Consider the following 72,089-nt stretch of genomic DNA (forward strand, 5'->3'; position numbering starts at 1 on the left):
CAAAAGGTCACAGCCTTGAAAACCCTATGGTGCAGATCTCTCCTGCACACACAGGGGTTGCCAGGAGTTGGAATTGACTCGACGGCAACCAACAACAACAGGAGGTAAAAATAACCTCCTTTCTGATACCTACTAATTTCCTGGCACCCAAAGTGTGGTCTGAAGACCAGCAGAATCAGCATCACCCAGGCTCTCGTTAGAAATGCAAGATCCACCCCAGACTTGCTGATCCAGAATCTATATTTTAACACAGTCCCCAGGCCGCTTGTCTGCAAACTGAGCTCTAAGAAGTGCTGGGCTCACTCATTCTGAGCCTTCAAAAAATTCGGCAGCAAGAGCAGCAGCCACAGAGTCCAAGAGATACTTTCTGCCTATCAGTCAAACTTGGCTTCCCTCAGGTTGGCTAAAGCCACCTGCCTCATTTACTTGGACTCCTTCATGGAAATGGTATTCTGGAGTGTGGCCAAAACTTCTGCTGGGGCCTTGGAAACTGGTGCTTGAAGGAGGGGCCTTGCTGGCACAGGCAGCGAAGGTGGCCAGGATGCTCAGCCTAAGAGGAAAGTCTGGTCTGTGTGCTGCATGGAGCTGCAGAGGGAAGAGGACCGAAGCTCCACCCACATCGTGTGTGACTAGTCGCACTAGAGGAGGCTGCCAGTTTCAAGCAGGGGATACCTTCCTCCCCGCAGTGCTTACCCCCAGACTCTCTTGAGGCTGAGGTTCAGGGTTGAGAGACCCTAGGAATTTTGAGAGAAGAGATTGCCTTTCACTGCCGGAAGCTAAATCTGAGGCATATTGATAAAATTTCAGTTACCGTGACCGTTTCCACTGACTAGATGGAAGATTTCATGAGAGAAAACTTTTTTGTGTTTCTTGTTCAAAGTTGTATCCCCAAAACCTAGAACAATGCCTGGTGGATAATAGGCACTTGATAAATACTTGCTGAATGAATGAGTGAAAGGAAAAAAGAAACCCTTGTGATTGTTGCATTCATTCATTCAGAACAGGGGGTGGGGCGGGGGGCTGGGCTCCACTCTGAGGGAATGAAGATGAGAAGGGCGCCATCCAGAAACTTAGGGTCTAGCAAGGTTTGTAGCCTGAGTGTGTGCTGTGAATACACGAGAGCTCCAGAAGGTAAGCTGAGGCAATGGTGCTGCACTCAGGTCCATCATATGGGCTGTGGGAGATGGGAGACAGGGTACAGGATCCAGGCTAGCAGTGGAGGAAGATGAATATCTCTGAGGAGGATATATATAACCTTAGGGAGGAGGAGTTGGCAGGTGACCAGTTGGTCTTAATTCTGTGTACTGAAGCTTAATCTTGTGGGTGTTTTTTTGTTTGAAGGAAGGTTGAACAGAAGAATTGTCAACCTGGGGCACAGAAAATGTGCCATTGTCTTTAGGAGCACTGTCTCGAGGAAGAGGGCTGGTACTGCTGTGTCAGGATGCCGTCCCTGTGCTAGGCATCACCCTGCTGTGACTGCCACAGTGGACCGGCTCCTGGTTCCAGGCTTCCAGTGCTTGGCCCTACAGGAGAGAACAGGATGTGCTGGCCTGGTCTTCCCACCTAACATGACAGCTGTGTTTCTATGTTAAAAGGACTGTGTTGACTCTTCCGTTTTTCTGTGTGTATGTATTTAATGTGGTTTGTACTTTTGAGGATCTTCACCCGGAACAGTGCTTGGTGTCTTGTGAGATGAATGTGTATTATTACTGACTATTAGCTTCCTGAAGGCAGGAGCTGTGTCTTTCTTACTCATTACTGAATCACTGCTGCCTAAAATGGTGATCAATAAACATTTATTAAAGTGATAAAATACATTTTCTGGAAGTGATGGGAACAATGGAAAAAGAATCCAGAGAGAGATCTCATCAGATTTGCATCTGACCTGGACCCCTGGTGGCAATGTGGAGACGGAGTTGAGTGGGGCTAAGACTGGATTAGCAACGTTCTGTATCTCAGGAACGGAGCGCATTACTACCCGAAGCAAAATCTGGATTCTGTTGCCAAGAAGACAGTGGAAAATGATATTACCAATAGAGGTGGGGGAATGTGTTTGGGCAAGCAGAAGTAAACCTCAACCCTGGGATATGGAGGCAGGAATTTCATACCTGCTTCCCACACTCAGGAACACCTGGGTGATGCAAATGGTCATTGCACTTGGTGGTAACCGGAAGTTTGGAGGTTGAGTCCACCCAAAGGCACCTCCAAGAAAGGTCTGGCGATGTACTTCTGAAAAATAAGCCATTGAAAACTCACTGGGTCGTGATACTGGTGGTTAAGGCAAAAAGAGGGGTGACATTATCGTTATGGATTGAATTCTGTCTCCCAAAAATGTGTGTCAATTTGTCTAGGCCATGATTCCCAGTATAGCATGATTGTCTGCCATTTTGTCAGCTGATGTGATTGTCCTATGTGTTGTAAATCCTGCCTCTATGATGTTCTTGAGGCAGGATTAGAGGCAGTTATGTTAATAAAGCAGAACTCACCTACGAGGTTAGGTTGTATTTTGAATCAACCTCTTTGAGATATAAAAGAGAGAAAGGAGCAGAGGATCAGGGGACCTCCTACCACCAAGAAAGTAGAACCAGGAGCGGAGTGCATCCTTTGGGCCCAGGGCCCCTCCACTGAGACACTCCAAGGTAAGGGGAAGACTGATGACAAAGACCTTCTCCCGGAGCTGACATAGAAAGTCTTCCCCTGGAGGTGGCACCCTGAATTTGGACTTCTAGCCTCCTAGACTGTGACGGGGGCCCTGGTGACGTAGTGGAATCTCTGGATTCTTGCTCGGCTGCTACAGAAGCAGACCGCCACATCTTTCTCCGGTGGAGCTGCTGATGGCTTGGGACTGCTGACCTTTCGGTAAGCAGCTGGTCACTTTAACGACTGCATCACCAGGGCTCCTACAGCTAACTAAAGGGTCAGGAAATCCCTGCATTGCTCGGCGAATTGATTTTTTAGGGAGTCTTTAAAAGTAGGTTAACTGCTAACCTGCCCTTGGCTGCTTCTTGGGTTTCTGCTCAGAGCAGAGAAGAAGCTGGAGACCTGGCGGCCAGACAAGGTCTTTGTGCTCTCAGGCTTCCCACCAGGCTCTTCCTAAACCCCTGCATAAGTCCCTGCACTGTGATCGGGGCATTTGGGAGCATAAATCATAATCTGTGTCATCGTCTTCCAATCTCACAGTGTGATGGGGGAGGTATGAAAGTCTGCTTTCCTCAGCAGTGGGCAGACTTTAAAAGCAATTTATCTTCCATTGTGTGATCTCAAGTGGAGTGTGGAACTTCCGGTGTTCAGAAAAACACTGGGCAGCTGGCTCGTGTCTAGAATTATCAGGGAAGTTTTCAGTGAAGAATAAGAAAACCATGTGTTGATAAAGGGAGAAAAGGGAAGGGGGGGTCTCAGGAATAAAGAACAGCACAGGCCTATTTCCAAATACTTGCTTCATACATAATATTAACCCAGTTGAACCCCATCTTCCAGGCACCTCTCTCTGGTGACATGAACTCTGTGGATCACCCTCATTCCTGATGGCAAAGACAGTCTGTACTACTCACTTGATTTTTGTTATAGGTGCTGTCTTCCTATTTCTGGTTTCTCACTTGGCAGCGTCCCCAAGCATGTTTCAAATGCTTAGAACACACAGCCATCCATACACACCACCGCCTGACCCAGGATGGCATGCTCTTAAGGGTGGGCTTTGTAACCAGGGAAACAGCAGATTATCAGGCCAGAGGGGTTGCAAAGGCATCTCAGCAAAGGGAAATGTCGCCTCAACTCCCCTTTCTCTCCAGTGCCGGATTATGGGTGGATACCAGTCAACGTGGAGTCTCATGATGACCCTACAGGACAGAGAAGAACTGCCCCATAGAGTTTCCAAGGCCTTGATCTTTAAAGAAACAGGCTGCCACATCTTGCTCCTGGAGAGCAGCTGGTGGGCCCCAACCCCTGACCCTTCAGTTTGAAACCTAGCCCTTAACCACTGCCCCATAAGGGCTCCTGAGGGTAGATACAGCCGAGAGCCAATCTCTGACATTCCCTGCAGGCTACCTGTGGCTGGCTTTACTTCCCCTTCTTCCCTGCTAGCTGTTGGAGAAAGCCCACCCTTTACCTGGAAGGACCAATGAACACAAACCTGAGATCACTGGCCTAAGGTTCGTTTTGCAAAACTATGCACCTGACCTAAGGAAAGGTGCTGTTCCCTCATTTCTGGAGTTAGCTATGTCTCTTTCACTACACATCTGGAGTTTTCTACTGCGTCTGTATCTCGAATATCTCAAAAAATTGTGACTTTCTTACTAGCCCATTTATGATTCCTTCGCCAATCCAAGTGATTTGGCTTCCCTGGTTCGAAACTAGACTCCTGGTTGGTTGTTGTAAAAAACTACCGTAATATCGAGACCAAAGTAAGTTTTAATTTTTTTTTTGAGGAAAAAAAAGTGCTTTGTGCTTGTCACACTACAGCTGGACTTCGCCCGTCTTGCACCCTCGCTACCCTCCCCCCCGCCCCCTGCCATATTTCGATTGTAATTTACAACACATTTCTCGTTAGCGAGTTTTCGGGTGGTTGGATTTCAGTACGATTTAAACCAGAATCGAACCCGTTGCCGAGTCCATTCCGACGCACAGCAAACCTGTAAGACAGTTTTCAAAAAGCGGCTGGTGGATTCGAGCTGCCGACCTCTCGGTTAGCAGTGGAACGCTTAACCATTGTGCTACCAGCGCTCCATATACATACACACATATGTATTTAATATCTCTTTTTCAAACTACTTCTAAGAACAAGAGACTCTTGTGGGTGATGCTCTTAATACGAAATGGTAAGCTAGCTCTAAAAAGTCTTTGGGTTTAATTTTTGCTCCTCACGCTGGGTTTACCTAAATCTCATGCGCTCCACTTGCACTGAACAGTGGTGGTGGCGGCTCCCGCCTTCTGGCCACGCGGCGCAGCAGCTTCTTGGGTTCCTCCTCGTGGCGAGTAGCCAGGCTGCCGAAGCCGGGACCCCGCCGCCCGCCCTCAGGGACTGCCGCCCCGGCCCCGCGCCGCAGCGGCCACCAGGGCTCTTCCTCCGGGCTTCCGCATCGGCGGTTAATCTAAAACGCTGCTTTTCTTTTTGTTGGTTAAATAAAACCTGAAACGTAAAATCTCGTGTTTTATTACGGGAACCATAATTGAATTGGTTAACCCAAAACCTGATTGACGAATACAAGCTCGTCTTGGCTTGGATATGCATTGCCAAGACCCCAGTCCGGTCCATAGCTCAGACAAAAGAACCGGGCAGCCGGCTGAACACAGACGGGGACTGGAGGTCGCTTGTGGAAAAACCCGAGTCGGATGAGCTGTTCACATGAAGAACAAAACAATATTTCCGTATAGGCAGCCACTTTTTCTAACTTGTACCCGGCTCACCCAGCCAAGAATCACCCAGCACGACTACTAGACAAAGAAAAGCTCAGGCACAACAGCGTGCCTGAAGTCTGTAGCCACACGCACCAAACGCGCACGACAAGGCTTCGATACCGGTGGGCGCACCTCCTCCCCTGGAAGCACTACAGCTCCTAAGCGACCAGCGGGCAGCCCTGAAAAGGGCCTTTTGCCCCGACTGCTCCGTGGACGGGGCAGCTGCCGGCTCAGCCGCCGAAGCCGTAGAGCGTCCGGCCCCGGCGCTGCAGACGTAGGCCACGTCTACGGCCGTGACCGTCTTGCGCTCGGCGTGCTCCCTCCGTGTAAGTCACAGCGTTCCGAATCCCATATTCAGGGAACGCCTCGAGGACACCGCGTCTTTCCGTAAATGAGACCAGAACTGCGCTTAACGCCGCCGCGGCGCGCCAAACTGCGGAGAGCCGGCTTTGTGACACCCTGGATGTTATCCTGCAGCACCTTCCTGTGCTGTTTGGCACCACCTTTTCCCAGACCTTTGCCGCCCTTCCCTCGACTAAATCTAGCTACCAACTACTTAACAAAACAAAGCCACACACAGTGCTCGCGTTTTTAATCAGCAGTCTCGGACCGAATGGAAAACCAGCAATACAAGGTCCGATGGTTCTTGGCTCCTTATATTGGACGCCCTCTCTGGAGGAAAAGTGTACTACAGCGTGTTCTTTGCTTTTAACAGTTTGTATCGATTTGGAAAAATAATAAACGTGCACCGGAAAACGATACGGACGATAAGAAATGAAAATCAACATAATTTGTGCTCATATTTAACGTCACATCTTAATTTTAAGATGAAATAGTACTCTCATTTTTGTCGGGCGTCACTTTTGTTAACGAATGACTTTCTAAAGCCAGGATCGATCAGGCAACCAACCAACAGATCCCGTGTTCTTTAACAAATGCACCCGGCCCCAGGGAGTGGGAAGCAAAGCCATCACTAGAATACATTGTCTTAAGTGCAACAGCCGAGGTGTGCGCAGGATGTCACTGGAACGGAGAAGGAGGGGTCCAGTTTCAGGTTCAAGCCTACCTTGAGAGAATAAAGCTGGAAGAGTCCCCATTCTAAAAAGAAGCAGGTGAGTGGAGGTGCAGCGGTTTGGAGGGGCACTGCACGTCCAGGGTTATAACCTGCCAGGTGGAGTAGTGCAGTCTTCTCACCCACTAATTTAGGAGATAATACTTAAGCCATTATTCCCTGTCCTTGAGCATAGAGAATGTGACCCAGCTGGAGCTGGAGCTGGACTCACAAGGACACATCAACTGGGCCCTGAGGCATAAAGACAATAGCTAGGACAATCTTGGAAAACATATTTTAGAAAACCTTTCACATGAACAAAAAAAAAAAAAAATTTTTTTTCACATGAACTGCTTACAAACAGAGCACTACGGACAAGGACCCACATACTTTCCACTCTTTTTTTTTTTTTTTTATTAGCCTTTTTAGTGAATAGTAGGATTTGCTGGACCAAAGAAGACCCTCCTGACTGTGGTTACTGAAAACCCACTGCCCACTGCCGTCAAGTTGATTTCGACTCATAGGAACCCTATAGTACAGAGTAGACCTGCACCACAGAGTTTCCAAGGAGCGCCTGGTGAATTCAAACTGCGGACCTCTTGGTTAGCAGCCTTAGCTCTTAGCCACTACACCACCAAGGTTTCTGTGGTTACTGAAACCTGTACTAGTGGTTAAGAAAGGCATTCAACATGTAGTATCATGGTGATTTAACAGTTAGCCAATCTGTGAAAAGGCGAGGCTTTCGATAGTTTTGTCTTTTTGTAATGCTAATATATACTGATGATTCTGTAATGTTCCTAGGACTTGGGCAGACCTGGCTGTGACAGCATGCTTGTCAGTTTCCTACTTTGCCTTTTTGAATATATGCCAAATAAAACTTTTCTTTTTGCTTTACTAAACTTTGTGATGTTTTTACCCTAGAACACCATTTATTATTATTATTATTTTGTCAACAGACCGTTTTTCAAAAAATGTATTTAAGATGCTTTAGGCATCTTAAATATATGAGATTTAAGATTTCATATAAATATCTCTAAAATATATGATATTTCAAAAGGAGTCAATTATATTTAAATACATCTTCACTAATAATATGTTTTTGGTGAGGATTTTACAATATAGTAGAATATGTGCTTTCTATTAATTCGTTAATTAACAGGCTGATGCATTTAAAATATGTTGTTAGGTGCCGTCCAGTCGGTTCCGACTCATAGCGTCCCTATGCACAACAGAACGAAACGCTGCCCGGTACTGCTCCATCCCTACAATTGTTGTTATGCTTGAGCCCATTGTTGCAGCCACACTGTCAATCCACCTTGTTGAGGGTCTTCCTCTTTTCTGCTGACCCTGTACTTTGCCAAGCATGATGTCCTTCTCCAGGGACTAATCCCTCCTGATGACATGTCCAAAGTATGTAAGACGCAGTCTCGCTATCCTTGGTTCTAGGGAGCATTCTGCTTGTACTTTTTCCAAGACAGGTTTATTCGTTCTTCTGGCAGTCCATGGTATATCCAATATTCTTCGCCAACACCACAATTCAAAGGCATCGATGCTTCTTCTGTCTTCCTTATTCATTGTCCAGCTTTCACATGCATATGATGCGATTGAAAATACCATGGCTTGGGTCAGGTGCACCTTAGACTTCAAGGTGACATCTTTGCTCTTCAACACTTCAAAGAGGTCCTTTGCAGCAGATTTACCCAATGCATTGCGTCTTCTGATTTCTTGACTGCTGCTTCCATGGCTGTTGATTGTGGATCCAAATAAAATGAAATCCTTGACAACTTCAATCTTTTCTCCGTTGTCATTGGTCCAGTTGTGAGGATTTTTGTTTTCTTTGTGTTGAGGTGCAATCCATACTGAAGGCTGTGGTCTCTGATCTTTGTTAGTAAGTGCTTCAAGTCCTCTTCACTTTCAGCAAGCAAGATTGTGTTATCTGCATAACGCAGGTTGTTAATGAGTCTTCCTCCAATCCTGATGCCCCGTTCTTCATATAGTCCAGCTTCTCGGATTATTTGCTCAGCACACAGATTGAGTAGGTATGGTGAAAGACTACAACCCTGACGCACACTTTTCCTGACTTTAAACCAATCAGTATCCCCTTGTTTTGTCCGAACAACTGCCTCTTGATCTATGTAAAGGTTCCTCATGAGCACAATTAAGTGTTCTGGAATTCCCACTCTTCGCAATGTTATCCATAATTTGTTATGATCCACACAGTCGAATGCCTTTGCGTAGTCAATAAAACACAGGTAAACATCCTCTGGTAGTCTCTGCTTTCAGCCAGGATCCATCTGACATCAGCAATGATATCCCTGGTTCCACATCCTCTTTTGAAACTGGCCTGAATTTCTGGCAGTTCCCTGTCGATATACTGCTGCAGCCGTTTTTGAATGATCTTCAGCAAAATTTAAAATGTAGGCAACTTAAGATGTTTATTTTTAAAGAGCTAGTGTGAAAACTATTGCCGCTTAGCTTGAATGAAGACATTAAGCTGTGTGGTCATCTTTGATAAGGCAATGCTCATGTCATGTTGGAGATTGCCCAGTTTTGATTTGACGGTTACAAATGTTAGACTGCAACTATGACAAGTTTTCCATTCTGATATTAAGGAGTTCATCTCTTACTACATTGATATCATCAATACTAAGTCAGAAAGAAAAGAATTGCAGATATATGGCATAACTTTGATGCCATCGAGAAGGAAATAATTTTCCAAAGAGTTCTAAGTGTTTCCCCAAGCATTCGCAAAATTCTTTAAAAAAAAAAAAAAAAAAAAACTTGACAGAGGATGTTGTAGACAGCATTGGAAAGCAAAGACATGCCTTTAAATTGAGAACATATAACCTCACCAGTTGGTCAACACAGCACTGCCACTGCTTGGCCAGCTACATCACATGAGCAGCACGAGACATGAAGACTGCAGTCACACTCAGTGGGAGTCCCTGGGTTGCTGAAAAGGCTGGGTGCTCAGCTACTTAGCTACTTGGCGTTTTAAACCCACTTGGAGGCTCCTTGGAAGACAGGCCTGGCACTTGGCTTCTGAAAGGTCACAGCCTTGTAAACCCTGTAGAGGAATTCTACTCCGCACACACGAGATCACTAGGAGTTGGAACAGACTTGAAGGCAATTAACAACACATGCAGTGTACCCAGGCTGAATTGTCATCATGATTTGAATTAATGATGTGTATGAAGGATTTTTTTTTTATGAAGGATATCCCTAGGCATCTGCAAGGACTATATTTTAAAACATGTATGAAAATTTCTGTGGTTTCTGTTGGCGACAAATTCACAGGTACTGCTAACCCTATTATAGTTTGTTGCCTACAATCAAAATGGAAGAAATGCTAAATTTCTACTTCAGGTTAGTGAAAATGAAAACTTCACTTTTTCTCCTACAAGTTCATGGACCCACTGAATTAAAAGCCCCCACAAAAGTTGGACAATGAAAAGGGAAGGCAGAAGAACAGATACATCTGAATTCTAGTGTTGGTAAAGAATAGTGAACGTACCATGGACTACCAGAATGAGCAAATCAGTCTTAGAAGAAATACAGCCATAAGTGAGGATGGTGAGACCTCCTCTAGCTTACTTTGGCTGGACATGTCATCAGGATAGCCCAGTCACTAGAAAAGAACATCACGTCAGCAAAAATGAGGGAAAACTTCAATGAGATGGATTGACACAGTAGCCACAACAATGGACTCAAACATACCAACGATTACGGAGACGGCGCAGGACCAGGCAACGTTACATTCTGTTACGCATAAGGTTGCAATGAGCTGGATCCTACAGCAACTAATAACAACAACAACAGTTAACTGTGAAGAAGAGAGTGGCAGGGAGATGTACCCAGACTACAGGGATTGTTCTCAGGGCCATGTGGAGAACTTTAATTCTATCGGTGGTCAGCAGGGGTACTGGTGAACCATGTCAAGGCAGAAAGTGACAGGATTAAAGCTGCGTTCTAGATGGCAAAACTCTGAGGGGATTATGGCTGGACACAGGGAGGTCAGCCAGGAGAGGATTGCAGAAGAGCAGGTGAGAGAAGATATGGATTTGATAGTGATCACAAGCATGCAGAAGAAGAGTATGAACTCATAATTTGTGTTATGTTATAAAATTAAACATCGTATTTATATACATGTTGTTATGGATCGAATCGTGTCCCCCCCAAAATGTGTGTTGATTTGGCGAGGCCATGATCCCCAGTATTGTGTGGTTGTCCACCATTTTGTGATCTGATGTCATTATCCTATGACTTGTAAATTCTAACCTCTATGATGTTAATGAGGCAGGATTAGAGGCAGCTGTGTTAATGAAGCAGAACTCAATCCACAGGATTAGGTTGTATTTTGAGTCAATCTCTTTTGAGATATAAAAGACAGAAGCAAGCAGAGAGGAGGGGGACCTCATATCACCAAGAAAGAAAAAGCCAGGAGCGGAGTTCATCCTTTGGACCCAGGATCACTGCACTGAGAAACTCCTAGACCCAGGGGATGATTGATGACAAGGACCTTCCCCTAGAGCCTACAGAGACAGAAAGCCTTCCCCTGGAGTTAGTGCCCTGAATTTGGACTTCCAGCCTCCTAAACTGTGAGAGAATAAATTTCTGTTTGTTAAAGTCATCCACTTGTGGTATTTCTCTATAACAGCACTAGATGACTAAGACACATGTCTATACTAATATATAAAGGTTGCATTTAATGTTTATAGTTGCCTGCATACATTGGAAATAAAATAGATGGGTTATAGTTATTTACTTGAGGTGGTGAGTGATGGAGAGAGCTCTGCACTTATGAATTCTGCCCTTTTCTGAATATGTTATACTTCAATAAAAGCTTTATTTAAAATAAAATAATCTTGCCATGTGTGAATTCTACCACAATGGGAAATTACTGAAAATCTGTCCTTATTTTGACTGCTTTGATTAAGGTTTTAAGCAATTGGTTATCAAGTTGAAAATAACAAAAATGCCTTCTAAATAACCTCACATAACTAAAAATTTATTTGTTCTGTCCTTAGTTTATCCCGCTTGGATCAAGGTACTTGGTTTCTCAGCATAATAAAGAAGTTATAAAGGATTGGTACTAGATGTTATGGCCATAGCAATTCATAAGAAGGAGTTCACAGGAGTTCATAAGCTCAAAAATAGAACACAAAATGGGTTGTATGGTCTCAACCCACCTGGAGGAAAGGAGAATGAAGAATACCAAAGACACAAGGTAATTATGAACCCAAGAGACAGAAAGGGCCACATAAACCAGAGACTACATCAGCCTGAGACCAGAAGAACTAGGTGGTGCTCAGCAACAACCAATGGCTGCCCTGACAGGGAACACAACAGAGAACCCCTGAGAGAAGCAGAAAGCAATGGGATGCAGACCTCAAATTCATGTAAAAAGACCAGACTTAATGGTCTGAGACTAGAAGGACCCTGGAGGTCATGGTCCCCAGACCTTCTGTTAGCCCAAGACAGGAACCATTTCCCAAAGCCAACTTTCAGACAGGAATTGGACTGGACTAATGTTACTGGTGAGGAGTGAGCTTCTTGGATCAAGTAGACACATGAGACTATGTGGGCAGCTCCTGTCTGGAGGGGAGATGAGAAGGTATAGAGGGGAACAGAAGCTGGCTGAATGGACACAAAAATAGAGAGTGGAGAGGAGTGGGCTGTCTCATTAGGGGGAGAGTAAATAGGAGTATATTGCAAGGTGTATATAAATTTTTGTATGAGAGACTGACTTGATTTGTAAATTTTCACTTAACGCACAATAAAATTTTTTTTTAATTAACTGAAAAAAGAAAATGGGTTGTATGTCTATATTGGATAAAACAATATTTTGACCATGGTCAAGCAAACTGGAAAAGAAGAGAAATGATCTCAGGGCATCCATCTTTCTAACCCATCCTTCATTCTGTACCAGAATCGTCTGCTTTCCGCAGGATAAGCTTGATTGATGCTTACTTCAAGGGTCTTCTTGATGCTTGCCCTAGTATCGGCTTCCTGGCTTTCTTTTTCTTTCCTATCATCATGGTCACCACTAGAGGCTGACTCTTCATTGACTCGTTCCTGGCAGACTGCACTGGCTTTTTAGTAGATCTACCTGATGTCTGTCAAGTACGATTCTTCATTTTCATGTTCAAAAAGTTAAAAGGCCCCCCTGTGGGCTAAAGCCATGTCTCCCGTGGCAGGACTCCTGTAAAACTAGCTTCAGAAAATGTTAATTAGGCATTACATGGAGAAAGGATTCTGTGGTCAAGTTTATTTTAGAAACTCTGGTCGTAAGAAAGGCTAACTGGTTTCTTAATTGCAGGACTTCTCAGAGTCTTTAATGCTCTGTACCTCCTAAAGGTGCTGGACGCAATGTTTTAAAAGCTTAGTTATTTGACCTTGGAACTTTTTTTTTTTTTTTTTTTTTTGTGGAACACATCTCGGCATCTCTTGGAGCAGTTGTCCATGGGTCATCGTTTAGGTGGTGCTGCACACAGGAACCACACCATACCTACGCTCTTAATCTGCTTTTTTCCTCCACATTACAGGTTAGTTCTGCCTCTTTGCACTTCTCAGCCTGCACCCATTTGTCCCTATATCTGTGTTTGTTCACCAGCTTTGTTCATCTAATCTTCTCTCCTACCAAAACCAAGCCGTTCGCACTCTTGAAGCGGCAAATAAAGGGTGTGTCATTAAGTGAGCTACCACCATGGCCGGATCTCCAGGAAACAAACCAGCCCACAGTCCAGACATGCAAATGCCCATGTGGAAGTCAGCAGCAGCATACTGAGCTTCCTGAGGGACAGCAGGGTTTGGCTACATCTTGTTTTTCAAAAGGAGTGCTGTGGGCATTGTGGGTAGGAACATTCTCTCTTGCGTAAAAATGTCCTCATATTTTTCCAATCACTCTCATTGAGAACCTATCTCTTCACCCATCTTGTAGGTGGAATCCAAGAGGAAGAAAAAGGGGAATTGTTTATGTGGGCAAGGGGAAGGAGTGGCTTATTGCCTGTGCCCTGTCAGTTGAGACAAACATAGTATGTACAAGCCAAAGAATACACTTTGCTGAAGTAGGCAGAAATTGCTACATTGAACAAAGCAGGAGAAAGCCAACCCCATGTGCACGTATGCCCACGCAACACACGCATCCAAATACATATACTTAAGGAATCATGGAAACACGTGTGGAAGGACCCGAGGGGTGAGTGTAATACTCCCCGCATCTGTCCACGTTCAGTATGTCCACACAAAGAGATACAAATGTAGACGTATATATTCAGAAGACACTTGCAGAGTTATTCTCAAGATTGGCCCATCGCACAGTATCCGAAGGCCATCCAGACTGTGTAAGCATCCCTAGCTTCCTTGAGCACTCAAGCCCTCTGTGGCCTAGGACAATATATGGGAAGGCTTAGAATGGTCCCAGGCCTGTCGTGAGCAAGCCACACTTGACTGTTTCTACTCCGAAGGGGCACTGAGGTAGGGGGCTCAGGCTGCCCCCCTCCTCTGGACTCTCTTGTGGGTACTACCAAGCCAGCACCCCTCTTTCACTTTCTGGAGTCATAATAGCTGGCACTGTCATCATGGTGACCAATGAGAGGAACAATAAAAGGCCCCACGAAAGAAAGAGGCTGCTGGAGGGTAGGGTGGTTGGGAGGAGTGACTCTCCTTTGTGAAATTTGATCCAACTGCCCCTGTGGATTCATGGAAGTGTTCAAGAGCCTGACAGAGAGCAACCCATCAACTGGGCTCTGAAGCTCGGGCCTGGCTCCCAGGCCTGGAGGACCCCTGCAACAATCTGCAGCCACTCTTTCTTTCTCCACCTACTCCATCCAGAAATTCTCCTTCTCCTCCAATTTTCCAGCTTTGCCCATTCTCTTCTCTGCCCTTCAAGTGCTCCTCTCTCCACTCCTACAATGCACACTGCTGCAGGCCAGAATTTGGCAGCCTCTCCAGCTCTGTAAGTGCCTTGAGGAAGAGCACTGAGTTGTATTCCTCTTTTTACCCACATGAGGCTAACACACACACACACACATATAGCAAATATCTTTGTTTTCTTCCCTTATTCCATTCCTTATTATAAAATATAAGATGAAAATGCGGCTAGTGCATTTTTGGTCTTCCTCTTTTCTGCTGACCCTATACTTTACCAAGCATGATGTCCTTCTCCAAGGACAGATCCCTCCTGACAACATGTCCAAAGTATGTAAGACGCAGTCTCCCCATCCTTGCTTCTAAGGAGCATTTTGGTTGTACTTCTTCCAAGACAAGTTTGTTCCTTCTTTTGGCAGTTCATGGTATATTCAATATTCTTTGCCAACACCGCAATTCAAAGGCATCAATTCTTCTTCTGTCTTCCTTATTCATTGTCCAGCTTTCACACGCACATGATGTGATTGAAAATACCATAACTTGGGTCAGGTGCACCTTAGTCTTCAAGGTGACATCTTTGCTTTTCAGCACTTTAAAGAGATCTGTTGCAGCCGATTTGCCCAATGCAATGCGTCTTTTGGTTTCTTGACTGCTGCTTCCATGGGTGTTGATTGTGGATCCCAATAAAATGAAATCCTTGACAACTTCAATCTTTTCTTTGTTTATCATGATGCAGCTTATTGGTCCAGTTGCTGCAGTTTGCTCAGATCAGAGCTTTCAATTGGTGTTCATCATTTTCCTTTTCTATCATCTATTCTAAATTCCCCCAAACCTGGCCACTGTATATCTGTGCCTATGTCCTGTCTGTCTATCCACCCATCCACCTGCCCATCCACCTGCGCATCCAGCCATCCACCCATCCACCCACCCGCCCACCCACCCATCCCCCATCCGTCCATCCATCCATCTGCCGCCCATGCATCCATCCGTCCGTCCGTCCGTCCACCCGTCCATCCATCTTTCTATATAGTTGTCCATTAAAGCAGCAAGAGGCTCCTCTAGGAATCTGCCGAGTTTCAGATATACTGCAATTTTATAACAATTTTGTAGCAACAACCCTCTTCATGTTAGTCAGGGCCAATTATTCCTGTGAGAATGTTCCTCCTTTTTTGCTTGCTGGCTCAAAATGACCAGGTAGTAGCTGTAATTTCAGATTTAGGCGGAACCTTATTATAGCTCTTGTGTATTAGTTTCCTGTTGCTGCTGTAACAGACTATCACAAACTTAGTGGATAAAAAAAAATCACAAAGTTACTATCTTATGGTTCTAGAGGTCAAAAGTTTGAAATGGGTCTCACTGGGATTAAATTAAGATGTCAGTGAGGCTCAGGTCCTTTCTTGAGGTTTTTCCAGTTTCTATAATCTTTCTGACCTCACATCGTATCACTGTGATACTTCTCTTTTGCCTCCTGCTTCTACATTTAACGGCCCTTGTGATTATATAACGCATACCCAGATAGCCCAGGATAATCTCCATGTTTTAGGGTCAGTGATTACCAACCTTAATTCTCCATTGCCATGTTACATAATATATTCACAGGTTCTGGGGATTAGGACATGGACACCTTTGGAGGACCATTATTTTGCCTACCACAATCATAAACAACATTAAAAGGCAAATGCAAGCTGGAAATAACCCACAGCTTTCCAACACCAGTGGGTACTAGACAAAACCCAGGTGATCAAAAGGTGCGAAAGACACACAAATGCACGCATGCACACAAACCGCAGATGGGCAATACAGCAATAAACCAAAAAACCAAACTCACTGCCGTTGAGTTGATTCCAACTCATAGCGACCCTATAGGGCAGAGTAGAACTGCCCCACAGGGTTTCCAAAACTGCCGCATCTTTCTCCCATGGAGCAGCCAGTGGATTCGAACTGCCAACCTTTTGGTTAGCACTCAATCTCTTTCACTGCTGCACCACCAGGACTCCTGTAACACAGCAATAATCACATACAATTGACCTCATTAGGAATGAAATTAATACAGATTTAAACATCCTTGGGATGCTCAACTTTTTCAACTGTTAAATTGGCAAGGATCAAATCACATGTATCCTGTATTGGTGTGGTGTGGAGAGGCAGGTTGTGAGGGGCACTGTGGGGCTGCCACCCTATTGTTTTCCTAGAAAGCAATCTGAAGTGGATGCACAAAATTTAAAAATATGAAATTGTTTGCTCAGAAAATCTATATCACAGAATTTATACCAAGGAAAGCATTTTGTGGCTGTGTAAAAATTTGGTTACTTGCTTGTTTGTTATCCCACTGCCGTCGAGTTTATATGGCATAAATGGCTAAGTGCTTGACTATTCATCAAAAGGTTGGTGGTTGAAACCCACCTGGAGGTGCCTCTGAAGACAGACGTGGTGATCTGCTTCTGAAATATCATAGCTTTGAAAACCCTATGGAACAGTTCTACTCTGCACACATGGGGTCTCTATGAGTCATAACTGACTCGACGGCAACTAACAAAAACAGCAATAATAGCAAAACAGCCCAAATAATGAGGCATTTTAAAAATAGAGCACAGCAATTCATTTAATGGGTTACACAATGAAAAAGATGCTGAGTGGCATTTACTAACGTAAGTATAGTTTGCAACATGTTACTAAGAGAATCATGGAGATTATAAATACCATTTAGTGCAATCCCATTTTTCTTTAAAAATTATCTATAGATCTATTGAAAAGCCTGGATTATACTTGGAAATGTTAATAGTGGTTGTTCCTTAGTCTTTGTGATGTGATTAAAAATGGTTTCTAGAGGAGGAGCCAAGACGGCGGAAAAGACAGACGCTTCCGTGGAGCCCTCTTTAAAACAAAGACCTGAAAAAACAAGTGAAATGAGTATATTTGTGACAAGCTGGGAGCCCTGAGCATCAAAGGCAAGCTTAGACAAGGAACTGAGGGGCAGGGGAAGGAAGAGACTGTACAGAAGCGGAGAGGAGTTGCCAGACCTGAATCACAGGGAGCCCTCAGGCACCATTCCTGGAGTGGCGGCGACGGGCTGGCACTAGGGTTCGGCCTTAAGTTCCTCAGGGAGAAGCAGCCAGCCACCCAGCCCACTCACACCTCTGGAACCTGAGGAGAAGGGTGCTCTCCGCAAAAGCTAAGTACCTGCGAATATTTTACCACGCCCCCACCCCCCCCACCCCCAGGCCGGCTTCAGCGGCCGAGTCCCTGGGCCTGAGATAGACCCTGGTGAGTACCTGGAGCAGTTCTCCCGGCCTTGCGGAAGGAAGAAATTTGCAACTGAGGGGAAAAGATAATTTGCTAGCTCCATTAACTGGGGGAGCTCAGGACAGAAGCGGCTTCTATCCAGGCATAAACTGTCCGTGGACCTTGAGCACCTATCCCTTCTGCATGGACCTGTGTGGGCCTATTTCGGGAGAATAGGCCCTTGTTGGCAAACTGCAACTATTTCAGCAGTGCAGTGGAGAGGTGGGTGTTTGACGTTTGACATTGCTTTGCCTATTAAACAAGATCCTCACCTACCAACAACAGGGACCTAAGGACTAGTGGCTCCACTTGGGTCGCCCAGCCACCCACGACAGGGGCCCAGGGATAACTGGTACCTCCCAGTCCTTACAACAAAAACTTTGGGTGCCCATGGTCCCTCTGCAGAGCCCACCCACCAGCACGCTCTAGGGAACAGAGATGCTTTTTCCTCAGAGACACTTGGGGGTCGGTTCTCAGCCCCCTGCCTTGTTCAGAGCATGACCTCCTGCTGCAATCAGATACGGGTATATAGGCCAATCACCCCTGCTCCTCTGAGACTGTAGGACAGAGCCTGTACCACACACTTGATATCAGCTACCTGGAAACCTCGGCTGAATTCATACAAGAAAACTGAATGGACTCCTAGACTGATATACCTGATAACAGCTCTAGCCAGCTGGGAACAGGACATCAGAGCCCCAAAGGTGAAAATAATCAAGCTAGCTCACTCAAGCAACCCATAGGGATATATCAAAACAAAACAAAGCAAGCAGCTATGACACAGTAAGCAAGCATAAACTAATACAATAACTTATAGCTGGCTCGGAGACAACAGTCAACATCAAGTCACATAAAGAAACAGGCCATGATCACCTCAACAGGCTCTCAAAACAAAGAATCCAGGGATCTTTTAGATGAAAGTGCATTCCTGGAATTACCAGATGCAGGATACAAAAGTTTAATATACAGAACTCTTCAATACATCAGGAAGGAAATGAGGCAATACGCAGAACAAGCCAAGGAACACACAGATAAAGCAACTGAAGAAATCAGAAAGATTATTCAGGAACGTAATGAAAAGTTTAATAAGCTGGAAAAATCCATAGACAGACAGCAATCAGAAATTCAGAAGATTAACAATAAAATTACAGAATTAGATCATAGAAAGCCAGAGAAGCAGAATCGAGCAAGTAGAAGCTAGAATTTCTGAACTCAAAGATACATCACTTGGCACTAATATATTTGAGGGAAAATCAGAAAAAAGAATTAAAAAAAAATGAAGAAACCTTAAGAATCATGTGGGACTTTATGAAGAGAAATAACCTATGAGTGATTGGAGTACCAGAATAGGGAGGGATAACAGAAAATACAGAGAAAATTGTTGAAGATTTGTTAGCAGAAAACTTCCCTGATATTATGAAAGATGAGAAGATATCTATCCAAGAAGCTCATCGAACTCCACATAAGGTAGGTCTTAAAAGAAAGCCTCCAAGACATATTATAATCAAGCTTGCCAAAACCAAAGATAAAGAGACAATTACAAGAGCAGTGAGGGATAAAAGAAAAGTCACCTACAAGGGAGAGCCAATAAGAATAAGCTTGGACTACTCAGCAGAAACCATGCAGGCAAGAAAGCAATGGGATGACATATTTGAAAAATTGAAGGAAAAGAACTGCCAAGAATCATATATCCATCAAAACTGTCTCTTAAATATGAAGGTGAAATTAAGACATTTGCAGATAATACAAGTTGAGGGAATTCATAAACACCAAACCAAAACTACAGGAAATACTAAAGGGAGTTCTTTGGTTGGAAAATCAATAATGTCAGGTATCGACCCAAGACTAGAACACTGGGCAGAGCAACCAGAAGTCAACCCAGACAGGGAAATCCAAAAAAAAAAAAAAAAAAAAAGAACAAAGCAAGATTAAAAAAAAAAAAAAAAGCCCAACACAGGGTAACAGCGATGTCATTATATAAAAGAAGAAAACATTAAAATAATAAAGAGGGACTAAGAAATGTAATCATACACCTTCCATATGGAGAGGAAGATATGGCGATACAAAGAAATAACAGTTAGTTATAAATTTAGAAAAATAGGGGTAAATACTAAGGTAACCGCAAAGGAGACAAACTATCCTACTCATCAAAATGAAATACAAGGGAAAAATAAAGACTCAGCAGAAACAAAATCAACAACAACAAATATGAGAAAAGGACAATATACAAAGAAAACCTACTCAGCACATAAAATCAAGCAGGAAAAAGAAGCTGTCAACACACAAAAAAAGACATCAAAATGATAGCACTGAATTCATACCTATCCATAATTACCCTGAATGTAAATGGACTAAATGCACCAATAAAGAGACAGAGAATGACAGAATGGATTAAACGACAAGATCCGTCTATATGCTGCCTACAAGAGACACACGTTAGACTTAGAGACAGAAACTAAAACTCAAAGGATGGAAAAAAATATATCAAGCAAACAACAACCAAAGAAGAGCAGGATTGGCAATACTGATTTCTGACAAAATAGACTTTAAAGTTAAATCCATCAGAAAGGATAAGGAAGTACACTATATAATGATTAAAGGGACAATACACAAAGAAAATATAACCATATTAAATATTTATGCACCCAACGACAGGGCTGCAAGATACATAAAAGAAACTTTATCAGCATTGAAAAGTGAGATAGACAGCACCACAATAATAGTAGACTTCAACACACCACTTTCGGTGAAGGACAGGACATCCAGAAAGAAGCTCAATAAAGACACGGAAGATCTAAATGCCATAATCAACCAACTTGACCTTATAGACATATACAGAACACTCCACCCAAAAGCAACCAACTACACTTTCTTTTCTAGTGCACCTGGAACATTCTCTAGAGTAGACCACATATTAGGTCATAAAGCAAACCTCAGGAGAATCCAAAACGCTGAAATAGTACAAAGCATCTTCTCTGACCATAAGGCCATAAAAGTGGAAATCAATAACAGGAAAAGCAGAGAAAAGAAATCAAACACTTGGAAACTGAACAATACCCTGCTCAAAAAAGACTGGATTACAGAAGACATTAAGGATGGAATAAAGAAATTCATAGAATCCAATGAGAATGGAAAGACTTCCTATCAGACCTTTGGGACACAGCAAAAGCGGTGCTCAGAGGCCAATTTTTATCAATAAATGCACACATCCAAAAAGAAGAAAGGGCCAAAATAAAAAAACTATCCCTACAACTTGAACAAATAGAAAGAGAGCAACAAAAGAAACCCAGAGGCACCAGAAGAAAACAAATAATAAAAATTAGAGCTGAACTAAATGAAATAGAAAACAGAAAAACAATTGAAAGAATTAACAAGACCAAAAGATGATTTTTTGAAAAATGCAACAAAATTGATAAACCATTGGCCAACTTGACAAAAGAAAAACAGGAGAGGAAGCAAATAACCCGAATAAGAAATGAGATGGGCGGTATTACAACAGACTCAACTGAAATTAAAAGAATCATATCAGATTACAATGAAAAACCATACTCAAACAAATTTGAAAGCCTGGAAGAAATGGATGAATTCCTAGAAACACACTACCTACCTAAACTAACACAAACAGAGGTAGAACAACTAAACAGACCCACAACAAAAGAAGAGATTGAAAAGGTAATCAAAAAACTTCCAACAAAAAAAAGGCCTGGTCTGGGCGGCTTCACTGCAGAGTTCTACCAAACTTTCAGAGAAGAGTTAACACCACTACTACTAAAGGTATTTCAGAGCATAGAAAAGGACGGAATACTACCAAACTCATTCTATGAAGCCACCATATCCCTGATACCAAAACCAGGTAAAGATACCACAAGAAAAGAAAATTATAGACCTATATCCCTCATGAATGTAGATGCAAAAATCCTCAACAAAATTCTAGCCAATAGAATTCAACAACATATCAAAAAAATAATTCACCATGACCACGTGGGATTCATACCAGGTAAGCAGGGATGGTTCAACATTAGAAAAACAATTAATGTAATCCACCAAATAAATAAAAAAGACAAGAATCACATGATTTTATCAATTGATGTAGAAAAGGCATTTCACAAAGTTCAACACTCATTCATGATAAAAACTCTCAGCAAAATAGGAGTAGAGGGAAAATCCTCAAAGTAATAAAGGGCATTTATACAAAGCCAACAGCCAACATCACCCTAAATGGAGAGAGCCTGAAAACATTTCCATTGAGATCGGGAACCAGACAAGGATGCCCTTTATCACCACTCTTATTCAACATTGTGCTGGAAGTCCTAGCCAGAGCAATTAGGCTAGATAAAGAAATAAAGGGCATCCAGATTGGCAAGGAAGAAGTAAAAGTATCTCTATTTGCAGATGACATGATCTTATACACAGAAAACCCTAAGGAATCCTCCAGAAATCTGCTGAATCTAATAGAAGAGTTCAGCAGAGTATCGGGATATGAGATAAACATACAAAAATCAGTTGGATTCCTCTCCACCAACAAAAAGAACATCGAAGAGGAAATCACCTAATCAATGCCATTTACAGTAGCTCCCAAGAAGATAAAATACTTAGAAATAAATCTTACCAGAGATGTAAAAGACTTATACAGAGAAAACTACAGTACACTTCTTCAAAAACCAAAAGAGACTTACATAAGTGGAAGAACAGACCTTGCTCATGGATAGGAAGACTGAACATTATAAATTGTCTATTCTACCAAAAGTGATCTATGCATTTAATGCAATTCCAATCCAAATCCCCAGGACGTTCTTTAATGAGATGGAGAAACAAATCACCAATTTCATATGGAAGAGACAGAGGCCCTGGATAAAAATAAGGCATTACTGAAAAAGAAGAACAAAGTGGGAGGCCTTACTTTACCTGATTTTAGAACCTGTTATACTGCCACAGTAGTCAAAACAGCCTGGTACTGGTACAACAACAGGTACATGGACCAATGGAACAGAATTGAGAATCCAGACATAAATCCATCCACATATGAGCAGCTGATATTTGACAAAGGCCCCAAAAGAGTTAAATGGGGGAAAAGACAGTCTTTTTAACAAATGGTGCTGGCATAACTGGATATCCATCTGCAAAAAAATGAAACAAGACCCTTACCTCACTCCATGCACAAAAACTAATTCAAAATGGATCAAAGACCTAAATATAAAATCTAAAATGATAAAGATTATGGAAGAAAAAATACGGACAACATTAGGAGCCCTAATACATGGCATAAACAGTAAAGAAAACATTATAAAGAACGTAGAAGAAAAACTAGATAACTGGGAGCTCCTAAAAATCAAACACTTATGCTCATCCAAAGACTTCACCAAAAGAGTAAAAAGACTATCTACAGACTGGGAAAAAGTTTTTAGCTATGACATTTCTGATCAGCGCCTGATCTCTAAAATCTAGATGATAGTGCAAAAAGACAAATAACCCAATTAAAAAATGGACAAAAGATGTGAATAGACACTTCACTAAAAAAGACATTCATGTAGCTAACAGATATATGAGGAAATGTTCACGATCATTAGCCATTAGGAAATGCAGATGAAAACTACAATGAGATTTCATCTCACTCCAACAAGGCTGGCATTAATCCAAAAAAACAGAAAAGAATAAATGTTGGAGAGGCTGTGTAGAGATTGGAACACTTCTACACTGCTGGTGGGAATGTCAAATGGTGCAACCAATTTGGAAATTGATTTGGCGCTTCCTTAAAAAGTTAGAACTAGAACTACCATACTATCCAGCACTCCCACTCCTTGGAATATATCCTAGAGAAATAAGAGCCTCTACACTTTACACGAACAGATATATGCACACCCATGTTTATTGCAGCACTGTTTACAGTAGCAAAAAGATGGAAGCAACCAAGGTGCCCATCAACAGATGAATGGATAAATAAATTATGGTATATTCACACAATGGAATACCATGCATCGATAAAGAACAGTGAGGAATCTGTGAAACATTTCATAACATGGAGGAACCTGGAAGGCATTATGCTGAGTGAAATTAGTCAATTGCAAAAGGACAAATATTGTATAAGACCACTATTATAAGAACTCGAAAAATAGTTTAAACTGAGAAGAAAACATTCTTTTGTGGTTACGAAAGGGGAGAGGGAGGGAGGGAGGGTGGGAGACGGGTACTCACTAATTAGATAGTAGATAAGAACTACTTTAGGTGAAGGGAAAGACAGCACACAATACAGGTGAGGTCAGCACAATTGGACTAAACCAAAAGCAAAGAAGTTTCCTGAATAAGCTGAATGCTTCGAACGCCAGCGTAGCAGGGGCAGGGGTCTGGGGACCATGGTTTCAGGGGCCATCTAAGCCAATTGGCATAACAAAATCTATTACGAAAACCTTCTGCATCCCACTTTGAAGAGTGTTGTCTGGGGTACGAGCCCAAGAGGCGGAAAGGGCCACATGAACCAGCGACTACATCATCCTGAGACCAGAAGAACTAGATGGTGCCTGGCTACAATCGATGACTGCCCTGACAGGGAACACAACAGTGAACGCCTGAGGAAGCAGGAGAGCAGTGGGATGCAGACCCCAAATTCTCATAAAAAGACCAGACTTAATGGTCTGACTGAGACTGGAAGGACCCCAGTGGTCATGGCCCCCAGACCTTCTGTTGGCCCAGGACAGGAACCATTCCTGAAGCCAACTCTTCAGACGTGGATTGGACTGGACAATGGGTTGGAGAGGGATGCTGGTGAGAAGCGAGCTTCTTGGATCAGGTGGACACTTGAGACTATGTTGGCATCTCCTGCCTGGAGGGGAAATGAGAGGGTGGAGGGGGTTAGAAGCTGGCAAAAAGGACAGGAAAAGAGAGAGTGGAGGGAGAGAGCGGGCTGTCCCATTAAGGGGAGAGTAATTGGGAGTGTGTATCAAGGTGTATATGGGCTTTTGTGTGAGAGACTGACTTGAGTTGTAAACTTTCACTTAAAGCACAGTAAAAATTATTTAAAAGAAAAAGGTTTCTATTTCCTTTTGGTGGATTAACATTTTCTACGTTCCTTATAATGTAATGCTCAGCCTTCACAGTAATTTAAAATACTTTCTACGAATGAACCAGGAGTGCCTTGAGTCTTGATAGCCTCTTTTGGTGGGATCTCTACGGAGCAGCGACTGAACTCTCAGGTACTCTGTTTACTTGGAGGGGACGAGATGAAGGTGGCCAGACATCTCGGGATCTGGGATAGAACAGTCCCACCCCCTTCCTTTCCACACACAAGTACATACACACCCATTCGCCCTCTGACAGACACTCACACACACTCTCGCAGTCACTTTCACTCACACACAAACAAGTCACTCGCACACACACATGCACACATACACACACCACGTGCTCTTGCACACACATGCACACATTTTTGCACCATCATCAGACACTGTTATGTACACACACACTCATTGCATGCTCACTCTCACTCACACTCACACACCTGCCAGCCCATGTGGCCCAGGCACTCTTACAGAACAACCTCATCTTGGTACTCAGCCACGGCTCTCAAGACTGCTCTGGGCCTTGCTTCATTTTCCTTGGGGATGTTATTCCTGGTTCCTGGGGAATCCTTCCATTGTGGGCCCACCTACCAGGGTCGTGACCCACAACACCAGGGATAGTCCAGCCAAAACTCCACCTCCATCACCCACAAGGAGCTGTGTGCTGTGGCCTCATCCCCTGCTCACAAAGCAGTCATCCTGTCAGTGACAGATGGCAGAGCTGATAACAGGAAAATGTGTGTGTGTGTGTGTGTGTGTGTGTCCCCAAAGCTAGCAGCTCCTTGTCTCAGGCTCCTTCCATTCATTCGTCTTTTCCCACTTTCTAAGATCCCCCAACCTGAATGCCCCCTAAGAAGAAAATGTCTTAGGGGGCCAAGGAGCCCCTTTGCCTCACCCCATTTTCCTCCTCAGCACTTGCTGGTTTGTTTAGAAGAGGCTCCTGGAGGAGCCAGGTGAGGAGAGCTGCCCTTCCTAATGAAGAACTGTGAAGAGGCCAAGATGTCCTGGAGAGAGTAAAGCTGAGCTGAGAGAGGAAGGCCTGCTCATCCTGTGGTCTCACACAATGACCCAGCAGAACGAAGGTCCACAGTGTGTCCCAAAGGAGGCAAACGTCCTAAAGGAGAAAGCTAATGATGCAGATACAGCCTGGGAGATGAAAACCTCTAAAACCTGGGGCATGAAACCTCTGATATAATAAAACAAACACAATTAATGCCCACAGACCAGGCTGATATATCAAAATGATAGGACAAAGAGTGAGATACAGCGAGTCATGGGAAATTTAAAGGAGATCTGAGTCCTGAGAAACACACCCACACATACACACATGGACTTAAAGAGTCCTGTGATATGGAAAGAGCTCAGGGTAGTTGTGGGCTGTGCAGCCCTGAGTGTTCCATTTGGGTTTAGTAAGGTCATTGAAACTCCAAAAAAGCGTGGATATAGAAAAATCAAGGAAAAGGGGAAGGCAAATCAGGAAGAATTATCAAATAGAATAAGGAAAGAGAAGAAATAAGAATAACAATTTTAAAAAATGGAAAAAATTAAGCCCGTGGTATCAATACTTCGTTACTATTTGTGTAAGAACTCTGATCAGTTTTTTAATCACTGTATTACTTATTGGTGTATTTTTTGGTGGTTTGCTAAGAGTTTGAAAAATTTTAGATATTATTGTGTATTATGTATGACTTTAGGTTTTATACATTTTTGATTAAGTTTATAGCTAGTGTTTAAAGCTTGGGAAATATAGATTGTAAACTTGAAAAGTTTTCATTTTCTAACTGCCAATAGTCTATATATTTAGGGGAAGTTACTGTTTTGTATTTTAAAATAATGATTGTTGAATAAATTCACTTTATTAATACATTGAACATTGAGCAAAAAAAGAAAATAGTGATGAGAGTATTGCTACGCATACACAAGAATCTGTCAATTCTAACTCGCAAAAATGGACCAGACTCACTGGTCTGACAGAGTCTGGAGAAACCCGAGAGTATGGCGCCCAGGCACCCTTTTAGCTCCGTACAGAGGTCACTCCTGAGGTTCACCCTTCAGCCAAAATGAGACTAAATGGGCACACAGCCCAGCGGCCAGGACGAGAAGGCAGGAGAGCTGGTAACGGGGACCCCAAGGTGGAGAAGAGGAGAATGTTGACACGTTGTGGAGTTGGCAACCAATGTCATAAAACAATATGTGTATTAATTGTTTAATGAGAAACTAATTTGCTCTGTAAACCTTCATTTAAAGTACAGAAAAAATAATAAAAAGAATTTGTCAAATAAGTGAATGAATTAACTTGAAAAAAAAGAACCTGTCAAAATAGTAAACCAAAGAATGCATTTTTAAATTTATTGACTTACTTATTTTTAAAATTACAAGTTTTTTTAAAAAATTAATACAATTTATATGGTTAACAAATCCAAGATTACCCAAAAGGGCTGTAGTGAAACGACTGTTCCCAAGGGGAAGACTTTCTGTTTTTAGTGCTTCAGCCGATTATATCTACATTTGTGAACGTAATGTTTGTATTACTACTTCTTTACTGATGTGTTTTAGATACTTTCTATTGACCTACTGCTATGATAGTTGAGGACTCACGAACATCTGCATTTTGGTTGTAAACTTAGACAACTCTAAACATTTTATTAAAACCACCAATCTAATGTATTACATTCACTTAAAAAATGTTTTAAACAACCAGAAGCCTGGCAATAAACGTATTACAAAATAGATGAGTATTCTGGCCACTGGCATATGTCTCTTCTGTTCTAATTTAGTTGGTCTTTCTTGTAAGTAACATAACTGCACCTAACTGATTGGAGGAAAGATAGTCTACTCAACAAATGGTGAGAGAAGGCTGTATATCTGTATTAAAAAATGAACTTCGACTTTTACATTGCACTATATACAAAAATAAACTCAAAATGAATCATAGACCTACGTTTAACACCTGAAGCTATTAAACTTCCAGGAGAAAATCTTTGAGGCATTGGATTTGGTGACTTTTTTTTAACGGGACATCAACAGAAGAGATCATTATAGAAAAATGAAAAAAAAAAATGGACTTCTGCCCTTCCAAATGTAAAGTTGGAAACTCTGTGGGGCAGTTCTACTCTGCCCTATATATAAATATAAAATTAAGAAAATGAAAAAGCAAGCCACAGACTGGTAGAAAAATTTTGAGAAACGTATACTCAATAAATGGATTGTATCCACAGTATATAAGGAACTCTTATAATTCAACAAGAAGACAAACAACCCCATTAAGAAGATAGCAAAAGACAGGAAGAGACAGTTCACAAAAGAAGAGATATGAATGGCCAATAAGCACATGAAAAAATTCTTAGTGTAACTTGTTGTCATGGATTGAATTGTGTCCCCCCAAAATATGTATCAATTTGGCTAGGCCATGATTCCCAGTATTCTGTGATTGTCCACCATTTTGTCATGTGATTTTCCTATGCACTGTAAATCCTATCTCTATGATGATGAGGAGGTGGGATTAGCGGCAGTTATGTTAATGAGGAGGACTCAATCCGGAAGATTGAATTGTGTCTTGAGCCAGTGTCTTTTGAGATATAAAAGAGAGAAGTGAGCAGAGACATGGGGACCTCATGCTATCAAGAAAGCAGCACTGGGAGCAGAATGTGTCCTTTGGACCTGAGGTTCCTGCACAGAGAAGCTCCTAGTCCAGGGGAAGATTGATGACATGGACCTTCCTCCAGAGCCCACAGAGAAAGCAAGCCTTCCCCTGGAACTAACACCCTGAATTTGGACTTCTAGCCTACTAGAAGCCATCTACTTGTGATATTCCTGTTATAGCAGCACTAGATGACTAAGACACTTATTATTAGTGGAATGCAAATTAAAGCCAAAATGAGGTAACAATACACATACACTATGATGGCTAAAAAGAAAAAGAAAATACCAATACAATATTACAGGACCACGTGTGGGGCTAAGATATACAGCAACTGGAACTTCCAGATGCTACTGCTGGGAATGCGAAATGGTATAGCCGCTCCGGAAAATTGTGTCAGTTTCTTATAAAGTTAAACATAAACTTACCGTATGACCCTGCATTTGCATTCCTAGGTGTTTATTCAAAAGAAATGCATGTGTATGTCCATACAGAAACATGTATGTGAGTGCTCAGAGCAACATTATTCATAGTAACAACAGAAAGCAATTCAAATGTCTGTTCATTTGATAAAAAACAAATTGTATATGGCATACTATTCAAACATAAGATAGAACAAAATATTAATACAGGCAACAACATGCATGAATTTCAAAAATGCCGTGTTAAGTGAAAGAAGTAAAACATGAAAAACTATGTACTATTTAATTCCATCTATATGAAATTCTAGGATAGGTAAAATTGTAAAGACAGGGCATATCAATGGTTGCTTGGGACCAGAGATAGGGAGAAAGCATCAAATCTGAACAGGTTTGAGGGGACTTACCAGTGATTAAATGTTCTATCACTTGATCTTGGTGTGGTTACATGACTGTATATAATTACAGAAATTTATCAAACAGTACACTTAAAATTGGTGAAGTTTATCATATACAAATATTACCTCACTGGACAAAAAAGAGGAAAAATTAAAAAAAAAAATCGCCGTAAGGTTGAAGTAAGTAATTTGAAGAGCTTAGAGTGACATTTTGGGATTGCTGATGAGGGAGGTGGGAAAGGGAGATGACCAAAGACAAGGGTTCTTCTCTCTGTCAAAACCCAACTCAGGATCCATGTCCTTTCCACGACATTCCCCAGCAACTAAGCTAGTGGAGAGATCCTCCTTACTATCGCTTCCTGGAATACTAAGCATCTAGAGCACTTTTATAGAATGTTGTTGTTGTTAGGGGCCGTTGAGTCAATTTTGACTCATAGCAATCCGTTGTGATAAAGTAGAACTGCTCCATAGGGTTTTCTAGGCTGTAATCTTTGCAGGAGCTGATCACCAGCTCTTTCTTCTGTGGGGTTGCTATGTGGGTTCCAGCCACTAACCCTTCGGTTAGCAGCCAAATACTTAGCTGTTGGACCACCAGGGCTCTTTTTAATAGAATGCATGACCTTGTATTTGTATGAAGAGCTTGTCTCCCCAAGACATGAACAGATCCCTAAATGGTCCGTGTTTCGTATTTTCTTCACACTTTGAGGAAGCACGTCCTTCATACTCTGAGGAGGCAGAGGACACCACTATGTAGAAAGACGTGCCAGTCACTCAGCCATTGTCTCTGAACACCACACTCGCTGTACTGGGTTCAAATGTGTGCCCCAAAATATATGTCCAAATCCTGGCCCCTGGTACCTGTGAATGTGGCCTTACTTGGAAAAACGGCCTTTGCAGATGTTACTAAGGCAAGCGTCTCGAGATGAGACCATTCTGGATCATCTGTGTGGGCCCCTACATCAAATGACAGGAGTTTTCGTAAGAAACATAAGAGGAGAAGACACAGAGAGAAGAGAAGAAGGTGATGGGAAGACAAAGGCAGAGATTGAAGTTGTCTGGAGCTACTAGAAGCTGAGAGAGAGGCATGGAACAGATTCTCCCTTAGAGCCTCCAGTAGGAACCAACACTTCCGACATCTTGTTTTTGGATTTAAAGCCTCTCACAAGACTATGAGACAATAAATTTCTATTGTTTTAAGCCACCTCACTTGTGGTAATTTGATGTGCCAGCCCCAGAAAACTAACCCCCCTACCCTCTCTTCTTCAGTTGATAGTGTGGCCTGAGGATTTACAAACCACACAACTGCTTCTTTGGGCACTCCCCATTAGATCTAGCAATGGGCCAAAAGAGGGAGCATGCAGGCCAGAGGACAAAGTCTTGGTCTCTTCCCTGTCTCTCACAGCACTTGATTCCATTTTGCTATTCTCCCAGCACCTGGAGAACCTGCCATGTGGAGTCCCTCAGAGCCACCAGCGCCTCTCTGCTGAGTAACTCCCTTCCTTGACTCTCTGGCCCCTCCTATGAGCTTTTCAGTTTTAGGAATTTCAACCTTTGCCTTGTTCCCCAGACATAGGGTTAGAAACTGCTTCTGGTAGTCACTATCATCATGATACCTTAGTGTTCTGTTTTTGCCTCTTGAGTCCTTCATTACCTTGTTAACAATTATTTCTAGTATATTCTTTCTATGAAAATACTAGCGTGTTTTCTGTCCCGATTGGACCCCAACTGACCCAAAGGCAATCGTATGAGTCTTGGGGTCTTTGACTTGACCTTAACATGGCCGGGCACCAGCCTGTCCTAGTGAGGGTGGAAGAGAGGAAGCCAAGATAAGTCAGATAAGGTGGTCGTGGGGAGAAAGGCTAGCATGTATTGAGCTCCTACTGCATGTCTGGCGCTGCACTGAATACTTTACCTGTGTTCTCAAGTTCATGTTACACAATTACCCAATGGTGTGCTTACTTCTGTCATCATTTTACAGAGGAGAAAAATGAAGACAAGACAGCATTGTTAGCTTGCCCAAAGTCAAACTAATACATCATCCAGTTGGGATTTAAGAGAGGGGTGCTTCTTCCAGAGAATTGGGCTGGATTGGGGTGAGAAGAACATGGGCCTTGTTCAAGGAGGATCCCTGTCCCTTGAGAATGATGCTGCTCTCTCAATGACAGGAGTCACAGAGGCCTCCTGGTGGAGTTCAGAGACCTGCAGAGGGCCAGAAACCTCCCCTGTCTCTCTGGACCCTGAGCAGATGGTCAGGGGGCTACGGTCATATAGCCACAGGCAAAAGAAAGGCCTCAGGGGGCCCGAGAAAGAGACTCCAGAGAACGTGTAGACATGGGATCCATCAGCCCCATTATAGAAGGAGATATTTCCGGCTTCATAGTCCAGGAAAATGCCCACCCGTTGCAGAGGCTGTGAAGGATGGAGGTGTATCCTTGGGAAGGTGAGAGCCCAGAGTTCCTCTTTGTAAAACTCCACGGCCCACAAGCCATGCTTTGGTGACTTGGGAATTCTTCCCTTCCGATTTAAACTCTCAAGGCAAACACCCAGGTTCCAGGCTTTCCTGTTTCCCACCTCGACTTCCCAGTAGTGCTTCCCCCTGGTGAATTGCTCCTGGCCCAAAACGCAGGGGTCCTTGTTGAATCTCTCAGGGTTGTCAGGCAGGTCCTGCGTGAAAAGCAGTCGGCTCACACTTTTCAGATCCTTAGACAGTTCAAGTTTGGGATTAGCAGTGTCTGGATCGAGAGACAGGCTTCCTGTAGAGAGAAGAGAGGGTCAGACTTTTGGATTTAGGGCCCCCCAAATTCCTGCAAGTTTTGGGAACCTGGGGTTTTTCTCTCAGATCTCTCTACCCCTTCGTTCCTGGTGGACATGGAGGCACAGCTGTCTCTGGGAACTCCTTAGCTGTCCCAGTTTTCTGTGCCAGGAGCCAATACAAACAGCCCATCCCAAAGCGGGGCAAGATAACACAAGACTGGGAACTGCGGGCATTTTAACAGGAAACTCAGCAGGTCACCAAGTGCATTTCATGGTCTGGCTCATCTCCCAATATTTTATTTCACAGGCTTGACCTAGTGTTATGCTGTGTGCATGTGTGTTTTTGTAAGTGTGTGTGAGAGTGACAGAGAGCAACAGAGACAGAGACATAGGGTGATACAGAGACAGAGATAGAGAGACATAAACAGAGAAGAGACAGACAGGTGCAGAGATAGAAATAGAGAGGAGACAGAGAAATAGGCAGACACAGAAAGAGAGAAAGACAGAAACAGAGATACACAGAGAGAGAGAAAATGGAGACCAAGCATGCTATTTCACGGCTGTGGGACCAGCCATATCTGGAAAACTCTGAGATGGTTTGTCACAGCAGCAGATGCTGAGAGAAACATGCTCCAAAACAGTCAACATTTATAAGAAATACTTTTACCCTTCCCAATCCCTCCCTGTTGCCCTGCCTCCTCACTGGCCTATCCTGCCATCACAGTGGAGTTCTCTGATCTGTGGCCCATGCAGGTCCATACCCTCTTGCCTGCTCTCCCCCACACCTCTCCTCAGAGCCTTGTGCCCCTGCATGAAACCGACAGTGGCTTTGGGGATAAAAGTCTCTCTACACTTGGGATCCTTAAATGAGATCAGGTGTTTGGCCTGAGCACCCAGCTACTCTGAAAGCCACCTCTTCGACAACCAAAATCTTTAGGGCAACAGTAGAAGAGCCAATTGATTATAAACTAGGAGATATTCCCAGTTCTAAAGTCCTACATACCTCATATTGCTGTTTGCCTTAGTTACCAATGAGATGTCCCCAGTCATTCATTATTTCCGAACTCTCATTTCCAATGGCTTGATATGATCAACCCTTACTCCTCTACTGCTATCAAACCCTAGCTCTCTTTCAAAATATCTCTTTATCGCCTCTCTGAGGTGAAACCCTGCTCTCCTTTGCTTTCCAGCAAGGGCTATTTGTTTGTTTCCCCTCAGCCCTCCGTTCCTCCTGCTACTTCCGGAACCATTTCTTCACGTTTTCCTTACCCCAACCTCTTGTGCACTGAGTCTCTGTGTTTGTGGATCCGGCTCACTCACTTTCCACCTTCATTATGACCATAAACTCACTTTCTGGTACCTTCCTTCCCTCACTGAAGAATTAGCCCATCTCCTAGTCTTTCTACTCTGACACCTCGCAGTATTTTTGACAACCTCGTTATCCAGGTGGATGAACCGTTCAATGCCCTTGTCTCTCAGCTTCCTGATTTCCTCATTACCTGTTATCACGTCCTATGTCCATTGATCCTGCTGCCTCATCTCCCTGCTGTTGTAATTTCCCTTCTCTTCTTCACAGATTCTTTGGTTATGAAGCATCATAGTCTGTCTCTAGCAACCATCCCCAGCAGTGTCTATTACAAAGCCCTAAAGCTGGATGAGCCTCAGCTGATCTAACAAAAGAGCTTGGGCAATCCTTCTATATCACAAAGTAATCTCACCTTCCCTGCTGTTAGACTGCTATTCCATACTCTCTCCACACAGCTCAAACCTCCTGCCCCACCTCACCCCCAATTTTTCCTTCTGCAATACAGTAGGCCCTCCCCGCATGCGCCTCCTAGCACAATTTTTCTCCTTTTCTTTTTCCTTACATCCTTAATCGCTGTTCATACTGGATCATCTCTTTAGGCAACACATATACTCTATTACACCTTACCTTAACTTCCAAATAAGAACACATTAAAAAAAACTTTTCTTGATCCCCACTTTCCAGTTTTCAGCTCTGCCTAACAGCCAACAATTCTGGAATTTTCTACCATTAGTCTCCACTTGTGGACTTCCTGTTCCTTCCCCGTACTTGCCAACACCTTCTAGCCGATTTCAAGAGTCATTTTTCTGCCCTCATTCAACTCCATTTCTCAGCTGCTTCTAACACAATTGACCACTCCCTAAATACATTTTATCTCCTGATTTCACTGGTAAAGAATTTCATGTTCCTCCTACTTCTCTGTCCATTTTTCCTGTCTCCTTCACCTGCTCATCCTGCAGTGCCTGACATTTAAATACTGGAGTTTTTCAGGACTAAGTCTTGATCTTCCTTCCTTATCCTGTACCTTTCCCTTCCCATCCCCCTCCTTTATTTTTTTGGAAATCTTTTTCATTTTCAGAACTTTATTTTTTTTATATGCAATTGACCCAAATTTGTATCTCCTGTCCAAAATCCTACTGTGAGCACTGTTGTTATTGTTGTTAGGTGCCATCGAGTCGATTCCTACTCATAGTGGCCCTATGAACCACAGAATGAAACACTGCATGGTCCTGCGCCATCCTCACAATTGTTGTTTTACTTGAGCCCATTGTTGCAGATGCAGTGTCAATCCATCTTCTTGAGGGTCTTCCTCTTTTCCACTGACCCTGTACTTTGCGAAGCATGATGTCCTTCTCCAGGGACCGATCTCTCCTGACAACATGTCCAAAGTACGTAAGAAGCAGCCTTGCCATCCTCGGTTCTAAGGAGCATTCTTGTTGTACTTCTTCCAAGACAGATTTGTTCATTCTTTTGGCAGTCCATGGTACATTAAGTATTCTTTGCCAATGCCACAATTCAAAGGTGTCAATTCTTCGTTGGTCTTCCTTATTTGTTGCCCAGCTTTCCCATGTATATGATGCGATTGAAAATACCCTGGCTTGGGTCAGGCGCACCTTAGTCTTCAGGGTGACATCTTTGATTGTCAACACTTTAAAGAGGTCCTTTGCAGCAGGTTTGCCCAGTGCAACGTACCTTTTGATTTCTTGACAGTTGCTTCCAGATAGCCTTGTCTATCTAATCATTCATTTGATGTCACAATTTGGTTGTCTCAAAACATCTCAGACTTACCAGTTGCTGTCTAGTTGACTCCAACTCATGGGAACCCCATGTGTGTCAGAGCAGAACTGTGCTCCATAGGGTTTTCCATGGCTGATTTCTCAAAAGTAGATCCCCAGGTCTTTCTTTTGGGTGGGTTTGAAACTCCAACCTTTTGCTTACCATTAAGTGTTAACTATTTGCACCACATTTCAATTTTAAGAGGTCAAATGAAACAGAAGAACAACAACATTACCGCATCTTTCCCTTGTCAGTAAATCTAATTATCATTATGTACTTACTCGTTCACCTGAGCACCATCTTTGATTCTCCTTTCTTCCTTGCTCTTTCTCTACTTTCCTACATTTGGTTCCAAGACACATCTCATATCTGCTCACCTCTCTTCATCCAGTAATATCTCTCCTCTACTTAAGACCTCTCAATAGTTTTCCACTGCTCTTTAAATAAAATTCAAATTCCTTACCATGGCCTTTGAGGCTGTGCATGATCTGGCACCTACTAGCCTTCCCAGTGTCATTTGGTTCTTCTCTTCCTCTTGCCCATCTTCTTCAGCCGGTTGTCTTCCTTCCTGCTTCCCCAGCACTCCCAGCTCTTCCTCACCACAGTCCTCTTCTCCTGCTCTTCCTGTCGCTGTGGAGGGTTCCACTGCCTACTGCATCCTTCACCTCTCAGCATTAATGCTGCAACCTTACAGCAGTGCTTACTCTGATGACCCTAGGTAAGTGCTTTCCTGTTAAACTTTATTATCATACCCATTTCATTCCTATACTCTTATCCCAATTTATCCCAGTTTTAATTAAACATTATCACTGGTTGATTGTTTGCATCCTAAATAGATTATATGCTCCATGAGGACAAGGCAAATCCATTTTATTTATTAATATATACCCAGTTGCTGGAATACGAAGCACTCAATAACTCCTTTAAATAAATGAATGAATGAATATATTCTCCTTCTCAGCTCTTCAATAAGTGATTGTGTCCAAATGAAGTCTTCCCGGCTCTTCCTTACTCCTCTCACTTGCCCCATCTTCATCCTCTACCAGTTAGGCTTTTCCTGATCATTGACTCTCCCTTTCCAGTCAGACTCTTCTACTCCATGCATCCCACCTAAAGAGATCATGTCTAGAGGCTAAGAGTCACTGATTTCTCTGTTCTCCATGGTAACAGCCTTCCCTGAGCCCTCTGACTTAGAAGAGCTGGCTCCTTCAGCATCTCCCACACTCAGGACCATCACTACTATGAGCTCTCCATGCCCCTTCCTTCTAGGGTCTCAGAAAATAAAAAAGAAGGAACTAAGGTCTCTCAGGGCAGCTAAAGCTTAATGTGGCTATGACTCACTGGCACATAACAGAGCATTTCTGCACTCTGGAATGCAACGGAATACAGAAAAACACACACGCAGACATGTACACATGTACATATACCCACACATGCATCCACATACATGTATACACAGCACGTATGTCCTGTTTACCCTGCCCACCGTTGTCACTGCTAGCTTGCTGCTGGTCCTCCGTTTCTTTGCACTTTCTCACTTCATCCCTTAGCTTTTTCCAGGATATGCAGATGGCTCCAGCTACTACAAGTCCCAGTGCCATGAGGATCAGAGGCAGGGATATTCTCCACACCTTGGGCCAGACGCTTCTGGAAAAGGAAGCTAAAGCGGGTTCCAGGGAGTCATATGACTGAAGAATATTGGAGCAAGACTAAAAGATTAATGTGTAACAGGGCATGATACTTACAAACTACTTTGAAATGGTTTAGAAAAAAATATGTAGGCATTTGTATAAACAAATATAAGTACGTGCATGTTATTGTTGTTAGTTTCCTGAGTTGGTTCTGACCCTGTGTGAACCCATGTGTGCAGAGTAGAACTGCTACATAGGGTTTTCAAGGCTATGACCTTTTGGAAGCAGATTGCCAGACCTGTCTTCCAAGGCTCCTCTGGGTGAGTTTGAACCCCAACCTTTTAGACAGTAGTGGAATGCTTAACAGTTTTCACCACCCACGGACTGATAGACACATAGGAGATAGATATTAGATTAAAAAAAAAAAAAGTCATCGAATTGATTCTGACTCATAACAACTCTGTGGGACATAGTAGAACTGTCCCATAGGGTTTCCAAGGCTGTAAATCTTTACAGAAGCAGACTGTCACATCTTTTTCCCATGGAGTGCCTCGTGGGTTTGAATCACCAACCTTCTGGCTAGTAGCCAAGCACTTTAACCACTATACCACCAGGGCTCCTTAGATAGGAGATTAAAAAAAAAAAAAAACCACTGCCATCAAGTTGATTCTGACTCAAAGCCACCCTATAGGACAGAGTAGAACTGCCCTATACAGTTGCCAAGAAATGCCTGGTGGATTCAAACTGCCAACGTTTTGTTTAGTAGCCATAGCACATAACCACTGCAAAATGGTAAAAATTGGTGAATCTGGTAAAAGTTGCATCATTTTGGGCAAAATTTCTGTAAGATGGAAATTATTTAAAAATAAAAACTTTTAAAAAATGTTAATATTGGGGTGAAACTTTCTTGTTCCCTGAGAAGGCACAGCTCTCCTGGAGGCTCTCCTGGTACCCCCATCTACCTCAGTCATAAGCATCTTAACTGTGCGTCTCCCCAGGACCCCCCAAGTCAGGTCTCTGCAGGAAAGGCCATGAACAAAGACTTGCGCCTCCGCTCTCTCCTGCTCCCTGGCCTTGTGGCTCTCTCAGAGGATCCTTATGTCCAGGGCCATGATTGCCCTTACTCAGGCTTTTGAAAATGAAGGAAAGAACTGAATGAAATACTAACCTGGTACGAGACTCACAGTCAGTTTCTCCTTGAAGAGCAGGGGGTTGGCAATGGAGCAATAGAGGCCTTCCATAGCCCTGTCCGTGATCACTACGTTGGATACAACAGCAAAGAGCCCACTTGTAGGTGACACAGACAGATTGGCCACAGAAGGTATTATCTTTCCTCTGAAATCTCTCCACTCCACCTGGGGCTGAGGGTACCAGCCAGCTGAGGTGCACTCTACCTGGACACCTTCTTCCTTGTCATCTCTCAACCTGATTCTGGGCTGCGAGCCCAGTCCTAAAGAAACAGATACTGGCTTGAATCTTTTCCGCTATTGCCGCTTCCATTAGAAAAAAAAAATCCTGGGCATTTCCAGTAGGTGCTAGGAATATTTTACATACTACTCTGTTTAATATTTACATGTTGAATATATTATTATTCCCATTTCACAGATAAAACAAAAAAAGGTCCAGGAAATGGTTTAGATTAAATAAGCTTCCTATTTCACAAAAGCAGAAATTGTGGGAAGCAAGATTGGAACCAAGGTTTGCCTGACTTCAAAGCACAAAGCACCAAAGAAAACTTCTCCCCATATCCCATAAACACTCTCCTCTTTCTCTCTCTCTCATGGTCTCTTTTGCCCTCCTGTCTCCCTTGCCTCCCTCTTAGTGGTAAAATGAAGGGAAGAAAAAGTAGAAAACACAACCATGCATTGAGAACTGTATTTCCCAAGAAATACTTCACCTGAAAGAAAAAAATGATTCGCTTGGAAGCATATGTTGTGAAAAGTTCTAAAACGTTAACGGAAATTTCGGCCATAAACCTGGTTATCTGCAGTTGGGAATGAAACTTTGGTAGAGAAACTTACACTTTGGGTCACATGGAAACAAGATGACCAAGCAAGTAAGCACCTTACCTACCACCTTCAGCCATAGTGTGGCTTCCCCATGACGCGTGCCCTCTTGGAAATAGCAATGGTATGTCCCATTATCAAACACTGTGACATTGTGTATCCTCACTGCCGCTGTGCCATTGGCGATGTGGTCTATCAGAAACGTTGTTCTTCCTCGGTACTCTTCCATCTGCTCTCCGGACACATTTTTCCCTCTCTCATACACATACACGGCTGGGGAAAATTTGTCCCTGTACCATCTCAACTCCATGTCCTTGGCACTGATGTTGGGGGACAGGTGGCATGGTAAATCTGCGCCTTTCCCCACTATGGCCAGAATAGGTTCATTAGGGCCAATGACATCAAAAGTGACATTTCCTGAAAGAGGCAGATGTGACAAGACTGGGTTAGGCCACCTCTGAGAAGATGGAACTCTCCCGCCTATGCCCACATTCATCTTTGAGGATTTAAGTATTCCTTGAATCCTGCACTTTTCTTTTGGCATGTCTCTTCTTACACTGGGACATCCCCCTAGCATTGGGAAGGGAATGTTCTCCTACCATTTCCGTGTACAACAGTGGGCAGCAGCTGCAGGAAGATGAGGATGATGAAGCAGCTGGGCAGAAAAGCATCTTGAAAACATGTCTTTGTCATCACTGCTGGGGACAGAGAGGCACACAGGCCAGCACATACACACTGATGAGAGAGAAGGCCAACAGCAGAAGCTTAACGGGAGCAAAGGAAAAATTGCCTTGAAAGAGAAAGGCTGTTTTTAACCATGCCTTTCACCCACAGCCTCTAACAAGTTATTTATCCTAGAAACAGAGAGACAATGACCCTTTCTACCCTTCTGTTACACATATAACGTTTCTTTCACAAGACCCAGGAACTCATCCACAAAGTGACAGGAAGACATCCTTGGGTGTGAAAGGGCTTCATTTTCTTACCACTTATATAAGGGTAATTATCTCATCTCCAGCCTTTTACTGTAGTGAAGTGTGAAAATGCTGATGGAGAAAACTCAAACCATGATTAAGGAACTTCAGGAACCAGAAATACATTCACTAATCCCTTTAAAATCTTCTATTTCTTGTTGTCTCCAGCAGGACTTGTGTGGTTGGGAGGACAGAAACCTATTGACTCCTCCAGAGTTTCTTGTAGGGATGGTCATTCCAAGACACTCTGTAAGTCACATCACTAATCGTAAACTCAGTCAGAGGGCAAACGCTGTCAATCATTTCTGTTGGCCTAAGCTGTGAGTCGGAATCAACCCTATGGCAATCCAGAAAGTGGCATTTACGTGAATGAGAAATTACACTATTCAAATATACATTTGTCCTATTCAGACGAGACTATTCCTTTCTTGCCTTTTAGGAAAGCCCCCAGGGTCACCCTGGCACTTGAGGCTGGGTTGAGTGTAGAGAAGCAGAAGCACAGATAGGCACCCTTAAAATAGAGAATACTCACCCAGCCTGGTTCCAGATGCACACTTTCCAGGAAATTATGATGACATTGAGGGAATCAATTTAGTTCCCCTGCAAACTCTAAAGGGGGCATAATTCAAGAGAACCACACTGCCTGCAACGGAGCTTAGAAAACTGACATGAGGAGCCAAGTCCCCCAGTTTCTATAGAATCTTCCTTTGTGGAAGTAATCAACTGTGCCTTCTTGGCAGTTGCAAAGGGAACAAAATAAGGGTTTCCTAAGAGGTGTGAAGAGTTCTGAACATTTTGAGGGTTGAGATGAAAGACTCTGGCAGCAGGAGATAAGCAAATGGACGGACACCAAAAGGCGTACCCCATGGAAGCATGGCTATCAGGCAGCACAGGGGCACTTCCAGGAGCCCCATGGAGGGGACACGTATTGTGAGTGTTAGGATCCAAGCCAAAAGCAGAAGTTGGAGAATTCAGATAAAGCTTCTTGGTTATCAAAAACCTTTAGTCTCGGCCATGCCAGAGCCACTCCCTTGTGAAAGTTTTTCATGATTAGGTCCAAATTGGTTAATTCTGGCATATTCCAAGGAGACACGTGTCAGAAATTCAGACCCTTGTGGGTAGTAGAGGTGCCCCTGCCTTCTCCCTCCCTTGCCTGTCCCCTCTGGCCATGTGGTCCTGGAACTTTGTGCACACAATCTAATGACTGGAAGCCTCACATTGACCAGGCTTAGGATATTCACCTAGACTCCTTGCATCTGAATAAGGTGCTTAGCTCAAGCGTATCACTTTTTATTACTCAAAAGTGTGGCTATTTTCCTGAAAGGGGTTTGGTGGGAAATGAGGTATAGGAAAAGGCTGTACGGTATTCTTGGAAGTTGGGTGTTACTTGATTCAGTAGATATGTGTTCAATGCGTTAAGGGCTACAATTTCCCCCCTCTGTACCAGGGGACATGGAAGAAGAAATTTATAAGATAGAATGCACCGGAAAGGTTTAAATAGCATAAAGTACAGCAGAGCAAATGTTATAGATGGTGGTGGGGGATCGTGGTGGTGGTTGGGTTAATGCTCCAGTGTGGAGGGAAAGGAAAGCCTGGTGGCATAATGGTTAAGTGCTACTGCTGCTAACCAAAGGGTCGACAGTTCAAATCCACCAGGTGCTCCTTGGAAACTCTATGGGGCGGTTCTACTCTGTCCTATGGGGTTATTATGAGTTGGAATCGACTCGATGTCACTGGGTTTGGATTTTTTTTTTTTTTTTTTTTTTGTGGAGGGAAAGTCACTGTGCCTGACCAGATAGCAGGAAGGCAGGGCCAGGGCAGGATCCTAGTGTGAGGGGGGTGTGATGCCGTCCTATTAGCCCTGTTGCTGTCGATATTGTTAGGTGCTGTCGAGTCAGTTCTGACTCATAGCGACCCTATGTACCACAGAACGAAACACTGGCAGTTCCTGCGCCATGCTCACAACCGTTGTTATACTTGGGCCCATTGTTGCAGCCACTGTGTCAATCCATCTCAGCGAGGGTCTTCCCCTCTTTCGCTGACCCTCTACTTTACCAAGCACCATGTCCTTCTCCAGGGACTGATCCTTCCTGACAACACATCCAAAGTAAATAGGACGCAGTCTCACCATCCTTACTTCAAAGGAGCATTCTGGCTGTACTTCTTCCAGGGCAGATTTGTTCATCCTTCTGGCAGTCCATGGTATATTCAATATCCTTTGCCAACACCACAATTCAAAGGCGTCAATTCTTCTTTGGTCTTCCTTATTCATTGCCCAGCTTTCACACGCATATGAAGCGATTGAAAACACCATGGCTTGGGTCAGGCACACCTCTGTCTTCAAGGTGACATCTTTGCTTTCCAACACTTTAAAGAGGTCCTTTGCAGCAGATTTGCCCAATGCAATGTGTCTTTTGATTTCCCGACTCTTGCTTCCACGGGCATTGATCGTGGATCCAAGTAAAATGAAATCCTTGACAACTTCAATCTTTTCTCCGTCTAACATGATGTTGCTTATTGGTCTAGTTGTGAGGATTTTTATTTTCTTTATGGTGGGGTGTAATCCATACTGAAGGCTATGGTCTTTGATCTTCATCAGCATGCGATTCAAGTCCTCTTTACTTTCAGCAAGCAGGTTGTTAATGAGTCTTCCTCCAATCCTGATGCCCCATTCTTCATATAGTCCAACTGCTTGGATTATTTGCTCAGCATACAGATTGAATAGGTATGGTGAAAGGATACAACCCCGATGCACACCTTTCCTGACTTTAAAGCACATGGTATCCCCTTGTTCTGTTCGAACAACTGTCTCTGATCTATGTACAGGTTCCTCATGCACACAATTAAGCATTCTGGAATTCCCATCAGCAATGTTCTCCATAATTTGTTATGATCTGCACGGTCGAATGCCTTTGCACAGTCAAGAAAACACAGATAAACATCTTTCTGGTATCCTCTGCTTCCACCCAGGATCTGTCTGACATCAGCAATGATATCCCTGGCTCCACATCCTCTTCTTCTTTTGTTTTGGAATGTGCTTTAGGTGATAGTTTACAGTTCAAGTTAATTTCTCATACAAAACTTTATACGCATATTGTTATGTGACACTAGCCGCAATCCATATAATGCGACAGCACACTTCCCCTTTCCACCCCAGGTTTCCCATATCCATCCAACCAGCTCCTGTACCTTCTTGCTGGTTTCTCATCCTGGCTCTGGACAGGTGCTGCCCATTTGGTCTCGTGTATCTGTTTGAACTAAGAAGCACGCTCTTCATGAGTGTTTTTTTATGTTTATAGTCCCGTCTAATCTTTGTCTCAAGAGTGCGCTTCAGGAATGGTTTCAGTTCTGTGTTAACAGAGCATCTGGGCGCCATGGCTTCGAGGGTTCCTCCAAACTCAGTAAGATCGTTAAGTCTGGTCTTTCTACCTGAATTTGAGTTCCACTCCACACTTTTCTCCTGCTCTGTCAGGGACTCTCTGTTGTGTTCCCTGTCAGGATGGCACTGGTGGTAGCTGGATGCCACCTGGTTCTTCTGATCTCAGGCTGATGGAGTCTCTGGTTTATGTGGCCCTTTTGTCTCTTGGGCTAAGATTTTCCTTGTGTCTTTGATGTTCTTCATTCTGCTTTGCTCTTAGTGGGTTGGGACCAATTGATGCATCTTAGATGGCTGCTCATAAGCTTTTTCTTTTTTTTTAATTAACTTTTATTAAGCTTCAAGTGAACGTTTACAAATCCAATCAGTCTGTCACATATAAGTTTACATACATCTTACTCCCTACTCCCACTTGCTCTCCCCCTATTGAGTCAGCCCTTTCAGTCTCTCCTTTCGTGACAATTTTGCCAGCTTCCCTCTCTCTCTATCCTCCCATCCCCCCTCCAGACAAGAGTTGCCAACACACTCTCAAGTGTCCACCTGATATAATTAGCTCACTCTTCATCAGCATCTCTCTCCCACCCGCTGACCAGTCCCTTTCATGTCTGATGAGTTGTCTTCGGGGATGGTTCCTGTCCTGTGCCAACAGAGGGTCTGGGGAGCATGGCCGCCGGGATTCCTCTAGTCTCAGTCAGACCATTAAGTATGGTCTTTTCATGAGAATTTGGGGTCTGCATCCCACTGATCTCCTGCTCCCTCAGGGGTTCTCTGTTGTGCTCCCTGTCAGGGCAGTCATCGATTGTGGCCGGGCACCAACTAGTTCTTCTGGTCTCAGGATGATGTAGGTCTCTGGTTCATGTGGCCCTTTCTGTCTCTTGGGCTCTTAGTTGTCGTGTGACCTTGGTGTTCTTCATTCTGCTTTGCTCCAGGTGGGTTGAGACCAACTGATGCATCTTAGATGGCCGCTTGTTAGCATTTAAGACCCCAGACGCCACATTTCAAAGTGGGATGCAGAATGTTTTCATAATAGAATTATTTTGCCAATTGACTTAGAAGTCCCCTCAAACCATGTTCCCCAGACCCCCGCCCCTGCTCCGCTGACCTTTGAAACATTCATTTTATCCCGGAAACTTCTTTGCTTTTGGTCCAGTCCAATTGAGCTGACCTTCCACGTATTGAGTGTTGTCTTTCCCTTCACCCAAAGCAGTTCTTATCTACTGATTAATCAATAAAAAAAACCTCTCCCTCCCTCCCTCCCTCCCTCCCCCCTTCGTAACCACAAAAGTATGTGTTCTTCTCAGTTTTTACTATTTTTCAAGATCTTATAATAGTGGTCTTATACAATATTTGTCCTTTTGCCTCTGACTAATTTCGCTCAGCATAATGCCTTCCAGGTTCCTCCATGTTATGAAATGTTTCACAGATTTGTCACTGTTCTTTATCGATGCGTAGTATTCCATTGTGTGAATATACCACAATTTATTTACCCATTCATCCATTGACGGACACCTTGGTTGCTTCCAGCTTTTTGCTACTGTAAACAGAGCTGCAATAAACATGGGTGTGCATATATCTGTTTGTATGAAGGCTCTTTTATCTCTAGGGTATATTCCTAGGAGTGGGATTTCTGGGTTGTATGGTAGTTCTATTTCTAACTGTTTAAGATAACGCCAGATAGATTTCCAAAGTGGTTGTACCATTTGACATTCCCACCAGCAGTGTATAAGAGTTCCAATCTCTCTGCAGCCTCTCCAACATTTATTATTTTGTGTTTTTTGGATTAATGCCAGCCTTGTTGGTGTGAGATGGAATCTCATCGTAGTTTCAATTTGCATTTCTCTAATGGCTACTGATAGAGAGCATTTCCTCATGTATCTGTTGGCTGCCTGAACATCTTCTTTAGTGAAATGTGTGTTCATATCCTTTGCCCGCTTCTTGATTGGGTTGTTTGTCTTTTTGTGGTTGAGTTTTGACAGAACCATGTAGATTTTAGAGATCAGGTGCTGGTCTGAGATGTCATAGCTGAAAATTCTTTCCCAGTCTGTAGGTGGTCTTTTTACTCTTTTGTTGAAGTCTTTAGATGAGCATAGGTGTTTGATTTTTAGGAGCTCCCAGTTATCTGGTTTCTCTTCATCATTTTTCATAATGTTTTGTATTCTGTTTATGCCTTGTTTTAGGGCTCCTAGGGTTCCCTATTTTTTCTTCCATGATCTTTATCGTTTTAGTCTTTATGTTTAGGTCTTTGATCCACTTGGAGTTAGTTTTTGTGCATGGTGTGAGGTATGGGTCCTGTTTCATTCTTTTGCAAATGGATATCCAGTGGCTGCTCATAAGCTTTTAAGGCCCCAGATGACACTTACCAAAGAGGGATGCAGAATATATTCTTAATAAAGTTTGTTATGCCAATCGACCTAGATGTCCCCCAAAATCATGGTGCCCAGCCTCCAGCCCCAGCTACTCTGTGCCTTGAAGTGTTTGGTTGTGTTCAGGAAACTTCTTAGCTTTTGGTTTAGTCCAGCTGTGTTGACTTCTCTGTATTGTGTTTTGTCCTTCCCTTCTCCTAAGATGGTTCTTGTCTACTATCTAGTTAGTGAATTCCCCTCTGCTTCCCTTCCCACGCTCGTAACCGTCAAAGAATGTTTTCTTCTGTGTTTAAACCTTTTCTTGAGTTCTTATAAGAGTGGTCTCATACAATATTTGTCCTTTTGCAACTGACTGATTTCACTCAGCATAATGCCGTCCAGAGTCATCCATGTTGTGAGATGTTTCGTGGACTCATCATTGTTCCCTATCATTGTATAGTATTCCATTGTGTGTATGTACCGTAATTTGTTTATCCATTTGTCTGTTGTTGGGCACCTAGTTTGTCTCTATCTCTCTGGTGTTATGAACAAAGTTGTAGTGAATACGGGTGTGCATTTATCTATTCGTGTGACGGCTGTTATTTCTCTAGTATGCATTCCAAAGAGTGGGTTTGCTGGATCGTATGGTACTTCTATTTCTAGCTTTTAAAGGAAGCGCCAAATCGATTTCCAGAATGGTTGTACCATTTTACATTCCCACCAGCAGTGTATAAGTGTTCCAGTCTCTCCACAACCTCTTCAACGTTTATTATTTTGTGTTTTTTGTATTGGTGCCAGCCCTGTTGGGGTGAGATGTTATCCATGGTAGTTTTGATTTGCATTTCTCTAATGAAATTTCCTCATATATCTGTTAGCCTCCTGAATGTCTTTTGGGTGAAGTGTCCTGTTGTCTCCTTTGCCCACTGTTTAATCGGAGTATTTGTTTTTTGTTGTTGAGGTTTTGCAGTATCTTGTAGATTTTAGAGATTAGACCCTGATTGGATATGCTGTAGCCGAATTTTTTTTCCCACTCTGTATGTTGTCTTTTTACTGTTTTGGTGAAGTCTTTTGATGAGCATAATTGTTTGGTTTTTAGAAGCTCCCAGTTATCAAGTGTTTATGCATTGTTATTTACGGTTTGTATTCTGTTTATCTATTAGGACTCCTAGGGCAGTCTTATTTTTTTCTGCCATGATCTTTATTATTTTAGATTTTATAGTTAGGTCTTTGTTCCATTTTGAGTTACTTTTTGTGCATGATGTGAGATATGGGTTTCCTTTCATTTATTTGCAGGTGGTTATCCAGTTATGCCAGCACCATTTGTTAAAGAGACCGTCTTTTTCCCATTTAACAGACTTTGGGCCTTTGGCAAATAGCAGCTGCTCAAAGGTGTCTGAATTACGTGTAGATTCTCAGTTCTATTCCATTGGTCTATGTATCTGTTGTTGTACCAGTACCAGGCTGTTTGACTACTGAGGTGGTATAATAGGTTCTAAAATCAGGTAGTGTGAGGCCTCCCACTTTATTCTTCTTCTTCAGTAATTCTTTATTTATCTGAGTACTCACTCTTCCTTTTCTGTATGAAGTCGGTGATTTGCTTCTCTATCTCGTTAAACAATGACTTTGAAATTTGGATTGGAATTGCATTGTATCTGTAGATTGCTTTGGGTAGAATTGACAGTTTCACAATGTTTATTCTTCCTATCCATGAGCATGGTATGTTTTTTCACTTATGAAGGTGTCTTTCATTTTCTTGCAATAGTGCATTGTAGTTTTCTTGGTATAGGTCTTTTATGTCTCTGGTTAGATTTATTTCCAAATATTTTATCTTCTTCGGGGTTATTGTAAATGGTATGGATTTGGTGATTTCCTTTCTAAAGTTCCCTTTGTCAATGTAGAGAAATCCAACTGATTTTTGTATGCTTATCTTGTACCCTGATACTTTGCTGAAATCTTCTATTAGTTCCAGTAGTTTTCTTGTGGATTCTTTGGAGTTTTCTGTGTATAAGATCATATCTGCAAATAGGGATACTTTTACTTCTTCCTCACCAATTTGGATGCTCTTTATTTCTTTTTCTTGCCTTATTGCTTTGGCTAAAACCTCCAGCACAATGTTGAATAAGGGTGGTGATAAAGGGCATCCTTGTCTGGTTCCCATTCTCAAAGAGAATGAGTTCAGACTTTTTATTTAGGATTCTGTTGGCTGTTGGCTTTGTATAAATGTACTTTTTTTTTTTTTTTTTTTGAGGAATTTCCCTTCTATTCTTATTTGGCTAGTTTTTATGAAGAATAGAAGTTAGACTGTGTCAAATGCTTTTACTGCATCAATTGGTAAGATCATGCTGTTCTTACCTTTTGTTTTATTTATGTGATGGATTATATTGATTGTTTTTCTAATGTTGAACAATCCCTGCATACCTGGTATGAATCCCACTTGGGCATGGTGAACTTTTTTTTTTTTTTTTAATTTTGCTAAATTCTATTGAGTAGAATTTTGTTGAGGATTTTAGCGGCTATGTTCATGAAGGATATTGGTCTGCAATTTTCTTTTTTTGTAGTGTCTTTACCTGCTTTTGGTATCAGGGTTATGCTGGCTTCATAGAATGAATTCAGGAGTATTCCATCATTTTCTATGCTCTGAAATACTTTTAGTAGTAGTGGTATTAACTCTTCTCTGAAACTTTGATAGAATTCTCCAGTGAAGCTGTCACTGGTTAGGGCTCTTTTTTTTTTTTTTTGGTAGAGATTTTTTTTTTTTTTTTAATTTCCTCTTCAATCTCTTCTTTGTTACAGGTTTATTTAGCTTTTGTACCTTGGTTTGTGTTAGTTTAGGTAGGTAGTGTGTTTCTAGAAATTTTTCCTTTGCCTCTAGGTTTTCAAGTTTGTTGGAGTACAATTTTTCTTAGTATTCTGGTTCTTTTAATTTTAGTTGCATCTGTTGTGATGTCACCCATCTCATTTCTTATTCTGTTTTTTTGCCCCCTCTTCTGTTTTTCCTTTGTCAGTTTGGCCAGTGGTTTACGGATTTTGTCGATCTTTTCAGAGAACAAACTTTAGGTCTTTTTGAGTCTTTCAGTTGTTTTTCTCTTTTCTATTTCATTTATTTCTGCTTCAATCTTTATTATTTCCTTTCTTCTGGTACCTGAGGGCTACTTTTGTTGCTTTGTTTCTATTTGTTTGAGTTTTGGGCTTAATGTTTTGATTTTGGCCCTTTCTTCTTTTTGGATGTGTGCGTTTATTGCTATAAACTGACCTCTGAGCACTGCTTTTGCTGCATCCCTAAGATTCTGGTAGGGTGTGTTTTCATTCTTATTTGATTCTATGAATTTGTTTATTCCATCCTTGATTTCTTCTGTAACTCAGTAGTTTTTGAAAAAGGTGTGTTTAGTTTCTATGTATTTGATTCCCCCCCCCCCCCTTGCTTTATCTGTTATTGATTTCAGCTTTTACAGCTTTATGGTCAGAAAAGACTCTTTGTAATATTTTGAAGTTTTTTGGATTCTGTTAAGGCTTGCTTTCTGGCCTAATATGTGGCCTATTCTGGAGAATGTCCCATGAGCATTGGAAAAGAAAGTATGCTTGGCTGCTGTTGGGTGGAGTGTTCTGCATACGTCTGTGATGGATAAGATTATGTGTCAACTTGATTGGGCAGTGATTCTCAGTGTTTTTATGTGATCACTTCCGTGATTGAATCTGCTGTGAGTAGACAATCAGGGAGTTTCCTTAGGGATGGGGCCTGCATCTAAATATAAGCAGGCATTCTGACTTTTTTGCTCACTCTGGGTCCTGCAGCTGTCTCCTGTTTGTCTGACCTCTGGTTTTTGGGACCAAAGCTATCAGTTTATCTGCAGATCTTGGGATTTGTCGATCTTCACTGCCCGAGATCTAGATCCCTGCTCTCTGATCTTCCAATCTTGGGTTCACCGGCCCCTGTGGCTATATGAATCAAGAGAAGCTGCTAGCCTGATCCACAGACTTTGCATCTTTCAATCTCTACAATTGTGTGAGCCGTATCCTTGGTGTAGATCTCTCTCTATGTATATTTATATGCTTTACTGGTTTTGCTTCTCTAGAGGTCCCAGCCTAAGACCCTTGGTACCAAGAGTGATTCTGGAGAAACAAATTGTAAGGATGAGTTTTCTAAATTGGTTCTGAAGTCCGGTTAGTCTTAAAGGTGTTGATGACTCTGCTTCCAGCAGTAAAGAGGACACTGCTACTCCATGGCATAAGGTGGTGATACAATTATGGAAAATAACACCACCAGCAGATCAGGTATTGGTGAAAGGCAAGGCTCTGGGTAAGGCATGTGTGATATCTTTCTATGGTTTTGTCAGAATGAGAAGTATAAGGAAGCTGGTTGGTTGGTCCTGCTTTCTCTAGACAAACTGGTGAAAGAAAGAGATGTGCTCAGGACTTCAGAGTCAAAGTTGCTACATAAATGACCTTAAGGCTTCCACTTGTGCTTTGAAAGAAAGCCTTATTTCTTGTAGCAACAATGCTGAAATCACCAAAAACCAAACCCAGAGTCTTATTGTAAAAGTGGCTGAATTACAATGTCAGCTCAATCTCCAACCTTGAGAGGTGTCTGAAGTAAAACTAAGGGCATGAATTTGGAAGAAATGGGATCCTGAAACTTGGAATGGGGATATATGGGTAGATAATCAGGAAGCTGGAGACACTGAGCCCCTAAATTCCATTGAATCACTCCTGCCAGTAGTACCACTCCCATCTGAAGAGATTACTTCACGTTTGTCTGCTAAAACACCCTGTCCAGAAAAACCATTAGCCTCTCCACTCCCATCTGATGAGATTAGCCCTAGCCCAGCTGCCTCTAAGAAGCCCTTGCCTGAGTCATTGCCTGGGGCATCGCCTGAGGCAGATACTTTACAAGACAATGCTGAATGTTCTCAGAACAATTCCACACTATAGATTCTTGCTTCTAGAGCTATAACTAGACTTAAGTACCAGTAAGTGCCAAAAGGTGAAGTACGAAGTGTGACCCAGGAGGAGAAACACTACACTCCAAAAGAACAGCCTGAATTTTGTAATATATACAAAGAGAAACCTAGAGCATACATATAGGAATGGCTATTAAGGGTGTGGGATAATGGTGCAAGGAACGTAAAGATGGATCGGTCTGAGTTTACTGATACAAGCCCACCAAGCACAGATTCTTCATTCAATGTTTCAGCTTGAGAAGTTAGGAAAGGATCTAATAGTTTATTTGGTCGGGTGGCTGAAGCATGGATTATGAGGTGGCCTACCCTAAATCAAGTTGAAGACCTGCCTTGGTATGCAGTAGAAGAAGGTATCCAAAGGCTTAGGGAAATTGGCATGCTAGAGTGGATTTATTAGGTTAGACCCACAGACCCACACATGGAGTGCCCGGACTACACACCTTTTACCATAACTGTTAGGAACAAATTTGTGAAGGGGACCCCAGCATCCTTGAACACTGTTGTGATTGCTATTTTATGTAAGTCATATATGAGGGTGGGAACTGCCCTAGCTGAATTAAGACACCCAACTAAAATGAGGCTGATTGGACCCCTTGGTAATAAGGGAAAAATGGCTGCACTCAATCAACAAAGACAATGTAGGCACGGTTACACTAAGGGACAGCAGAGTCAAAGCAGTAATCAGAGTAGTCTGACTTATATGGACTTATGGTGTTGGCTACTTAGTCACGGTGTCCCTAGGAGTGAAATAGATGAGAAATCTACTAAATATTTACTTGACCCATACAAACAGATGAATTCCAGGTCAGGTGAACAGCAGTCTAACTGGAATCACCAGAGTAGAGAGTCAAGGTCAATCAAACAATTCGTAGATTTGAGCGAGTTTAAAAACCCACACCCCCTGAATGAAGGGGCGGCTGGGTCCCCTCAAAGGAGGACCCCAATGCACAGCCAAAATTTTTTGCTGTTATTCTTTCTCCCAGCCTTCCCTAAAGGGATCTACGGCCTTTTACGAGAGTGATTGTTCATTGGGGAAAAAGAAATAATCAGGCATTTTGGGAATTCCTGGATACTGGCTCTGAACTGACACTAATTTCAGGAGACCCAAAATGTCTCTGTGGCCCACCAGTCAGAGTGGGGATGTATGAAGGTCAGGTTATTTATGGAGTCTTAGCTCACGTTCCTTTCACAGTAAGTCCAGTGGGTCTCTGAACCCATCCAGTAGTGATTTCCCCAGTTCCAGAATGCATAATTGGAATAGATATACTCAGTAAATGGCAGAAACTCCACCTTGGATCTCTGACAAATAGAGTAAACATTATTATGGGAGGAAAAGCCAAGAGGAAGCCATTAGAACTGCCCCTACCTAGGAAAATAGTAAATCAAAAGCAATACCTCATTCCTGGAGGGATTGTAGAGATTACTGCCACCATAAAGGACTTGAAGGATGCAGGGGTGGTGATTCCCACCACATCCCCATCCAACTCGCTTATTTGGCCTGTGCAAAGAGCAGATGGATCTTGGAGAATAACCGTAAATTATCAAAAACTTAACCAGGTGGCGACTCCAATTGCAGCTGCTGTTCCAGATGTAGTTTCATGACCCAAGCAAATTAATGCATCTCCTGGTACCTGGTATGCAGCTATCGATCTGGCTAATGCCTTTTTCTCCGTACATTTTTCAAAGGACCATCAGAAGTAGTTTGCCTTCAGCTGGCAAGGTCAGTGATACTCCTTCAGTTGCCTACCTCAGAGCTACATCAACTCCAGCCGTATGTCATAATTTAGTCCTTGATGGCTTTTCCCTTCCACGAGATGTTGCACTGGCCCATTACATTGATGACATTATGCTGATTGGACCTAGTAAGGAAGAAGCGTCAATGATTCTGGACTTATTGGTAAAACATTTATGCTAGAGGGTGGGAGATTAATCCCACAAAAATTCAGGCACCTTCCACCTCAGTGAAATTTTTAGGGGTCCACTGGTGTGGGGCTTGTCAAGATATTCCTTCTAAAGTGAAGGATAAGTTATTGCATCTGGCTTCTCCCACAACTAAAAAGGAGGCACGATGCCTAGTGGTCCTCTTTAGATTTTGGAGACAGCATATTCCTCATTTGGGTGTGCTACTCTGGCCTATTTATCAAGAGACTTGAAAGCTGCTAGTTTTGAGTGGGGCCCAGAACAAGAGGAGGCTCTGCAACAGGTTCAGGCTGCTGCGGAAGCTGCTCTGCCACTTTGGTCATGTGATCCAGCTGATCCAACGGTTCTTGAAGTGTCAGTGGAAGACATCCTGTCTGGAGTCTTTGGCAGGCCTCTATTGGTGAATTACAGTGCAAACCCTTAGGATTTTGGAGCAAAGCCCTGCACATTACTACTCTCCTTTTGGGAAACAGCTTTTGGCTTGCTATTGGGCCTTAGTAGAGACTGAACACTTAACCATGGGACACCAAGTCACCATGCAGCCTGCCCATCATGAACTGTGTGTTGTCTGACCCACAGAGTCATAAAGTTGGATATGCACAGCAACACTCCAGCATTAAATGAAAGTTGTATATATGAGATTGGACCCGAGCAGAGCCTGAAGGTACAAGTAATTTGCATGAGGAAGTGGCCCAAATGCCATGGTCTCCACTTCTGTTACATTAACTTCCATCTCCCAGCCTGCACTTATGGCCTCATGGTGAGTTCCTTATGATCAGTTGACTGAAGAAGAGAAAGCTTGTGCCTTGTCTACAGATGCTTCTGTGCAATATGCAGGCACCACTCAAAAGTGGGCAGCGGCAGCACTACAGCCCCTTTCTAGGCCCCTCCTGAAGGGCAGTGGTGAAGGGAAATCCTCTCAATGGGCAGAAGTTTGAGCAGTGCACCTGGTTGTTCACTTTCCTTGGAAGGAGAAATGGTCAGATGTGCAATTATATACTGATTCATGGGTTGAGGCCAATGGTTTGGCTGAATGGTCAGAGACACGGAAGGAACATGAATGGAAAATTGAAGGCAAGGATTCGTGGGGAAGAAGTATGTGGATAGATCTCTCTGAATGAACAACAGGAGTAAAGATATTCATGTCTCATGTGAATGCATACCAAAGGATGACCTCAACAGAGGATGATTTTAATGGTCAAGTGGATAGAATGACGTGTTATGTGGTAACCAGTCACCCCCTTTCCCCAGCTACTCCCGCAATTGCTCAATGGGCTCATGAAAAAAGTGGCCATGGTGGCAGGGATGGAGGCTATGCATGGGCCCAACAACATGGACTTCTACTCACCAAGGCTGATTTGGCTACAGCCAGTGCTGAGTGCCCAATCTGCCACCAGCCGAGACCAACACTGAATTCCTGATATGGCACCATCCATCAAGGTAATCAGCCAGCAACTTGGTGGCAAGTTGATTACATTGAACTACATCCATCATGGAAAGGGCAGTATTTTGTCCTTACTGGAATAGACATTTACTCTGGATATAGATTTGCCTTCCCTGCGTGAAATGCTTCTGCCAAAACTACCATCTGTGCACTTACAGAATGCCTTATCCACCATCATGGCATCCCACAGAACGTTGCTTTGGATCAAGAGACTCACTTCACAGCAAAGGAAGTGCAGCAGTAGGCCCATGGTCATGGAATTCACTGATCTTAACCATGTTCCCCATCATCCTGAAGCAGTTGGATTGATAGAACGATGGAATGGTGTACGAAAAACACCATTATGGGCTCAGCCAGGTGGCAATACCTAGCAGAGTTGAGGTGATGTTCTCCAGGAGGCTGTGCATGCTCTAAACTAGTGTCCAGTATGTGGTGCTGTTTCTCCCATAGCCAGGATTCATGGGTCCAGAAATCATGGGATGGAAATGTGAGTGGCACCACTCACTATTACCCCTAGTGGCCCACTCGCAAGTTTTGCTTCCCATTCCTATGATGTTATGCTCTGCAAATCTAGAGGTCTTAGTTCCAAAGGGAGGAGTACATCCACCTGGAGACACATCAGTGATTCTATTGAACTGGAAGCTAAGAATGCCACTTGGCGACTTTGGGCTCCTTATGCCTCTGGATCAACAGGCAAAGAAGGGAGTTACCGTACTGGCTGGTGTGATTAATCCTGATTACGAAGAAGAAATCGGATTGATATTACATAATGGAGGTAAAGAAGAGTAAGTCTGGAATGCAGGAGAGGCCTTAGGGCTTCTCTTAGTACTACCATGCCTTGTGATTAAAGTCAATGGAAAACTACAGCAACCTAATTCCAACCTGACTACTAATGACCCAGGCACTTCAGTAATGAAGGTTTGGGTCAATCCACTAGCCAAAGAACCATGACGAGCTGAGGTGCTTGCTGAGTGCAAACGGAATATAGAATGGGTGGTGGAAGAAGGTAGTTTTAAATACCAGTTATGGCCAGGTGACTAGTTGCAGAAATAAAAACTCTAATTGTTATGAGTATTTCTGCTTTGTATGTATGCATCAAATATTTTTGTTTTCTTCACTTATAGAATATAAAACATAAATGGGGCTAGTGTGTTTTCTGTTGTATGTGTGTTAGTTGTATCATGTTAGGTGCAAGCATGACTTTATAATTATCTTTATTCAGAGATTATGTATGGTTTAAGGAGATGTGTACATGTGCCAAGTTGACAAGGGGTGGTGTGATGGTTAAGATTGTGTGTCAGCGTGGCTGGGCCATGACTCTCAGTGTTTATATGTGACCACTCCCATGATTGGATCTGCTGTGAGTAGCCAATCAATTGAAAGGGATTTTCCTCAGGGGTGTGGCCTCCATTCAAATATGAGCAGATGTTCTGGCTTTTTTGCTCTCTCTGGATCCTGTGGCTGCCTCCTGTTTATCTGACCTCTGGCTCTTGGGAGTTGAACTACCAGCTTATCTGCAGACCTTGGGATTTGTCAATCTTCATAGCTTCAAAGTGGAAACCCTACTCTCCGACCTAGTGATCTTGGGTTCTCCAGCCCCTGCTGCCACATGAATCAAGAGAAGCCTCTATCCTGATGACTTGGGAAGTTCCAGCTTCTACAATTGTGTGGGCTGTTTCCTTGATATAAGTCTGTCTATATATATATTTTCTTTTATATATATATATATATATTTATACACTTTACTGGTTTTGCATCTGTAGAGAACCCAACCTAAGACAATGTCTATGAGATCAAGTTGGTTGATTGTGACATGTAGATCTTCTGTGTTTTTATTGATATTCTTTCTAGATGTCCAGTCCTTCACCAAAAGTGGTGTGTTGAAGTCTCCTATTACTATAGTGGAGATGTCTATTTCCCTTTTGAATGCCAACAGAGTTTGTTTTATGTATTTTGAAGCCCTGTCATTGGGTACATAAATATTTATTATGGTTAAGTCCTCCTGGTGTATTGACCCTTTAGTCACTATGTAGTGTCCTTCCTTATCATTTGTGGTGGACTTTGGTTTAAATTTTGTTTTGTCAGAGATAAGTATTGCCACTGTTGCTCTTTTTTGACTGTTGCTTGCTTGATGGATTTTTTTTTCCATCCTTTCAGTTTTAGTTTGTTTGTCTTTGAGTCTGAGGCATGTCTCTTGTGAGCAGCATATAGATGGAGTGTGTTTTTTTTTTTTTTTTAAGCCATTCTGCCACTCTCAGTCTCTTTATTGGTGCATTTAGTCCATTTACATTCAGCATAATTATAGATAAATATAAGTTTAGTGCTGTCATTTTGATGTATTTTTTAAAATGTTGTTGACAATATCTTTGTTCCCCTTAATTTTCTGTGCTGAATCATTTTTATGTATTTTCTTTTCACCTCTTTCGTTGTTGATTTTGTATTTGCTGAGCCTTTATGTTTTTCTTCTTTTTTATCTTGATGTGTAGGCTTTTAGTTTCCTTTGTGGTCACCTTAAAATGTACTTCTATTTTTCCAAGTTTAAACTGATCTTTTGTTTCCTGGTATCACCTTAACTTCCTCTCCATATGACTACACTATTTAGTCTCTCTTTTTTGTTTTAAAGTTGTCATCTTTTACATATTGATGTCTCTGTTTCCCTATTTTCAGTGTTTAAGATTTGACTTATTTTTGTGACTTCCCTATCTGGGTTGATATCTGGTTGTTCTGTCCTGTGTTCTAGTCTTGGGTTGTTATCTGATAATATTGATTCTCTAACTGGAGGACTCCCTTGAGTATTTCTTGTCATTTTGGTTTGGTTTTTACAAATTCCCTTAACTTCTGTTTATCTGGAAATTCCCTAATTTCACCTTGATATTTGAGAGACAGTTTTGTTGGATATATAATTCTTGGCTGGCAATTTTTTTCCTTCAAGGCTTTATATATGTCATCTCATTGCCTTCTTGCCTGCATGGTTTCTGCTGAGTGGGCAGAGTTTAGTCTTATTGACTCTCCTTTGTAGTTGACTTTTTGTTTACCCCTAAAAACAACAATGAAAACCAAGCCCATTACTGTCAGTAGATTCTGGCTCATAGAGACCCTATAGGACAGAGTAGAACTGACCCATAGAGTTTTCAAGGAGTGCCCAGTGGATCCAAACTGTGACCTTTTGGTTAGCAGCTATAGCACTTAACCACTATGCCATGAGGATTTCCACATCAAACCTACCTTTGAGTCGATTTCAACTCATAGCGACCCTATAGGACAGAGTAGAACTGCCCCATGGAATTTCCAAGGAGCAACTGGTGGATTGGAACTGCCAACCTTTGTTCAGCAGCCCAGCTCTTAACCACTGTGCCACCAGGGCTCTAGAACTCGTTTACCCAGAGTCACTCCTAAAATTCAGTCTTTGTCTTTGGTTTTGGCAAGTTTGATTATAATATGTCTTGGTAACTTTCTTTTGGGATCTCTCCCGTGTGGGATTCAATGAGCTTCCCGGACAGATATCTTCTCATCTTTCATGATATGAGGAAAGTTTTCTGCCAGCCAATCTTCAATGCTTTTCTGTATTTTCTGTTATCTCCCCCCTGTTCTGGTACTCTAATCACTCATAGATTAGTCCACTTGATTCTTAAGACTTCTTCATTTTTTAAATTCTTTTATCTGATTTTTCCTCAGATAAATTGGTGTCAAATGCTTTGTCTTCATTCTCACTAATTCTGAGTTCCATTTCCTCAATTCTGTTCCTATGATCTTCTATTGAGTTGCCTGATTCTGAAATTTTATTATTAGTCTTTTGGATTTCTATTTGCTGTCTCTGTATGGATTCTAGCAGCCTGTTAAATTTGTCCTTTTGCTCTTGTGTCATGTTCCTAAATTCCTCTATTGCTTTGTCTCTGTGTTCCTTGGCTTGGTCTGTGTTCTGCCTGATTTTCTTGCTGATCTTTTGAAGACCTCTGTATATTAATCTTTTGAATTCTACTTCTGGTAATTCCAACGTCTTATCTTCCTCTCGGAGGTTCCCTGGTTCTTTGATTTTGTCATTTGCTGGAGCCATCATGGTGTGCCTCTTTATGTGATTTCATATTGACTGTTGTCTCCAAGCCATCAATAAACTATTATATTTATTTACTCTGTGTTTGTTTACTGTCTTCTAGCTTCTTCTTTTTTTTTGATATCCCCAAATTGGCTGGGTGTGTGAGATACTTAATTATTGGCATCTTTGAAGCTCTCACCCTGTCAAAAGATGGTTAGATCTGCTACAAGGTATGTGAGTCCCGGAGTCTATTTATTTATCTTGTGTTGATTTGGCTCAGGTGTCCAGGTCTTCAATCACCATGTGTGTGGTGTTGGCTCTCACCTACAGGTGGGCAGGGATACATAGGGGTGATTGGAGCAGGCACAGGTATCTGGGTGCAGTATGGGAGAATGTGCTGAGCAAGGCAGGGAGCTAGCAGCTTCCCCTGAGTCCCTGGGCACAAGGCATATCCCTGTTTCCTAGAGCATGTACTGGGTATGTTTTGCAGCAAGACTTTGGGCACACAATGCTGTTGGCTCTAAGGACTGGGAGGCATCACTTATTATTGGACCCCTGTCGTAGGTGACTAGGTGGACTAGGTGGAGCTATGAGTCCTCAGGCCTCTGATGTAGGTAGCTGAGGATCCTGCTTCATTAATGGGCAGTGTGGTGTCAAATGTCACAGATCTGTGATTCCCCCTTAGCTGGTGCAGTTGAAAACAGGCTTCAAGTATATACCCTGTTGTACTATGCTAATAGTTGAAATGGGCCCACACAGGTCGCAGGGTTAAAAGGCATTCGAAATCTGTGGACCCCTTATGCCTGTGCCTAGGAAAAGGGGCAATGCCTGCCCTGAGTTCCTGGCTTAGGGGAGCTGGCCATTTCTCTTTTCTTGTCTGTTTGTAGGTTTGTTCTTTGCCCAAAGCTGGGAGACTGGCTTTGCACAAAAGGTTCCACTTCCAGCCTTGGGGACACAGCATTTACTGAACACTGCTGAACTGGGACCAGATCAGAGAGACGAGGGTAAAGTGAGGAGAAGAGAGGCACCTCCCAGAAGGGGAAGGGTTATTTTGATCCTGTGCAGAGGTTAGAGGCTTGCACCTAACTTTCACAGGTCCAGGTGCCACTTCACCCTGGCTCCAGAGGCTTGTGCAGACTCTCTGCCACTAGGTTTCTCCTGTCATGGAAAACACATGCTGGGTGCTACTGTTTAACCTCAGCCCATGTGTGCCAACTGATCCAGATCTGGCACTTCCTCACTGCTTCTGAACTGTCTCTCCCTCTCCCTGCTACTCAGTCTGACTCCTCAACTTTGTCTTCAATATTCAGGACTCCTAGATTGCCATATATAATGGATTCACTTGTTCTTTCAGGTTTTTTTTTTTTTTTTTTTTTTTTTTTGGTAAGAGGGATCACAGAAAGCTTCTGAGTATTCCGCCATCTTGGCCCTGCCCCACACTTGTGGTATTTCTGTTATATCAGCACTAGATGACTAAGACACTTCTTATCAGTAGAATGCAAATTAAAGCCAAAATGAGTTAACAATACACACACACTATAATGGGTGAAAATAAAAAAAAATACCAATACCATATAACAGCACCAAGTGTGGGCTAAGGTATACGACAACTAGAACTTTCGCATGCTACTGCTGGGAATGCAAAATGGGGCAGCCACTCTGGAAAACCGCATCAGTTTCTTAAAAAATTAAATATACACTTACCATATGACCCTGAATTTGCATTCCTAGGTGTTTATTCAAAAGAAATGCAAGTGTATGTCCATACAGAAACATGCATGTGAACGCTCATTGCAACATTATTCATAACAACAACTGAAAGCAATTCAAATGTCCATTCATTTGATTAAAAAAAATTGTATATGGAAAACTATTCAACCATAAGATAAAAAAAAATATTAATACAGGCAACAACATTCATGAATTTCAAAAATGCTGTGTTAAGTGAAAGAAGTAAAACATGAAAAACTATGCACTAGAAAAAAAAAAATTTAATTCCAGTGATTGCTTGGGAGCAGAGATAGGAAGAAGGCATCAAATTCAAACAGGTTTGAGGGGACTTTCTAGTAATTAAATGTTCTGTCTCTTGATGGTGGTGTGGTTACATGATTGCATACAATTACAGAAATTTATCAAAAGGTACGCTTAAAATTGGTGAATTTTATTATATACAAATATTACCTTAGTGGACAAAAAAGAAGAAAATTAAAAAAAATACATCGCTGTAAGGTTGAAGTAAGTAATTTGAAGAGCTTAGAGTGACAATTTGAGATTGCTGATGAGAGAGGTGGGAAAGGGAGATGACCAAAGGCAAGGGTTCTTCTCTCTGTCAAAACCCAACTCAGGCTCCACATCCGTTGCATGACATTTCCCAGCAACTAAGCTAGTGGGGAGGTTCTCCTTACTATTGCTTCCTGGAATACTAAGCATTGAGAGTACTTTTATAAAATGTTGTTGTTGTGAGGGGCCGTTGAGTCAATTTTGACTCATAGCAACCCCATGCGATAGGGTAGAATTGTCCATAGAGTTTTCTAGGTTGTAATCTTTGCAGGAGCAGATTACGAGGTCTTTCTTCTGTGGAGATGTTGGGTGGGTTCCAATCACTAAGTTTTGGGTTAGGAGCCAAGCACTTAACTGTTGCACCACCAGGGCTCTGTCTAGTAGAATGTACTACCTTGTATTTGTATGAGGAACTTTTTTCCCCCAAACAGTAACAGATTCCTAAATGGTCCCTGTTTCGTATTTCTTCACATTTTGAGGGGGCATGTTCTTCACACACTGAGGAGGCAGAGGGTACCACTATGTAAAAGATGTGCCAGTCACTAAGTCATTGTCTCTGAGCACTACAATCACTGTAGTGAGCTGAAATGTGACCCCCAAAAAGATACGTCCAAGCCCTAGGTCCTAGTAGCTGTGAAAGTGACCGTATTTGGAAACAGGGTCTTTGCAAATGTTATTAAGGTAAGGATCTTGAGATGAGACCATCCTGGATTATTTGTGTGGGCCCTACATGCAATGAAAGTGTTCTTATAAGAGACACAAAAGGAGAAGACAGAGAGAAGAAGAGAAGATGATAGAGAGAGAAAGGCAGAGGTTGAAGTGATGCAGCTAGAAGCCAAGGAATGCCAAGGGTTGCCTGGAGCTACTAGAAGCTAGGAGAGAGACATGGAATAAATATTCCCTCAGAGCCGAGTAGGGACCAGCTCTGCTGACATCTTGTTTTTGGATTTTAAGCCTCCAGGACTGTGAGAGAATAAATTTCTGTTGTTTTAGGCTACCTCACTTGTGGCAATTTGATGTGGTAGCCACAGGAAACTAACCCTCTTTCCACCTCTGCTCTGATTGGTTGTGTAGGCTGGGGATTTACCAACAACACATCTGCTTCTTCAGCCACTCTAATTTGGCAATGGGGCAAAAGAGGGAGCATGCAGGCCAGAGAACAAAGTCTCAGTCCCTTCCCTGTCAGGGCCACCCTGCTCTCAAAGCAATTGATTCCATTTTGCTGTTCTCACAACACCTGCAGAAGCAGCCACTGGGAGTCCGTCAGAGCCACTAGCACATGCCCGCTGAGCAACTCCCCATCTCAGCTCTCTGGCTCCTCCTATGGGCTTCTAAGTTTTACGAGTTTCAACCTTTCCTTTTTTATTCCCTAGACATAGGGTTAGAGACTGCTTCTGGTAGTCACCACCATCACCATACCTTAGTGTTCTCTTTTTGCCTTTTGAGTCCTTCAATACCTTGTTAACAATTATTTCTAGTTTTTTCTTTCTGTCAAAATACTGGTGTTTTCTGTCCCAATTGGACCCCAACTGACCCAAAGGCAATCCTATGAGTCCTAGGCTCCTTGGCTTGATGTTAAAAAGGCCTGGAACCAGCCTGTTCTAGTGAGGGTGGAAGACAGTAAGCCAAGATAAGTCAGATAAGGTGGTTGTGAAGAAACAGGTTAGCATGTATTGAGCTCCTACTGCATGTCTGGCAGTGCACTGAATGCTTTACCTCTGTTCTCAAGTTCATGTTACACAATTACCCAGTGGTGTGCTTACTTCTGTCATCATTTTACAGAGGAGAAAAATGAAGATAAGACAGCGTTGTTAGCTTGCCCAAAGTCAAACTAATATGTCATCCAGTTGGGATTTAAGAGAGGGGTGTTTCTTCCAGAGAACTGGGCTGGATTGGGGTGAGAACATGGGCCTCTTTAGAGGAGGCTCCCTGTCCTTTGAGAATGCTGCTGCTCTCTCAATAACAGGAGTCACAGAGGCCTCCTGGTGGAGTTCAGAGACCTGCAGAGGGCCAGAAACCTCCCCTGTCTCTCTGGACCCTGAGCAGATGGTCAGGGGGCTACGGTCATATAGCCACAGGCAAAAGAAAGGCCTCAGGGGGCCCGAGAAAGAGACTCCAGAGAACGTGTAGACATGGGATCCATCAGCCCCATTATAGAAGGAGATATTTCCGGCTTCATAGTCCAGGAAAATGCCCACCCGTTGCAGAGGCTGTGAAGGATGGAGGTGTATCCTTGGGATGGCGAGAGCCCGTAGTTCTTCTCTGCAAAACTCCATGGCCCACAGGCCATGCCTTGGTGACATGGCAATACTTCCCTTCCGATCTAAACTCTCAAGGCAAACACCTAGGGTCCAGGCTTTCCTGTTTCCCACCTTGACTTCCCAGTAGTGCTTCCCCCTGGTGAATCGCTCCTGGCCCAGAACGCAAGGGTCCTCGTTGAATCTCTCGGGGTTGTCAGGGAGGTCCTGAGTGTAGAGCAGCCGGCTCACACTTTTCAGATCCTTAGACAGTTCAAGTTTGGGATTTGCAGTGTCTGGATCGAGAGATATGCTCCCTGTAGAGACAAAAGGGTCAGGCTTTTGGATTTAGGGCCCTCAAAGTTCCTGCAAGTTTTGGGAACCTGGGGTTTGTTTTCAGATCTCCCTGCCCCTTCGTTCCTGTTGGATGTGGAGGCACAGATGCCTCTGGTAACCCCTTAATTGTCCTAATTTTCTGTGCCAGGAGCCAATACAAACAGCCCATCCCAAAGCAGGGGCAAGATAACACAAAGCTGGGAATCAGGGGTATTTTAATAGGATACTCAACAGATGACCAAGTGCATTTTGTGATCTGGTTCATCTCACAATATTTTATTTCATAGGCTTGTCCTAGTGTTATGTGTGTGTGTGTGTGCAAGTGAGAGTGACAGAGAGAGTAACGGAGACAGACATAGGGTGATACAGAGGCAGAGACAGACAGAGAAACATAAACAGAGAAGAGTCAGAGAGACAGACACAGAGATAGAAACAGAGAGGAGAAAGAGAAAAAGAAACAGGCAGCCACAGAGAGAGACAGGGAAACACAGAAACAGAGATACACAGAGAGAGAGAAAATGGAGAGCAAGCATGCTATTTCACAGCTGTGGGAAAAGCTTCATCTGCAAAACACTGAGAAGGTTCATCACAGCAGCAGATGCTGAAACGAACACGCTCCAAAACAGACAACATTTAAAAGAAATACTTTTACCCTTCCCAATCCCTCCCTGTTGCCCTGCCTCCTCACTGGCCTGTCGTGCCACCACAGTGGAGTTCTCTGATCTGTGGCCCATGCAGGTCCATGCCCTCTTGCCTGCTCTCCCCCACACCTCTCCTCAGAGCCTTATACCCCCACATGAAATCGACAGTGGCTTTGGAGATAAAAGTCTCTCTACACTTGGGATCCTTAAATGAGATCAGGATGGTGTTTGGCCTGAGAGCCCAGCTGCTGTGGAAGCCACCTGTCGAACAACTGAAATTTTTAGGGCAACAGTAGAAGAACCAATTGATTACACACAGGAGATATTCTCAGTTCTGAAGTCCTACATACCTCATATTGCTGTTTGCCTTAGTTGCCAATGAGATGTCCCCATTATTTCACTGTTTCCGAACTCTCATCTCCAATGGCTTGATATTATCAACCCTTAGCCCTCTACTGCTATCGAACCCCAGTTTTCTCTCAAAATATCTCTTTATCGCCTTTCTGAGGTGAAATCCTGCCCTCCTTTACTTTCCAGCAAGAGCTCTTTGTTTGTTTCTCCCTCAAGCCTCCACTCCTCCTGCTACTTCTGGAACATTTCTTCACGTTTTCCTTACCCCAACCTCTTGTGCACTGAGTCTCTGTGCTTGTGGATCCGGCTCACTCACTTTCCACCTTCATTATGATCATAAACTCACTTTCTGGTACCTTCCTTCCCTCACTGAAGAATTAGCCCATCTCCTAGTCTTTCTACTCTGACACCTCGCAGTATTTTTGACAACCTCGTTATCCAGGTGGATGAACCGTTCAGTGCCCTTGTCTCTCAGCTTCCTGATTTCCTCATTACCTGTTATCACGTCCTATGTCCATTGATCCTGCTGCCTCATCTCCCTGCTGTTGCAATTTCCCTTCTCTTCTTCACAGATTCTTTGGTTATGAAGCATCATAGTCTGTCTCTAGCAACCATCCCCAGCAGTGTCTATTACAAAGCCCTAAAGCTGGATGAGCCTCAGCTGATCTAACAAAAGAGCTTGGGCAACCCTGCTGTATCACAAAGTAATCTCACCTTCCCTGCTGTTAGACTGCTATTCCATACTCTCTCCACACAGCTCAAACCTCCTGCCCCACCTCATCCCCAATTTTTCCTTCTGCAGTACAGCAGGCCCTCCGCATATGCACCCCCTTTGCAAAATTGTTCTCCTTTTCTCATTTTCTTTATCCTTACACCCTTAATCGCTGTTCATACTGGATCATCTCTTCAGGCAACACACATATTCTATTATACAAAAAAAAATATCTTACCTTAAATTACAAATAAGAACACATTAAAAAAAAGAAACTTTCCCTGATTCCCACTTACCAATTTTCAGCTCTGCATAACAAGCAACAATTCTGGACCTCTATTGTGGACCTCCTGTCTCCTTCCCCTACTTACCAACACCTTTTTGCTGATTTCAAGAGTCATTTTTCTGCCCTCATGTAACTCCATTTCTCAGCTGCTTCCAACACAATTGACCACTCCCTCAACACATTTTAATTCCTGATTTCACTGGTAAAGAATTTCATGTTCCTCCTACTTCTCTGTCCATTTTTTCTGTCTCCTTCACCTGCTCCTCCGGTAGTGCCTAACATTTAAGTATTGGAGTTCTTCAGGACTAGGTGTTGATCTTTCTTCCTTGTCCTGTACCTTTTCCTCTTTTCTTCTGGAAATCTTATTCATTGTCAGAACTTTAAATACCATATATATTTAATTAACCCCAAATTTATAACTCCTATCCAAACTCCTACTGCGAGTGCTAGCGTTGTCTACTCAATGATTTATTTGACGTCTCCACTTGGATGTCTCAAAACATCTTAATCTTACCATTTGTTTTCGAGTTGACTCCAACTCATGGAAACCTCATGTGTGTGAGCGTAGAACTGTGCCCCATAGGGCTTTCCATGGCTGATTTCTCAAAAGTAGATCCCCAGGCCTTCCTTCTGGGTGGGTTTGAAACTCCAATCTTTTGGTTAGCACTTGAGTGTGTTAACCATTGGCAACACCCAGAGATTCCCGTTATAATTTTAAGGGGTCATACAAAACAGAACAACAACAAAATTACCAACTATCAGTTCTCTTGCCTAAACCTTTCTCACATCATCCCACATCTTTCCCTTTTCAGTAAATCTAACTATCATTATGTACTTACTCGTTCACCTGAGTACCATCTTTGATTCTCCTTTCTTCCTTGCTCTTTCTCTACTTTCCTACATTTGGTTCCAAGACACATCTCATATCTGCTCACCTCTCCTCGTCCAGTAATATCTCTCCTCTACTTAAGACCTCTCAATAGTTTTCCACTGCTCTTTAAATAAAATTCAAATTCCTTACCATGGCCTTTGAGGCTGTGCATGATCTGGCACCTACTAGCCTTCCCAGTGTCATTTGGTTCTTCTCTTCCTCTTGCCCATCTTCTTCAGCCGGTTGTCTTCCTTCCTGCTTCCCCAGCACTCCCAGCTCTTCCTCACCACAGTCCTCTTCTCCTGCTCTTCCTGTCGCTGTGGAGGGTTCCACTGCCTACTGCATCCTTCACCTCTCAGCATTAATGCTGCAACCTTACAGCAGTGCTTACTCTGATGACCCTAGGTAAGTGCTTTCCTGTTAAACTTCATTATCATACCCATTTCATTCCTATACTCTTATCCCAATTTATCCCAGTTTTAATTAAACATTATCACTGGTTGATTGTTTGCATCCTAAATAGATTATATGCTCCATGAGGACAAGGCAAATCCATTTTATTTATTAATATATACCCAGTTGCTGGAATACGAAGCACTCAATAACTCCTTTAAATAAATGAATGAATGAATGTACTCTCCTTCTCAGCTCTTCAATAAGTGATTGTGTCCAAATGAAGTCTTCCCGGCTCTTCCTTACTCCTCTCACTTGCCCCATCTTCATCCTCTACCAGTTAGGCTTTTCCTAATCATTGGCTCTCCCTTTCCACAGACAGACTCTTCTACTTACACTGCATGCGTCCCACCCAAAGAGATCATGTCTAGAGGCTAAGAGTCACTGATTTCTCTGTTCTCCATGGTAACAGCCTTCCCTGAGCCCTCTGACTTAGAAGAGCTGGCTCTTTCAGCGTCTCCCACACTCAGGACCATCACTGCTATGGGCTCTCCATGCCCCTTCCTTCTAGGGTCTCAGAAAATAAAAAAGAAGGAGCTAAGTTCTCTTAGGGCAGCTAAACCTTGATTTTCACAAGGATGTGGCTGTGACTTACTGGCATATAACAGAGCATTTCTGCACTCTGGAATGCAAGAGAATACAGAAACACACAAACATGTATGCACGCATGCACACATGCACACACACACCCACACGTGCATGCACACACATGCGTACACAGGACGTATGTCCCGTTTCCCCTGCCCACCGTTGTCACTGCTAGCTTGCTGCGGGTGCTCCTTTTCTTCGTGATGTCTCACGTCATCCCTTAGCTTTTTCCAGAGTACGCAGATGGCTCCAGCTACTACAATTCCCAGTGCCATGAGGATTAGGGATAGGCATATTCTCCACACTGCCGACCAGAACCTTCTGGAGAAGGAAGCTAAAGGGGATTCCAGGGAGTCATATGAGCATAGAATATTGGAGCAAGACTAAAAGATTAATGTGTAACAGGACATGATATTGACAAACTACTTTGAAATGGTTCAGAAAAAAATATGTGAGCATTTGTATAAACAGGTATTGATAGATACCTGTTATTGTTGTTAGTTGCCTGCCAGTTGATTTTGACCCTGTCTGAACCCATGTGCTCAGAGTAGACTGCTCCATAGGTTTTCAAGGCTGTGACCTTTTGGAAACAGATGGCCAGGCCTGTCTTCTGAGACTCCTCTGGGTGAGTTTGAACCCCCAACCTTTTGGATAGTAGGTGAATGCTTAACAGTTTTCATCACCAAGGGACTGATAGATATATCGGAGATAGATAGTAGATTAAAAAAAAAAAAAAAAAAAACACCATCAGTGACTTGATTCCAACTCATAGCAACCCTATCAGACATAGCAGAACTGCCTCCATGCAGTTTCCAAGGCTGTAAATATTTACGGAAGCAGGCTGTCACATCTTTTTCCCATGGAGTGCCTAGTGGGTTTGAATCACTGAGCTTCTGGTTAGCAGTCAAGAGCTTTAACCATTATGCGACCAGGCCTCCTTAGATAGGAGATAGAAATGATTAAAAACAAATGTGGCAAAATGTTAAAAATTGGTGAATATGGGTAAAGGTGGCACAACGTTTTGCAAAATTTCTGTAAGATGGAAATTATTTAAAAATAAAAGTTTTAAAAAAGTTAATATTGGGGTGAACATTTTGTGTTCCCTGAGAAGGCACAGCTCTCCTGGAGATTCTTCTGGCACCCCCATCCACCTCAGTCATAAGCACCTTAACTCTGTGTCTCACCAGGACCCCCCAAGTCAGGCCTCTGTGGGAAAGGTCATGAACAAAGACCTGCACCTCCACTCTCTCCTGCTCCCTGGCCTTGCAGCTCTCTCAGAGGATCCTTATGTCCGGGGCCACGATTGCCCTCACTCAGGCTTTTGAAAATGAAGGAAAGAACTGAATAAAATACTAACCTGGTAGGCGAATCACAGCCACTTTCTTCTCAGGGAGAAGGGGGTTCACAATGAAGCAAAAGAGGCCTTCCGTAACCCTGTCCGTGATCTTCACGTTGGATATGACAGCAAAGAGCCCACTTGTAGCCGACACAGACAGATTTGTCACAGAAGGTAGTACCTTTCCCCTGAAATCTCTCCACTTCACCCGGGGCCGAGGGTACCAGCCAGCTGAGGTACACTCTGCCTGGGCTCCTTTGTCCTTGTCATCTCTCAATCTGATTCTGGGCTGTGAGCCCAGTCCTAAAGAGAAAGATACTGGCTTGAATCTTTCCAGCTATTGCTGCTTCCATTACAAGGAAAAAAAAAAAAATCGAGAATTTCCAATAGGTGCTAGGAACCTTTTACATACTACTCTGTTTAATATTTACATGCCGAATATTCCCATTTCACAGATAAAACAACAACAAAAAAAAAGGTTTAGGAAATGGTTTAGATTAAATAAATTTCCTATTTCACTAAATTAGTAATTGTGAGAAGTAAGATTGGAATGAAGGTTTGCCTGATTTCAAAGCACAAAGCACAAAGGAAAACTTCTCCCCATATCCCATAAACACTCTCCTCTCTCTCTCTCTCTCATTGTCTCATTCTCCTGCCTCTCTCCCTCACCTCCCTCTTACTGGTAAAATGAAGGGAAGAAAAAGTAGAAAACACAACCATGCATTGAGAACTGTATTTCCCAAGAAATACTTCCCTTGAAAAAACCAGGATTTGCTTGGAAGCATATGTTGTGAAAAGTTCTAAAGCGTTAAAAGAAATTTCAGCCATAAACCTGACTATCTGCAGCTGGGCCTGACATGTTGGTAGAGAAACTTACACTTTGGCTCCCATGGAAACAAGATGACCAAGCAAGTAAGCACCTTACCTGCCACCTTCAGCCACAGTGTGGCTTCCTTATGATACGTGCCTTCTTGGAAATAGCAATGGTATGTCCCATTATCAAACACTGTGACATCGTGTATCCTCACTGCCGCTGTGCCATTGGCGATGTGGTCTATCAAAAACGTTGTTCTTCCTCGGTACTCTTCCATCTGCTCTCCGGACGCATTTTTCCCTCTCTCATACACATACACAGCTGGGGAAAATTTGTCCCTGTACCATCTCAACTCCATGTCCTTGGCACTGATGTTGGGGGACAGGTGGCATGGTAAATCTGCGCCTTTCCCCACTATGGCCAGAATAGGTTCATTAGGGCCAATGACATCAAAAGTGACATTTCCTGAAAGAGGCAGATGTGACACGACTGGGTTAGGCCACCTCTGAGAAGATGGAACTCTCCCACCTATGCCCACATTCATCTTTGAGGATTTAAGTATTCCTTGAATCCTGCACTTTTCTTTTGGCATGTCTCTTCTTACACTGGGACATCCCCCTAGCATTGGGAAGGGAATGTTCTCCTACCATTTCCGTGTACAACAGTGGGCAGCAGCTGCAGGAAGATGAGGATGATGAAGCAGCTGGGCAGAAAAGCATCTTGAAAACATGTCTTTGTCATCACTGCTGGGGACAGAGAGGCACACAGGCCAGCACATCCACACTGATGAGAGAGAAAGCCAACAGCAGAAGCGTAACGGGAGCAAAGGAAAAATTGCCTTGAAAGAGAAAGGCTGTTTTTAACCATGCCTTTTTTTTTCACTCACAGCCTCTAACAAGTTATTTATCCTAGAAACAGAGAGACAATGACCCTTTCTACCCTTCTGTTACACATATAACGTTTCTTTTACAAGTCCCAGGAACTCATCCACAAAGTGACAGGAAGACATCATTGGGTGTGAAAGGGCTTCATTTTCTTACTACTCATATAAGGGTAATTATCTCGTCTCCAGCCTTTTACTGTAGTGAAATGTGAAAATGCTGGTGGAGAAAACTCAAACCATGATTAAGGAACTTCAGGAACCAGAAATACATTCACTAATCCCTTTAAAATCTTCTATTTCTTGTTGTCTCCAACAGGACTTGTATGGTTGGGAGGACAGAAGCCTATTGACCTCCCCAGAGTTCCTTGTGCAGATGGTCATTCCAAGACACTGTGAGTTATATTACTAATTGTAAACTCAGTTTAGAGGGCAAGTGCTCTGAATTATTTTTGCTGGCCTAAGGTATGAGTCGGAATCCACCCAATGGCAATAGGTAGAAAGGTGATTCTATCCAGCACAACCTCACAAAGTGGCATTTATGTTAATGAAAAATTATGCTATTCATAAATATATCTGTTCCTTTCTGACAAGGCTATTCTGTTCTTGACTTTTAGGAAAGCGCCCAGGGTCGCCCGGGCACTTGAGGCTGGGTTGAGTGTAGAGAAGCAGAGACACAGATAAGTGCCCCTTAAAACAGAGAATACTCACCCAGCCTGGATCCAGATGCACACTTTCCAGGGAAATCTTGATAACTTTGAGGGAATCAATTTAGTTCTCATGCACACTCTAAAAAAAAAAAAAAGAGGGGGCATAATTCAAGAGAACCACACTGCCTGCAATGGAGCTTAGAAAACTGACATGAGCAGCCAAGTCCCCCAGTTTCTATAGAATCTGCCTTTGCGTAAGTAACCAACCGTGTATTGGCAGTTGCAAAGGTTTTTAAGGGGTGTGAACAGTTTTGAACACTCTGAGGATTGAGATGAAAGACTGGCAGCAGGAGATAAGCAAATAGATGGAAACCAAATGGTGTACCACATGGAAGGATGGCTATCAGGCAGCATGAGGCACCACCAGGAGCCCCATGGAGGAGACATGCATTGTGAGAGCTAGGATCCAGGCCAAAGGCAGAAGCTGGAGAATTCAGATAAAGCTTCTTGGTTATCAAAAGACCTTCAGTCTCGGCCATGCTAGAGCCAGTCCCTTGGGAAAGTTTTTCACAATCATGTTGAAATCGGTTAATTCTAGTACATTCCCAGGAAACACATGTCAGAAATTCAGACCCTTGTGGGTAGTAGAAGTGCCCCTGCCTTCTCCCTCCCTTGCCTGTCCCCTCTGGCTATGTGGTCTCGGAATTTGGTGTGCACAATCAAATGACTGGAAGCCTCATGTAGACCAGGCTTAGAACATTCACCTAGACTCCTTGCATCTGAGGAAGGTGCTTAGCTCAAGCATATCCCCTCCCATTCTTCCCTCTTATTAACTCAAAAGTGTGGCTATTTTCCTGAAAGGGGTTTGGTGGAAAATGAGGTATAGAAATGGTTGCATGGTATTCTTCTTGGAAGTTGGGTCTGACTTAATTCAGTAGATACGTGTTAAGGGCTACAATCTGCCCTCTCTGTACCGGTGGACAAGGAGGAAGAAGAGATTTATAGGACAGAATGCACAGGAAAGGTTTAAGTAGCACAAGGCACAGCAGAGCAAATGTTGTAGATGGTGGTGGTAGATTGCAGTGGTGGTAGGTTAATGCTCCAGTGTGCAGGGAAAGTCACTGTGCCTGGCCAGATAGCAGGAAGGCAGGGGCAAGGCAAGCTCCTGGTGACAGGGGGAGGTGATGCCATCCTATTAGCCCTGTTGTTGTTGTTGGGTGCTGTTGAGTCAGTTCCAACCCATAGCCACCCTATGTACCACAGAATAAAATACTGCCTGGTCCTGCGCCATGCTCACAATTGTTGTTATGCTTGAGCCCATTGTTGCAGCCACTGTGTCAATCCATCTCATTGAGGGTCTTTCTCTCTTTCGCTGACCCTCTGCTTTACCAAGCACGATGTCCTTCTCCAGGGACTGATCCTTCCTGACAACATGTCCAAATTATGTAAGACACAGTCTCGCCAGCTTTACTTCTAAGGAGCATTCTAGTTGTACTTCTTCCAAGACTGGTTTGTTCATCCTTTTGGCAGTTTATTGATTATTCTTCACCCCAACCATAATTAAAGGTTTCAATTCTTGTTTGGTCTTCCTTATTCATTGTCCAGCTTTTGCATGCATGTGATGCTGTTGAAAATACCATGGCCTGGGTCAGGCACACCTTAGTCTTCAAAGTGACGTCTTTGCTTTTCAACACTTTAAAGAGGTCTCTTGCAGCAGATTTGCTCAATGCAAAGCGCCTTTTGATTCCCTGACTGCTGCTTCAATGGGTGTTGATTGTGGATCCAAGTAAAATGAAATCCTTGACAACTTCAGTCTTTTCTCCATTTATCCTGAGGTTGCTAATTGGTCCAGTGGTGAGGCTTTTCGTTTTTTTTTTTTTATATTGAGGTGTAATCCATACTGAAGGCTGTGGTCTTCGATCTTCATCAATAAGTGCTTCAAGTCCTCTTCACTTTCAGCAAGGAATGTTATGTCATCTGCATACTGCACGTTGTTAATGAGTCTTCCTTCAATCCTGATGCTGTG

General features: G+C 43.0%; 1 protein-coding gene, 1 long non-coding RNA gene and 1 pseudogene across 3 annotated transcripts; all 3 read right to left on the reverse strand.

The window, feature by feature from the left end:
- Positions 1-1,387: 1,387 nt before the first annotated feature.
- LOC100660051 (histone H4-like) lies at positions 1,388-33,195 on the reverse strand (annotated as a pseudogene).
- A 5,376-nt stretch (positions 33,196-38,571) lies between these two features.
- LOC100659765 (uncharacterized) lies at positions 38,572-40,454 on the reverse strand. Its single transcript, XR_010321115.1, has 3 exons — positions 40,088-40,454; positions 39,181-39,316; positions 38,572-38,998 (listed from the first exon to the last, which is right to left on the reverse strand). It is a non-coding gene; the product is annotated as an uncharacterized LOC100659765 (long non-coding RNA).
- A 21,201-nt stretch (positions 40,455-61,655) lies between these two features.
- On the reverse strand, positions 61,656-69,318 carry LOC100659479 (butyrophilin-like protein 10). Of its 2 annotated transcripts, XM_023540368.2 has the most exons (4): positions 69,181-69,318; positions 68,645-68,998; positions 67,741-68,022; positions 61,656-66,717 (listed from the first exon to the last, which is right to left on the reverse strand). In XM_023540368.2, the coding sequence occupies exons 1-4, from the start codon at positions 69,272-69,274 to the stop codon at positions 66,311-66,313; spliced, it is 1,137 nt and encodes a 378-aa protein (XP_023396136.2). In that variant the 5' UTR covers positions 69,275-69,318; the 3' UTR covers positions 61,656-66,310. The 2 variants fall into 2 exon arrangements, with proteins under 2 accessions (XP_023396136.2, XP_064135733.1); XM_064279663.1 differs by lacking the exon at positions 61,656-66,717 and having other exon boundaries at positions 67,515-68,022.
- Between the last annotated feature and the right edge of the window lie 2,771 nt (positions 69,319-72,089).

Source organism: Loxodonta africana, chromosome 2 (assembly GCF_030014295.1).
Source record: "Loxodonta africana isolate mLoxAfr1 chromosome 2, mLoxAfr1.hap2, whole genome shotgun sequence".
Classification (NCBI taxonomy): Eukaryota; Metazoa; Chordata; class Mammalia; order Proboscidea; family Elephantidae; genus Loxodonta; species Loxodonta africana.

Bases quoted from the DNA above. Each gene is read 5' to 3' on its own strand.
- LOC100659479 (XM_023540368.2), bottom strand. From the start codon at position 69,274: ATGACAAAGACATGTTTTCAAGATGCTTTTCTGCCCAGCTGCTTCATC. The intron at 68,999-69,180 runs GTAGGAGAACAT...TGCCTCTTTCAG, and splicing joins CACTGTTGTACACGGAAATG to GAAATGTCACTTTTGATGTC. The intron at 66,718-67,740 runs GTTAGTATTTTA...AATCCCCTTTAG, and splicing joins GGCTGTGATTCGCCTACCAG to CTTCCTTCTCCAGAAGGTTC.